Source organism: Oncorhynchus nerka, linkage group LG23 (assembly GCF_034236695.1).
Source record: "Oncorhynchus nerka isolate Pitt River linkage group LG23, Oner_Uvic_2.0, whole genome shotgun sequence".
Classification (NCBI taxonomy): Eukaryota; Metazoa; Chordata; class Actinopteri; order Salmoniformes; family Salmonidae; genus Oncorhynchus; species Oncorhynchus nerka.
The window spans coordinates 27,907,364-27,975,705 of record NC_088418.1 but is presented as its reverse complement, the minus strand read 5'-3'; the positions used below and the strand labels follow the sequence as shown (position 1 = coordinate 27,975,705).

Genomic DNA, 68,342 nt, shown 5'->3' with positions numbered 1-68,342 from the left:
TCCCTGACACCCAAAAGTACTTGTTACATTTGGTCCAATCAGACACTTAACAAGAGAACGTCCCTTGTCAACCCTACTGCCTCTGATCTGGCAGACTCACTAAACACAAATGCTTGGTTTGTCAAATATTGTGTGTTCGCTAGCCACAAATAAAGAAAAATAAAATTATGCCATCTGCTTTGCTTAATATAAGGAATTTGAAATTATTTATACTTTTGATACTTAACTATATTTTAGCAATTACATTTACTTTTGATACTTATGTTTCATTAAAACCAAATACTTTTAGACTTTTACTCAAGTAGTATTTTACTGGGTGACTAACTTTTACTTGAGTCATTTTCTATTAAGGTATCTTTACTTTTACTCAAGTATGGCAATTGCATACTTTTTCCACCACTGCATTAAGCCACTGAAGGTGTTGTGGTTCTATTCACTATAAGAAGTAGCTGTGTACAACCCATGGGCCTTACCCCCAATCTATCTCCTTAATGCTGAGTACCAAGCAGAGACGCATTGGGTCCCATTTCTACAGACTTTGGTTATGACTCAGCCAGGGATTGAACTGCAAATTAATTACTTAAAAATCATACAATGTGATTTTCTGGATTTTTGTTTTAGATTCCGTCTCTCACAGTTGAAGTGTACCTATGATAAAAAATGACAGACCTCTACATGCTTTGTAAGTAGGAAAACCTGCAAAATCGGCAGTGTATCAAATACTTGTTCTCCCCACTGTATGTCTTGGAAGGCTGAAGTCTTTGTAAATTATTCGGGACTTCCTCTGATACCGCCTGATATAGAAGTCCTGCAGGGAGCTCAGCCCCTGTGATGTACTGGGCCATCCGCACCATCCTCTGTAGTGCTTTGCGGTCCGGGGTGGCGCATTTGCCATTCGAAGTGATAATGCAGCCAGTCAAGATGCTCTCGATGGTGCAGCTGTAGAACCTTTTGAGGAGCCGAGGGCCCATACCAAATCTTTTCAGCCTCCTGAGGGGGAAGAGGCAAGGTCATGCCCTCTTCACGACTGTGCAGGTGTGTGTGGACCATGTTAGGTCCTTAGTGATGTGGATGCCAAGGAACTTGAAGCTCTCAACCTGCTCCACTACAGCCCTGTCGATGTAAATGAGGCGTGCTCTCCCCTCTTTCTCCTGTAGTTCATGATCAGCTCCTTGGTCTTATTGATGTTGAGGGAGAGGTTGCTGTCCTGGCACCACACTGCCAAGCCTCTGACCTCCTCGCCATCGGTGATCAGGACTACCGCCAGTGTCCCATCAGCAAACTTTATGATGGTGTTGGAGTCGTGTTTGGCCACGCAGTCGTGTAGGAGGGGATGAAACACGCACCTCTGAAGGGCCCTCGTGTTGAGAGTAAGTGTGGCAGAGGTGATGTTGCCTACCCTCCCCACTTGGGGCTAGCCCGTCAGAAAGTCTAGGATCCAGTTGCAGAGGGAGGTGTTCAGTCTCAGGGTCCCAAGCTTGGTGATGAGCCTGGAGGGGACTATGACGTTGAACGCTGAGCTGAAGTCTATGAACAGCATTCTCACATAGTTATTTCCCCTCTTGTCCAGGTGGGAGAGGGCAGTATCTTATGGATCTGTTGCAAATGGAATGCGAATTGAAGTGGGTCCAGGGTGTCTGGGATGATGATGTGTGTTATGACCAGCCTTTCAAAGCACTTCATAATTACATATCGGAGTGCTACAGGGTGATAATCATATAGGCAGGTTACCTTGGATTTCTTGGGAAACTGGGACAATGGTGGTCAGCTTGAAACACTTGGCTATGAATACAGCATAAAATGAATGGGCAAGTTAATTTTGCATGGTCCGGTGCCGTGAGTGGGTGGAGATTTCACTTAATGACCAATGGAATGGACTAAAATGTACATGCTTCCCCCAATCCGAGGACACCAGGCCATGCTAAATTAACTTTCCCACTGCATCTCAGTACAAGAGGCGTCACTGTAGTCCCTGGTTCAAATCCAGGCTGCATCACATCTGGCTGTGATTGGGAGTCCCATAGGGCGGCGCACAATTGGCCCAGCATTGTCCAGGTTTGGCCGTCATTGTAAATAAGAATGTGTAACTAAAGTTGTTGATGATGATGGTTCATGTCGTCATTAGTATAGTTTAAGTTCAGAACAAGCCATTGTGTTTTCTATGATAAAAAAAAAAATCTGGACCTCCCTCTTACCTTGCTCAGGTCATTGTAACCCATCGAAGGCCCTGCCACAGTCCCATTAAACAGAGAAAGTTATAGTGAAGATTGGGAGGGCTCTATTTGTTTCACCTGTATTCCCTCTCTGCATTCAGTGGCTGTTACGGAATAGGGAGAAATGATGATCCGGAGCTATTGATCTTGAACATCATAGACCACTGTGAGAATGTTCACTCTCTCTGGCTGTGACAGACCACTCATGCCCTCTGCTGGACAGACCTGCCATACTCTAAAAATTAGGGGTTCAACAAGGGTTCTTCTAAGATCCTCAAAGTTCTCAGAAGAAACTTAGGGTTCTTGGCACTGAAAATGGCACCCAAATAGGTTCTTCCAAGAACCCCATAGGAGGTGGGGTTCATCGAGGAACCTCCTTAGCTGGTGGGGTTTCTTGCAGGAAACTAACTGCCCAACTGAAACATTTGGATTAGAATTTGAAAGGACAGCAGGTGAAGGCACTTAACTGAAAAATGTAAATATCTCCTCAACTTAAGGTAAGGTTTGTCCCTTGTACATTGATATTGTTTCATAATGATACCATGTATCTTTTCATATTTGTGCAAATCTTTTGAAAACAGAGAATGGACACAAGTCAATGGATATCAAGCAATGAAGAGGTAAGAATGTGTCGGCTATGAGAATATGTTGAAGGCTAGCTGTATTGGGTGCAGATGACTGCTCACTTTAGCATCTGTGTCTGCAGGTATACAGACAAGGACCTGTGTCCACAGAGAATTGTCACTAGATCCTTCAGTAGCTCCAGACAGATCGAGCAACTGATCAAATCCATGGCCTCTGCCATTTTGATGCACACACTAACAAATGTAGAGTGAGAGCCAGAGATACAGTAAATGTCGTTTTCTGAGGAGTAGGACTGGCTTGTATTCCGTCGACGGTGGCTTCCTGGCTCAGATGTCAGATCCACTCTAAAAAGAGAAGGTTCCTGGAGTATCCTTTAGGGGTTATTCCAATTGAAACTGTGGGGTGACCCCTAAAATGGATCCTCTAAGAACCTTTTGAATAACCTTTTGGGCTACACCCCCGTTATTGTTTTTGTTATGTGTATTATTAATAATACCAACATAATATTTTAGTTCTCAGTGTTTATTATGATTTTGGTGACAAAGCCGAATTTAAAAAATCCAAATATGAGGTCAACTCCCAGCAGAGCCCCAAGTCCAATGGGTATGTCCTCTGGCGTTTTGATGCTAATGTGTTGATGTTCTCCGTATCCATAGCCAGAATGATTTTGCAGTCATGGTGATCGAACAAGTTTCCTGTTATATTCATAGAGGTTAAGTAGGGTGAAGTCTGAATCCCCAAAACATTTGAATTATACAGATTAACAAAATATACAACAGTATTCATGCCTTGGTTTTTGTGGTACATGTGAATGAAAAAAACTGCTTTGATAATAGTTTTCATACACATAACTTGTCCATAATGTAGAGGCCTATGGGATATTAATTGAAGAGGTAAGGGAGGAGGATGGTAAATGTGATCTGCATAATATCATGCAAATACCAATTGACATACCTTTTGTATACCTACTGGGCTGTATTTAGGGCTGCTCAGATCAGGAAGGGAAAGAGTCTGTTGCACAACTGAATGCATTCAACTGAAATGTGTCTTCCGCATTTAACCCAACCTCGCTGAACCAGGGAGGTGGGGGGGGCTGCCTTAATGTCCACGTCATTGGTGCCCGGGGAACAGTTGCTGTTGGGGCTTAACTGCCTTATTCAAGGACATAACGGCAGATGGCAGATTTTCCACCTTGCTGCCTCTGGGATTCGAACCAGTGAATTTTCGGTTACTGGCTCAATGCCCTTAAGATGACCTTGTGCTGGGGATAATAAAAGGCCACTTTAAAATGAGCAGTTTGTCACACAACACAATGCCACAGATGTCTCAAGTTGAGGGAGCGTGCAATTGGCATGCTGCCTGCAAGAATGTCCACCAGAGCTGTTGGCAGAGAATTTAATGTTAATTTCTCTACCTTAAGCTACCTTCAACGACATTTTAGAGAATTTGGCAGTAAGTCCAACTGGCCTCACAGCCGCAGGGAAAAGTACCCATTTGTCATACTTCAGTAAAAGTAAAGATACCTTAATAGAAAATGACTCAAGTAAAAGTGAAAGTCACCCAGTAAAATCCTACTTGAGTAAAAGTCTAAAAGTATTTGGTTTTAAATATAGTTAAGTATTAAAAGTAAAATGTAATTGCTGAAATATAAATTCCTTATATTAAGCAAAACCAGACTGCACTATTTTCTTGTATTTTAAATTTACGGATAGCCAGGGGGACACTCCAACACTGCACTATTTTCTTGTATTTTAAATTTACGGATAGCCAGGGGGACACTCCAACACTCACATATAATTTACAAATTAAGCATGTGTTTAGTGAGTCTGCCAGATCAGAGGAAGTAGGGATGACCAGGAATGTCCTCTTGATAAGTGTGTGAATTACACTTTTCCTGTCCTGCTAAGCATTCAAAATGTAACAAGTACTTTTGGGTGTCAGGAAAAATGTAAGTAAAAAGTACATAATTTTCTTCAGAAAAGTAGAGAAGTGAAAGTTGTCAAAAAATATAAATAGTAATAGTAACCCCCAAAAACGACTAAAGTATAACTTTCAATTATTTTTACTTAAATACTTTACACCTCTGCGTGTAACCATGCCAGCCCAGCACCTCCACATCCGGCTTCTTCACAACATTGGCAGTAGAATGTCCTTCCTGAATAGCTCAGTGACTTTCAATGTGGCACCATCATAGGATGCCACCTTTCCAAAAAGTAAATTAGTCAAAGTTCTGCCCTGCTAGAGTTGCCCCGGTCAAATGTAAGTTCTGTTATTGTGAAGTGGAAAGGTCTAGGAGCAACAACGGCTCAGCAGCGAAGTGGTAGGCCACATAATCTCACAGAATGGAACCGCCGAGTGAAGCGCGCAAAAATAGTCTGTCCTCGGGTTGCAACACTCACTACCGAGTTCCAAAGTGCCTCTGGAAGCAACGTCAGCACAATAACTGTTTGTCGGGAGCTTTATGAAATGGATTTCCATGGTTGACTAGCCGCACAGAAGCCTAAGATCACCATGCGAAATACCAAGCTTTGGCTGGAGTGGTGTAAAGCTCGGCGCCATTGGACTCTGGAGCAGTGGAAATGCGTTCTCTAGAGTGGTGAATCACGCTTCATCATCTGGCAGTCCGATGGACAAATATGGGTTTGGCCAATGCCAGGATAACGCTACCTGCTCCAATGCATAGTGCCAACTGTAAAGTTTGGTGGATGATAAAAAATGCCTGGGGCTGTTTTTCATGGTTCGGGCTAGACCCTTTCGTTCCAGTGGAGGGAAATCTTAACGATATAGAATACAATTATATTCTAGACGATTCTGGGGAAGGCCCTTTCCTGTTTCAGCATGACAATGCCCCCGTGCATAAAGCGAGGTCCACACTGAAATGGTTTGTTGATCGTTGTGGAAGAACTTGACCGACCTGCAGAGCCCTGAACTCAACCCCACTAACACCTTTGGGATGAATTGGAACGCTGACTGATAGCCAGGCCTAACAGCCCAACATCAGGGGGGGAAACTTGTGGTTGAAGCTGGATGAAATCCTGAGGGTTTTATGGGATGGTCTAAGTTATATAAGGCAAAGGAGTGTGCCCTGCCACTTCACTTTATACACAGAAGATTTTCGCTAAACATAGAATCACAGTGTTTATCCTTCTCTCCATGACCACTGTGTCATGACTCCTACCGAAGGTGGCTCCCCTTCCTGTTTGGGTGGCGCTCGGCGGTCGTCGTCACCTGCCAACTAGCTGCCACCGATCCCTTTTCCTGCCTTTTCTGTTTATTAGTTGCACCTGTGTTTAGTTTAGGATAAATGGTTGGGCGTTATTAACCAGCCGGCCCGCCTGCTGGTTGTGCAGGATTATTTTCAGTGTACACGGCTGTAGGTTACGGTTGTCCGTGTATTTTGCTGGACTGTTTAGTTCCCCGTGTTTGGGGCGTTGGTTTGGGTTGGCGCCGTTTCACGGTTGTGGTATATTAAAAGTAGCCCTACCCTGAACACTCTGCTTCCCGCGCCTGACTTCTTCCTCCACAACACTCCGGGCGTTACACACTGAATTACTTCACAACAAAGTTGACTACAACTAAAGCTGCCAATGTCTTTGCAATTGTTACAAACAAGCAAAGGATAAAAACACGCTTGAAATGAAAACCGAGATGACTGCATTAAAAGATAAATAGCCTACCTACGGTATAGGCCTATATAGTTCGATGATATGTTAATCAATTTCATGTTCATTCAGTTGTTTTATCTTGCCATTTGGCTACTGTGAAATGTTTTGCTTCAATATATTTCCTGATGTTTAGACTAACGTGCGCATTTATTTGCCAAATCTTGATTTAGTGCATTATTATAGGGTAAGCATTAGAATCTCTCTCTAGGAGCTGACCCGTCGTCAGTATTGTGGCATAACTATAATGTTAAGTTTGAATGGAGGAAGCGGATCAGACTGCAGCGCTGCCTTTCTATCATATCAGTATCGACACATGCCTCAACGATGATCTTAGCGAATCTATCTCTGCGTGTTTTTTTTTGTTGGTAAACGCATGTTACATCTTCTACATCAGTGGTCACCAACCTTTTCTGAGTCAAGATCACTTTCGCAGTCGAAAAGCAAGCTGAGAACTACTGCTTACATTAACCTCACACAAACAGTTTTGTAGGAATGAGGTTTGTGCACTAGGCCTAATACACTATCCCAGCATATTGGCAATATGATTGGCTGCCAATATTGTTAATCAGACCATATTATATTTCAAAACTCGAGCTTGGATAACAATAGATCCGTTAGTTTAGCACTTGTTGAGGCACTGTGGAGCATGAATTGAAATGATTTGTTTAAAAAAAAAAATTACTGGTCAACGAGGTCAAATCACGACGTCAGTGATCTTCAGGTCGAAAAGTCGGAGCTCTGGAAAGATGCCTGAGTTTTCGAACTTGGAATTCCGAGTTGGATGATAGTTCAAAACCATTTTTCCCAACCGTCTCTCACGGTCCCTGCTCTCTCCTTCCTTTCCTCCGGGGAGACTGACCAGAGAGAGGGGACACCGTCTTCCACCTGATGGCGAAACTCGAGTCGCACCGCATCTGCCTCATGCACAAATTAATGTTGTTCCAATGACCAGAGAAAGTGAAATATTCCTTAATATTAAAATCGACACGACGAGCTACTAATAATAATAAAAAGCAGTGCTATCGATACTTGGCTACTCGTTCATTGCAGCTGCAGCCCGAGCGGAAGTACGGAGAAGCGCGTTTTGTAATAGTGTTGAATAGTGGCAGTGCTGAATATAACCTTAAACACGAACTCACTCATAAAAACCGCAGCTTTTTTTGCTGTATTCATTGACAGTCTCTCTGTGGTCATGGTTTTAAAAGTTATTAAATCTTACATGGAAGCTCTGTAGCCACGGTGATTTGAGCTAACCGATTGGGCAGCCCGATAGATGCACTCGATTTCAGTCACAGATTGGCCAGTCTGCCGAATAGGCGACGTTTGTCTCATGGGAACACTTTGCTTAACCGGTGCACAGGACTTTTGAATCAAGTGCATCTACCCGCAGCAGCTCAAGACGATTTTTTAAAAAGAGCACAAGCCTTCATCGTTCGTTGGCTTTTCGTGATCGACCGGTTGTCGACCACAATAAACCTCCTCCACAGAGTCCAGACCACATTCACTCAGCTACTCTATCCTGGTTTATATCATGCCTATAAAGGATCTGTGAAGATACTGACAGCTTTACATTGATAAAGCTATGAGTCTGCTGGTATCCATGTATTATTGTAAACTTTACTGGTTTACTGCTGATTTAGGACAAAGATTGATTTGAAGATTGCTGAATTGCGTAGCAATTCGACACATACAACAACACAGAGTTACACATGGAATAAACAAAACAGACAGTCAATAATACAGTAGAACAAAAGAAAACAAAAAGTCTATATACAGTGAGTGCAAATGAGGTAAGTTAAGGAAATATTTGCTTAATTTGCATGTGCAGAGTTGTAAATCAAACCAAGTGTAACAGAACTGATTGAATGGCTATTTTTTACCCTGTAGCCATCTGCAACTTACCACAGGTTAGATAAGTTACACAGTTAACAAGAATCACTTTCTGCCAACCCAATACATTTTTTTTGGTCCTGTGAAGTTGTCAATCAAGCAAATACAAGTGTGAACGCCAAACGTTCTTTAAATTTCAATTTATTTTAGAAGAAATAGTGAATCATGCAAAGGTGCCAATATATTTGACCGCAACTGTTACTACCATCTAAATGCATGGGTCATAGGGACACATTGTAAAGTAATACCATTAATGTTGTTATAGACCAATAAAACTGAGGCAATGATTTGTTGTTATATTATTAAGATTTCTATTGCATAGGATCTTTAAATAGTATTTTTCTTTACTGTATGAGTCCTTGCCCTGCCAGGTGCTCCTGTTGACTAAAGCATTTGCCACAGTTCTTCTCCAGTGTGAATTACCTGATGACCACTAAAGTTTAGTCAACGTCATGAGCACTTTCCACATCCAGGGCATGGAAATTGTTTCTCTCAATGAGTTCGCCGCTGGTGGCATTTGAGATCACTGGTCATACCTAAAGTGCTTTTCACACAAAAGGCACAAGTGTGGTTTGTCGGTGTTGTTTTAGAGCAGGTGCTGTTTTAAATAATTTTTCACACCAAGTGCATTTATGTGATTTCTCCTGTGTGCACCCTCACATGATTTCTAAGTGCTGACTTTACATTAAAGCATGGGCCACATATTGTACACGTGTGATTTCTACCCTGTGTGAATTGTCAAATGGTCTTTGAGCCTTGCCTTCCTACCAAAGTACAGTGCATTCAGAAAGTATTCAGACCCCTTGACATTTTCTACATTTTGTTACGTTACTCCTTATTCTAAAATAGATTTAATAAAAATAAATACTCAATATTCTACACATAAATGATGACAGAAACATACAGGAACTCAAATCCTTCAGTTCACCTGATTTAGAATTCCTCACAATCAAATGTAGACCGCATTATCTACCAAGAGAATTCTCTTCGATTATAATCACAGCCGTAAATATTCCCCCCCAAGCAGACACATCGATGGCTCTGAACGAACTTTATTTGACTCTTTGCAAACTGGAATCCATTGGAGGCTGAAGAAACTGGAATCCTCAGGAGGCTGAAGAAATTCGGCTTGTCACCAAAAGCACTCACAAACTTCTACAGATGCACAATCGAGAGCATCCTGGCGGGCTGTATCACCGCCTGGTACGGCAACTGCTCCGCCCACAACCGTAAGGCTCTCCAGAGGGTAGTGAGGTCTGCACAACGCATCTCAGGGGGCAAACTACCTGCCCTCCAGGACACCTACACCACCCGATGTTACAGGAAGGCCATAATGATCATCAAGGACAACAACCACCCGAGCCACTGCCTGTTCACCCCGCTATCATCCAGAAGGCGAAGTCAGTACAGGTGCATCAAAGCTGGGACCGAGAGACTGAAAAACAGCTTCTATCTCAAGGCCATCAGACTGTTAAACAGCAACCACTAACACTGAGTGGCCGCTGCCAACACACTGACTCAACTCCAGCCACTTTAATAATGGGAATTGATGGGAAATGATGTAAAATATATCACTAGCCACTTTAAACAATGCTACCTAATATAATGTTTACATACCCTACATTATTCATCTCATATGAATATGTATATACTGTACTCTATATCATCTACTGCATCCTCATGTAATACATGTATCACCAGCCACTTTAACTATGCCACTTTGTTTACATACTCATCTCATATGTATATACTGTACTCGATACCATCTACTGTATCTTGCCTATGCTGCTCTGTACCATCACTCATTCATATATCTTTATGTACATATTCTTATCCCCTTACACTGTGCATAAGACAGTAGTTTTGGAATTGTTAGTTAGATTCCTTGTTGGTTATTACTGCATTGTCGGAACTAGAAGCACAAGCATTTCGCTACACTCGCATTAACATCTGCTAACCATGTGTATGTGACAAATAAATTTGATTTGATTTTAAAACTTGTTGGATCCTGTGTTTTACATTATAGCCATTAGTATATATATGATTAAATATCATCTGATGTTGGTTGTGTGAGGTGTCTGCATTTGTGCACTGGAGAATCATTATGAGATTAAACAAATTCTTGCTACTTACCTGTTTGTGTGTGACAAGAACTGAGTAACATGGTGTGACCTGCATGTTGCAAAACTGTAGATAACAGCCCAGCAGATGCTTTGTCCTTGTGTTTGTATGTAACAATATTGAGCACATGGTGTGACTTGCTGTATCTTACAAAGTTGTGATAGGGAGGGGTGGTCATCACGAGGTTTAACTGAGATGGAAAAATACTGAACAACACAATAGCAGGAACTGAGCAACTGTTCTAACTAGGCTGCGATACCAGAACAGTAAGGATCTATACATCGACGGAGGGAGAACTCCAAGAAGCGCCAAGAGGCGGGGACCCGCCTGAGCGCCTCTGCAATAGGCTGGGCAAGTTTAAACCACGCCCAGTCTCTACTGTGATAGGCCAACAGACGGGTTGAAACTGTCTATCACAGTATAAAGAATACTGTTTACATACATCTTGTCAGTTCTCTGTTCTGCCCTGCGTGGCATTACAGTGAGCCCGTATATACGAAAGTTGCATTTGCCATTTATTACTTAGCTAATAAAAAATACATAGTATAAAATCGGTGACTCATTGTTATATTTATCATGATACCAGATTTGAATTTACGCAACTCTAACAAACTCCATAATGACAAAGTGAAAAACAAGTTTATACATATTTGCACATTGATAAAAACAGAAATACATTATTTACATAAGTATTCAGACCTATGAGACCTGAAATTAAGCTCAGGTGCATCCTGTTTCCATTGATCATCCTTGAGATGTTTCTACATCTTGATTGGAGTCCACATGTGGTAAATTCAATTGATTGGACATTATTTGGAAAGTGACAGACCTGTCTATATAAAGTCCCACAGTTGACAGTGCATGTCAGAGCAAAAACCAAGCCATGAGGTCGAAGGTAATGTCCGTAGAGCTCCGAGACAGGATTGTTTCGAGGTACAGATCTGGGGAATGGTACCAAAAGAATTCTGCAGCACTGAAGGTCTCCAAGAACACAGTGGCCTTCATCATTCCTAAATGGAAGAAGTTTGGAACCACCAAGACTCTTCCTAGAGCTGGCCACCCGGCCAAAGTGAGCAATTGGGGAAAAGGGCATTGGTCAGGGAGGTGACCAAGAACCTGATGGTTAATCTGACAGATTTCCTGGTCTGATGAAACCAAGATTGAAAGCTTTGGCCTGAATGCCAAGCATCACATCTGGAGGAAACCTGGCACCATCCCTACGGTGAAGCATGGTGGATGCAGCATCATGCTGTGGGGATGTTTTTCAGTGGCAGGGACTGGTCAGGATCGAGGGAAGATGAACCGAGCAAAGTAGAGAGAGATCTTTGATGAAAATCTACTCCAGAGCATTCAGGACCTCAGAGTGGGGAAACATTCACCTTCCAACAGGACAACGACCCTAAGCACACAGCCAAGACAATGCAGGAGTGGCTTCATGACATGAATGTCCTTGAGTGGCCCAGCCAGAGCCCGGACTTGAACCCGATCGAACATCTCTTGAGAGACCTGAAAATATCTGTGCAGCGACACTCCCCATCCAACGTGAAAGAGCTTGTGAGGATCTGCAGAGAAGAATGGGAGAAACTCCCCAAATACAGGTGTGCAAAGCTTGACATGTCATACCAAAGAAGAATCGAGGCTGTAATCGTTGCAAAAGGTGCTTCAACAATGTACTGAGTAAAGGGCCTGAATACTTCTGTAAAAGTGATAGTTTATTTTTATAAATGTGCAAAAAAAAAAAAAACAGTTATTGCTTTGTCATTATCGGTTATTGTGTGTAGAATGATGAAGAAAAAAAAGCAATACATTTTTAGAATAAGGCTGAAACGTAACAAAATGTGGAAAAAGTCAAAGGGTCTGAATACTTTTTGAATGCACTTTATTTGCCACATTCTGCGCAATAACATTTTTGTCCCGTGTGTATCCTTAAATGCATGTTCAGGGCGCTTTTGCAGCAGTAGTGCATACCACAATCATTGCACCGAAATGTCTTCTCTCAATGTTTGAGTGCGCTGGTGTTTTTTTAAAGATGATTTGCTGATATGTAACATTTCCACACAACAGGCACTGAAATGATTTCTCCCTTGTGTGAATTCTCTGATGTATTTTTAAACCTGAATGCTGTGCTTATGCATTTTCTGCATACGGGACAGGTATATTTTCTCTCTGATTTGTATCTCACCTCCCCAGTGTGAATCTTAACATGTTTCTTCAGTTTTCCCTTACTGCTGAAACATTTCCCACAGTCTTCGCATTGAAACAATTTCCCCTCTGTGTGAATAATTCAAGTTGCTTGTAAAGTGTATGCTGTCCAAAAGCCTTTTTGGCAAACATAACACGTAGGGTCTCTCCCGTGTGTTAGATCCTAATGGCACTTTCAGCTCACTGGTTTTCCTGGTTGGTAGACATTTAGAAGCTTTGTTCTTTCTTTGCCCGAGTTGATTCGAGTGGCTTTAGTTTTGAGATAAGTCCTCCACTTGCCTCCCCATCAACACAATCCCCATTTTCACTCTTTACTGCAGAACATTTTGGGTTTGCTGCAGAGGGGCTGAGAGTCACCGGTTGGTTCCTATACTCTGTAGTCCTCTCCATCAACTTCTGTTTTTATTTCTGCACTTGTGTTGTTGGGTAGACAGTCACTCTCTCGGTTTTCTTCACTTTGGGTTTGGTAAAGATGTGAAGCCTAAGATGGTTCCTGATCATTATCAGATTCACTTTTCACGCTGGTTGGCGTGAATAAGAACACTGAGGTTTCAGAGACCTGTTCCTCTCTAAACGGTGTGGGCTCTGGGTCCTCCTGCTTCATATTTGCACTCCCCTTCTGCTCACAGTGCAGCTGATGGGAGAAGGATGGAAAAGAGAGTATCAATGAAGTAACAAAAACTGTGACACATCTAGGACAGAATAATGAATAACTTGCGTGCTTGGTGAAACAATTCATTCACAATACTCATATTGTGCTGGCAATAGCGTACATGCGCTACTGGCAGGAACATGGACCACCCCAAGTCCATGTTCATAAGCAAGTTGCAATGTAAATATTAATGTTCCTTTACAGTTCATATTACTATATTATATAATACTATATCATATTAAGACTGAAGTCTTCCAGGCGGTTTTGTATGCAGGTCAATGAGTGTCGAATTTGGTCAACATAAAATGTCATTGCTAATTAGCCACGAGGCTTATTGGACCAAAAATACATTTTGGAATGTTTAGGTTGTTTCCAATGTATTGATTCCAAAATATTTTATATCGGAGTTGTGCCTGTCGTTCACAAGCGTATCTGCCCTCTCGTTGGCTAGAATGGCCCCGCCTGCCTTCTGCCTTTGCGAACATTTATTTCCATTGACAGTCCAGTATCTTGTCAGTATATACAGTACCAGTCAAAAGTTTGGACACAACTACTCATTCAAGGGTTTTTCTTTATTTTTACGATTTTCAACATTGTAGAATAGTGAAGAAATCAAAACTATGAAATAACACATATGGAATAATGTAGAAACCCAAAACAACTGTTAATCAAATCAAAATATATTTTATATTTGAGATTCTTCAAAGGAGCCACCCTTTGCCTTGATGACAGTGTTGCACTCTCTCAACCAGCTTCATGAGGTAGTCATCTGGAATGCATTTCAATTAACAGGTGTGCCTTGTTAAAAGTTACAAAGGAAAGAAATCCCACAAATTAATGCATTTGAGCCAATCAGTTGTGTAGTGACAAGGTATAGGTGGTTATACAGACGTTAGCCCTATTTGGTAAAAGGCTAACTCAGCTCAAGTAAGGAGAGAAATAACAGTCAATCATTACTTTAAGACATGAAGGTCAGTCAATCAGGAAAATTAAGAACTTTTAATGTTTTTTCAAGTGCAGTCGCAAAAACCATCAAGCGCTATGATAAAACTGGCTCTCATGAGGACCGCCAATAAGAAAGGAAGACCCAGAGTTACCCCTGCTGCAGAGGATAAGTTAATTAGAGTTTCCAGCCTGAGAAATTGCAGCCCAAATCAATGTTTCAGAGTTCAAGTAACAGACATCGCAACATTAACGGTTCAGAGGGGACTGCGTGAATCCGGCCTTCATGGTGGAATTGCTGCAAAGAAACCACTACTAAAGGACACCAATGAGAAGAAGAGACTTGCTTGGGTCAAAAAACACAAGCAAAGGACATTAAACGGGTGGAAATCTGTCCTTTGGTCTGATGAGCCCAAATGTAAGATTCTTGGTTCCACCCGTGGTGTCTTAGTGAGACACAGAGTAGGTGAACGGATGATCTCCACATGTGTGGTTCCCACCATGATGCATGGATGAGGAGGAGGTATGATGGTGCTTTGCTGGTGACATTGTCTGTGATTTATTTAGAATTCAAGGCGCACTTAACCAGCATTGCTACCACAGCATTCTGCAGCGATACTCCATCCCATGTGCTTAGTGGTACGAAGCTTAGTGGGACTATTATTTGTTTTCAGCAGGACAATGACCCATCAAACCTCTAGGCTGTGTAAGGGCTATTTGACCAAGAAGGAGGCTGATAGAGTGCTGCATCACATGACCTGGCCTGCACAATCACCCAACCTCAACCTAATTGAGATGGTTTGGGATTAGTTGGACCGCAGAGTGAAGGAAAAGCAGCCAACAAGTGCTTAGCATATGTGGGAACTCCTTCAATATTGTTGGAAAAGCATTCCAGGTGAAGCTGGTTGAGAGAAAGCCAATTGTGTGCAAAGCTGTCCAAGGCAAAGGGTGGCTACTTTGAAGAATCTAAAATATATTTTGTTTTGTTTAACACTTTATTTTTGGTTACTACATGATTCCATGTGTCATTTCATAGTTTTGATGTGTTAAATATTATTCTACAATGTAGAAAATAGAAAAAAATTAACAAAAACCCTTGAATGAGTAGGTGTTAATGGGATATGTTTTACTAAATGATTAGAATATTACACTCTCAAACCATAACTCTGAAACCATATGATTGTATGAAATTGATTAGAATCATTAGATACTTTTAATGCCGTGTGTGGTTGTAGTCAGTAGAATTATATATCTGGGAGTGTAGTTCTTAGTCAGAATGAATGTTTTGCTGACAATATGTCTAGTATCTTGATAACAAACTGTCTGAGCAAGATTCGGGGCCTATCTTGGCTGGGGCACTGAGAACATCCCAGGGTCTCCCCTTATCTTGGGGGATGGCGGGAAGAAGTTATTCTCACGGACTCCCCAAATCTCTATCGGCTGGGTAGCAGAACAGTGTGGGCGTCGGATACCTAATGTTTTGTGTGGAAGTACGTGTGTCGCTATAAAATGAAGGTCTTTGTACTGTGTGCGCCAGAACGTTCCCGTGAATAAACCTTTTTGACTATTTTAGCTGGGCCTCCTTCTGTTTCATTCGACCAGTATCTTACAAATTCTAGGTCGCAGACTGAGTAGTATAATTGAATTGGGTTATGAACATTGAGAACACAATTCTCGTAACAGTAGGTGTGTCCAAACTTTTGACCGGTACTGTAGATAGTCTTTGACTATAAGCAGACAACTCACAAATGAAAAACAACGGCAAAACACTCAATGTCAAGGTTGAATAAAAACTAGTTTGATTATGTGCAGTGTAACAAAACACACCACGCAGGTGACACTTCCTACTGGTGGTGGGCGGCAGCAGCAATAATACACAGGCAGGAGGCATAGACAGGAAGAATGTGAGTTATGGTGTGAAGGGTATCCAGACACCCCAGTCAACAAATTGTTGAAAATGTAATGTCATAATATAGAATCCCCAAACCTAGAACTGCTCAAAATCAACTTCTCCAACCTTTGCTCTACTCAACCTCTACATAACGATACAGCAAAAAAATACAACATCCTCAGGTGTGGCTACATACAGTATACTGGTACATGTAGTGACTTTTGTCATCTTCATCACATAGCACATCCTCTATTATTTCCTCTTGAGGGTTCCATAACAGATCTTGGCATGGCGATGTAGGACATAATCTGTGTGTTCCAACACAAACCATTCGAGGACATTCCTGGATACCTGCAATAGAAAAAGCAGGGTTAGTCGGTTTTCAGCTGCTACGCGTTATCTCGTGTTCCCAGGTGTGAGCCGCATGTCAAATGATTTCAAATAGAACCAAAGCTCATTGTGAAATAGCCTCAGGTTACACTGTGTTCTGTGGTTCTTCAGTGTCAATGATCCATCTGCAACAAACTAATGGTGCTGGTACGGGCACATCCGTTTCTGGTTCTTGACAGTTGCTCAGGCTTTTTAAAAAAGGAGGCAAAATATGTCAGATCTTGAGGCACATAGAAAACCATAACATCAGACTTACAGGGTATGAAATACCATTCGGTCAATGCAATATCATTTATTTATTTTTTTACCTTTATTTAACCAGGCAAGTCAGTTAAGAACAAATTCTTATTTTCAATGACGGCCTAGGAACAGTGGATTAACTGCCTGTTCAGGGGCAGAACGACAGATTTGTACCTTGTCAGCTCGGGGGTTTGAACTTGCAACCTTCCGGTTACTAGTCCAACGCTCTAACCACTAGGCTACCCTGCCGCCCCATCATAGTGGCTTGCTTACAGAAATGTTGCCAAATGTTCATATTAGCTGTGAAACAACCCAATGCAGAGGAGGCCGTGCCAATTCAAGCTCAGGTGATTAAGCTTGCGAGATAACAACCTAGGCCTAACTAGCAGATTGAATAAATAAGGTAGTTTGGCTTAGTTTGTAATTGGACTGGATAAATAAAGCAACCAACATTACTACTTCCCAGTTTTGTTGGTACTGGTCGAATTTGGACATTTGAAGCCTTCCTGCTCGCCAATGATCTTGATGAGGAAGTTGAATGCACAGACGGGATAGGATCCGCCTGTGTCCCAGTATACATCATCATAGAACATTCCTGGACAGCTACAGTGGGGCAAAAAAGTATTTAGTCAGCCACCAATTGTGCAAGTTCTCCCACTTAAAAAGATGAGAGGCCTGTAATTTTCATCATAGGTACACTTCAACTATGACAGACAAAATGCGAATTTTTTTTCTCCAGAAAATCACATTGTAGGATTTTTAATGAATTAATTTGCAAATTATGGTGGAAAATAAGTATTTGGTCACCTACAAACAAGCAAGATTTCTGGCTCTCACAGACCTGTAACTTCTTCTTTAAGAGGCTCCTCTGTCCTCCACTCGTTACCTGTATTAATGGCACATGTTTGAACTTGTTATCAGTATAAAAGACACCTGTCCACAACCTCAAACAGTCACACTCCAAACTCCACTATGGCCAAGACCAAAGAGCTGTCAAAGGACACCAGAAACAAAATTGTAGACCTGCACCAGGCTGAGAAGACTGATTCTGCAGTAAGTAAGCAGCTTGGTTTGAAGAAATCAACTGTGGGAGCAATTATTAGGAAATGGAAGACATACAAGACCACTGATAATCTCCCTCGATCTGGGGCTCCACGCAAGATCTCACCCTGTGGGGTCAAAATGATCACAAGAACGGTGAGCAAAAATCCCAGAAACACACGGGGGGACCTAGTGAATGACCTGCAGAGAACTGGGACCAAAGTAACAAAGCCTACCATCAGTAACACACCACCCTGCCAGGGACTCAAATCCTGCAGTGCCAGACGTGTCCCCCTGCTTAAGCCAGTACATGTCCAGGCCCGTCTGAAGTTTGCTAGAGAGCATTTGGATGATCCAGAAGAAGATTGGGAGAATGTCATATGGTCAGATGAAACCAAAATATAACTTTTTGGTAAAAACTCAACTCGTCTTGTTTGGAGGACAAAGAATGCTGAGTTGCATCCAAAGAACACCATACCTACTGTGAAGCCTGGAGGTGGAAACATCATGCTTTGGGACTGTTTTTCTGCAAAGGGACCAGGACGACTGATCCGTGTAAAGGAAAGAATGAATGGGGCCATGTATCGTGAGATTTTGAGTGAAAACCTCCTTCCATCAGCAAGGGCATTGAAGATGAAACGTGGCTGGGTCTTTCACCATGACAATGATCCCAAACACACCGCCCGGGCAATGAAGGAGTGGCTTCGTAAGAAGTATTTCAAGGTCCTGGAGTGGCCTAGCCAGTCTCCAGATCTCAACCCCATAGAAAATCTTTGGAGGGAGTTGAAAGTCCGTGTTGTCCAGCAACAGTCCCAAAACATCACTGCTCTAGAGGATATCTGCATGGAGGAATGGGCCAAAATACCAGCAACAGTGTGGGAAAACCTTGTGAAGACTTACAGAAAACGTTTGACCTCTGTCATTGCCAACAAATCAAATCAAAGGGTATATCAAAGGGTATATAACAAAGTATTGAGATAAACTTTTGTTATTGACCAAATACTTATTTTCCACCATAATTTGCAAATAAATTCATTAAAAATCCTACAATGTGATTTTCTGGATTTTTTCTCATTTTCTCTGTCATAGTTGAAGTGTACCTATGATGAAAATTACAGGCCTCTCTCATCTTTTTAAGTGGGAGTACTTGCACAATTGGTGGCTGACTAAATACTTTTTTGCCCCACTGTATAACAGAAAGGAGGATTATATTCAATGAGACAACTTGGCCGTGAATGTGAAAGCGCAAACGTGATTATTTGTGGATGCCAATATCACTGCATTTGGTATCTTCACTTGTAAATGCTATGGTAAAATGTTGAATTTACAGCTTGGGTTTAAAACAATGTCTTGCATTAATAAACAGAGATACAATACTGTTTTATTGACCATAATCACATTATGAAATAGCCTACCTTTTGAGCGGTGTAGGTTCCATTTACACTGTGTTCCACGGTTCTTCAGCGTTGTTGATGGTGGTGATGAATCTGCAACCAACTCATCCTCAACTGCTTACGCCAATACAGGCACAACCAACTCATCCACAACTGCTGACGCCGATACAGGCACAACCAACTCATCCACAACTGCTGACGCCGATACAGGCACAACCAACTCATCCACAACTGCTGACGCCGATACAGGCACAACCAACTCATCCACAACTGCTGACGCTGATACAGGCACAACCAACTCATCCACAACTCATCCTCAACTGCTGACGCCGATACAGGCACAACCAACTCATCCTCAACTGCTGACGCCAATACAGGCACAACCAACTCATCCACAACTGCTGACGCTGATACAGGCACAACCAACTCATCCACAACTCATCCTCAACTGCTGACGCCGATACAGGCACAACCAACTCATCCTCAACTGCTGACGCCGATACAGGCACAACCAACTCATCCACAACTGCTGACGCCAATACAGGCACAACCAACACATCCACAACTGCTGACGCCGATACAGGTACAACCAACTCATCCACAACTCATCCTCAACTGCTGACGCCGATACAGGCACAACCAACTCATCCTCAACTGCTGACGCCGATACAGGCACAACCAACTCCTCCACAACTGCTGACGCCGTTACAGGCACAACCAACTCATCCACAACTGCTGACGCTGATACAGGCACAACCAACTCATCCTCAACTGCTGATGCCGATACAGGCACAACCAACTCATCCTCAACTGCTGACGCCGATACAGGCACAACGAACTCATCCTCAACTGCTGACGCTGATACAGGCACAACCAACTCATCCTCAACTGCTGACGCTGATACAGGCACAACCAACTCATCCTCAACTGCTGATGCCGATACAGGCACAACCAACTCATCCACAACTGCTGACGCCGATACAGGCACAACCAACTCATCCTCAACTGCTGACGCTGATACAGGCACAACCAACTCATCCACAACTGCTGATGCCGATACAGGTACAACCAACTCATCCTCAACTCATCCTCAACTGCTGACGCCGATACAGGCACAACCAACTCATCCTCAACTGCTGACGCCGATACAGGCACAACCAACTCATCCTCAACTGCTGACGCCGATACAGGCACAACCAACTCATCCACAACTGCTGACGCCGATACAGGCACAACCAACTCATCCACAACTGCTGACGCTGATACAGGCACAACCAACTCATCCTCAACTGGTACAGGCACATCTACTTCAGCTCGTTGGTAGTCTCTCAGGGTCTAAATAAAATGAGTTAGATATGTCAGATACCCTACATCATGTCATACATTTATTATACATGTACATTAAGAAAATCACAACATGTACAGGGTACGAAATGCCATTCAGTCAATGCAATATCACAGAAATGTGTCTGGGAGACAAGGATACACAGATGAGATGCTAAGTAGCTAACAAACTAGTTAGGTGAATAAATAATACATTTAAGATAGCCAGCTAGCTAATGATCTTGGTCAAATAACTATCATACTGAATAAATAAATTGTACTTAATAAATCAAATAATTCCTACCGACCCATTTCCAGTTTTTGTGCTGATCGAATCTGGACATTAGATGATCTATGTGGGGTGCTTAAATGAGGTTGTTGATGATGTTAAACGGAGGGATCGGACAGAGTGGGGTAGCAGTCTAACAGTTCTCTAAATCCCATTTGGAATGATATATCTCCAGGTATATAATCTCGTTCGGTGCACTACACACACGAGAAAGATGGGTTTATAGAGGCTGCAGTCAGGGTTGTTAAGTACTTAAGTAAAAATACTTTAAAGTAAGTTTTTATTTTTTTTTAGGTATCTGTACTTTATATTTGACAATTTTTACTTTTACTCCACTACATTCCTTAAGAAAATATTGTACTTTTTACTCCATACATTTTCCTTGACACCCAAAAGTACTTGTTACATTTTTAATGCTTAGCAGGACAGGAAAACAGTCCAATTCACACACTAATCAACATCCCCGGTCATCCCTACTGCCTCTGATCTGGCGGACTAAAAACACACATGCTTCGTTTGTAAATTATGTCTGAATGTTGGAGTGTACCCGGACTTTTACTTTTGATACTTAAGTATATTTTAAACCAAATACCTTCAGACTTTTACTCAAGTATAATTTTACTGGGTGACTTTTACTTGAGTCATTTTCTATTAAAATATCTTTACTTTTGACAGTTTTCCACATCTGGCTGCAGTGAAGTCCAATAGTGTCTGATTGAGGCCCGAAATTCGGGGGCGTTCCTGCATGTGGCCATTCCTGAATCTGGGAACGTGCCTATTCTAGTCTTGGCACGTGCGTTCGAGCTAACAGCTCGCAGATACAGCGCGGTAGGCTGTGCGGGTAGGCTAGTCTACATAAGATTATTAAGGATAAGAGTGAGAATATTTTTATTTATCAAACGGCAGTCAAGCATGGATCATCATCATGTCACCAGAATCAGACCCTCAAAATGTATAGGAAAGGAGTATCAAGATCACTGTGCACTTTCCCCACAATGTGAAGTTCATCATAAATTACTTCATAAGTATCCTAATAAACTGAAAGGTTTCCCGAGTCGTAGTGGGAGGACCACACACACACACACACGATATCATCGAGTGACTCCAAGTTTACTTTACGATGGTCATTGTATCCATTTTTGCATAACTAATTTTACAGGCATAAAAAGATACCTCCATGTTGAACAAACAAATTCTGTCGCATTTATACACATTTACTGAAACGTCCTTTTTCCTTCACAGCTGTCGTGATTGTTTGTGTACGGTAAGACTTTGTTCGCATAAAAACTGGATGGAAACGTGGTTACTGTAGTAAAATGAATGTGTAATTGTTTAGCTCAAAATGTATGTGTAATCTGTTGGTGCGTTGGATAGCAGATTTACCAGGTTTTTGAAGCTGTGAGGAAGCGATGTAATATGTGATGTCCTTGCTATCCGGGATCCTTGGGACACAGACGTAGAACTGCAGGAAAGCAGTGTTCAGCGTGGGCAAAGGGAACTGTCTAGCTACCAGTGTCATTCATCCCCATCTTTATTTCATTTTTTATTTAAGCTTTATTTAACTAGGCGAGTCAGTTAATTAAGAACAATTTTTTTTTTACAATGACACTACCAGTGTCCTAGCTAGCCTCTGCTACCGGTGTCGTAGGGCTGGGCGGTATACAGTATTTTACGATATACCAGTATTGATGCATAAACTGGTTTGGGTTTTTAACTTTACCTTCTATAATGGTATTTGAATGTTTGGTTTGTTAAATGTGATACGCCGTGTGGAATGTCTCTTTTTTATTGTTTACTTCGCTACTTGAGTCATCTCTCCGCACTGCTTTCCACACAGACCTAGGCCTGCCCCCGTCAATAATGCAGACACTTGCGTTGTTGCTCAAGTGTGTGTATGGTCAATGCATCACATGCAACAATGTCGATGACAACGATGCTATTTTCACTTTGCTTCTTAATTCATATAAATCCAATAGCATTCTATAATTTAATGATTAGTTTGTGTTTTACATCTTCAATCAGTTTTTTTGTTGTAAATTGGGCCTAAATATTGTTAGCTGCTAATCGTTATCTAGCTAATAAATGTACTGAGTCTGAGCAAACGTAACTAGCAATACAACCTGATAATACCAGTGATGGTGTAAACCTACATCTGCATGTTTTTTTGTGCTACAGTAACTTCTAAATCAAAAAGGAATATGTGAAGCATGAATGTTAGCTACATGAGGTAGTGAAAAGAAAACATTGAATGTAGCATAAGATTACAGGGTCCCCTAGGAAACACATATCAACACTTTGATTCCAACTGTCACAATAACTCCTCCCTGGCATTTTAATTTATTGTCATGCCAAACACGATTCAAAGTGCCCCCTATTATATACTATAGAATTATAATAATAATAAAAATCATTCTATTTCCAGCAGTTCACCGTAATGTTTTGCTCTAAATCACATCAAATCTCAACAATAAGATTAGGCCTAGATTGTTTGCCCATATTGTGCAGCCCTACGTGGCAGTGTGGAAATGACCTCAAATGAGTGCAGGACAAAGCTAGTGGTCCCAAAAGCCAATGGGGACATAAGGATCTGTGTGGACATGACTAACTTGAATGAGGCACTCTGCAGAGAGAGACAAATCTTACCATCAGTGGAGCAGTCACTGGCTCAGTTGGATGGCTCACAAGTCTTCACAAAGCTGGATGCCCGCTCAGGTTTCTGGCAGATACCGCTGTCATCAGAGAGTAGGGCGCTCACAACGTTTAAAACACAGTTTGGCTGTTACCGTTTTAATGTTTTGCCATTTGGAATCGCTTCCAGTCCTGAGCATTTCCAAAGACTCATGTCCCAGCTGTTGGATGGGCTGAGTGGAGTCATAGTCCACTCGGACGATGTGCTCGTGTGCGGAAGGGACAGAGCAGAACATGATGTAAGGCTCACAGCAGTTCTGACCAGACACTGGGAGACTGGCCTGACACTCAATTTAAAAATATGCACTTTTGCACAGTCAGAGGTATTGTTCTTGGGACACAAAATCAGTGCAGCTGGAATAGAGCCAGACCCGGAGAAGATCAGCTCCATCACAGATATCCCCAGTCCCCAGAATGTGGCTGAAGTCAGGACCTTCTTAGGCGTGGCCACATATGTGGGTAAGTTCCTCCCACAGTTTTCAGATACAACCAAACCCCTGAGATACTTACTAGCCAAAGAGAATGATTGGTCATGGGGTCACATGCAACAGGTGGCGTTTGACAAAATCAAAGGAGACCTGGACTCACAGAGTGCTGGCCCAGTACCGTCCCCAAGCTAAGTCAAAGGTATCAACAGATGCATCATCCTTTGGGCTAGGGGCGGTCCTCGCACAGATGCAGGACAACATGGAGTGGCGTCCAATAGCATACATCTCCCGAAAACGTATCCGACACAGAGCAAAGGTATACTCAAGTGGAGAAGGAGGTATTGGCTATCACATGGGCATGTGAAAGGCTCAGCCAATACCTTATTGGCCTGCAGTTTACAGCAGACCACAAACCACTGTTGGCTCTGTTAGGGACAAAAGCACTGGACGACTTGCCTCCCAGAGTTCTGCGCTTCCCCCTCAGATTACGGAGGTTCACCTACAAGATGGTGTATGTGCCAGGGAAGGCACTGATCACAGCAGATGCACTCTCCAGGGCCCCAATTAAACATCCATTATCAGAGGAGGAGCAATGTCTAGAGGGTGAGGTACAGGTGTCCATTAATGCAATAAGGGACAGCCTACCTGCATCTCAGACCAAACTGCAGCAGATTGCAGAGGAGCAACAACGAGACCCCATCTGCCGACAGATAGTGCAGCGGTGCAAAAAGGGATGGCCCAGTTAGGAGGAACTGCCTCAGCTGCTGAAGCCCTATTGGGTGCACCAACGTGACCTCCACTGTAATGGAGACCTTCTCATGAAAGGACAATGGATAGTTATCCCAGAGACTCAGTAGTACCTCCCGCCCCAGTAATTCACAGCTGGTTTCAATCAGACTGGAAAATTTAGGTTAAACTATATCACCATCTAGTGACCACAAATGATACAATATTTGGTTCAAGATTCCCGTACTGAAGGTCCACAGATTAATTTCCTATTTTGGAACAGAGTCTAGTCATAATTTACTGTTGAGAGTTTGAAAAGTAGAGTACAAAGGTGCAATTTCGAAATGTGGTTGCACATCAGCAGTTTAAAAACTTTGTATGTCAGTCACTCAATTACCCAATGTCTGCAAGCCCTTTAAAAATATATTTTTTAGGTTGGTAAATCTAAACTAGTAATCATGGTCGACATACAAACTGTGGGGACCCCAATGATTCACTCATTCAGATAGCATAAAAAATGCACACATTTCTCCACACCCCATGGCAAAATGTGTAGAATAACTTAAAATGTTTTTCTCTCAAGGTGAGGTCCCCCGAGGACTGGGCGTTGCCCATCCCGGATGTAAGCCAACCCTGTGTCGGTTTTGTTGCCAAACAACCAACCGGTCTATGGAGATGGCTTGAATGGTGCGGCCTGTGCTCTCAGACGCCCTAATAGGACAGATACAAAAGTTGAAGTTGTCGTCAGTGTATGGTTTCCATGGTCTAACCTCTAGAGATCGTGTCAGGAGGAACCTTGCTGAGTTTAGAAACTATTGTATTCTTTCTAGTGCAGTCGGAGTCCAAAGAGTACTGCATTACAGTCCAGGAGTGATAGAACAAATCCAGAAGTGAGAAGTTCTGATCAGGATATGTTTATGGAAAAACTGGTTTATTACTCATCTGTTAATGTCATATAGTTCTGTAGAAATCCAAATGTTACATTGTCATTTAAGCGACTTCCCCTCATAAAAATACAGGTTTGGCACGTCTGAGTATTGTCTTCATCTCACATAAAAGGATCTCATTAAGGGACTTTTCCCACACAGTAATGTAAACCGATTACAAATGTCATGGACAAAAGGCAATTTCTCTTTTCAAAACGCAGAGGCATGAATGTATCACCACAATTTTTGTGATTGATCATCATTCCTTTCAAAAATGACAAGACAAAGCTGCATTGTTAATCATTAATTTATTTCAAAACAAAACAAAAAAAATGTGCTGACAACTGTGCTTGAATATTGTTTTTGTTCTATGGAAGCAGGAACATAGAGAGTGACATTTGTTTTTTTAGTAGCTGGTGACTATGGTAAACTTGTGTTCGTGTAAGAAAATAATGACTTTCTTTTTTTAAATGAGTTACTACTCTTACGGTGAGTTCTTTTTAGTGGCCATGCTACATGGGCCTCAGCTAACATGCACAACATACACCAAAAAAACAAAACAAACTCTACAGTGTATTAAAAGGCATCATGCTCAAAGAATACAGTTAAGGTTTATTGTCTACAACAGGTTAACGTCGCTTGTATGCATCCTTTTGGCATCAACATGTTGCCCACATTAGTGACATGATTCAACCACCATCCAGATGTGCCAAAACTAAACATGTTTGTGCACTGATCGATCGAGAGTCTTACAATTAACACATCAACTATTGGGGGGGTGGTAAGATACAGAGGTAACAAACCCAACTTGGTTTCCTACTCAAACTACTATCATTCTCTTCAAATAAAGTATTCACACACACTAGTCTACATTTCTCAGGTTAAGCATAGAGTTCACATTTAGATACCTATGAAATTGATGGCGACCAGCGGATACAAGCACAAAGCCTCGTCTCGACTTGGGCGTGCCACAGGGGTGAGTTTGAGTAACTTACAGAATCTGGGTTTATTATTGCTTTAAATACTGGGCTCTCGGAGCGACAGTCTGTACCAAGAGAGTAGATCGTTAGCTGTGATTATGTTCATAGTGTGCACTGCACACCGGTGTCCCCATTCAATACACATACAATAGGTACCGTGTGGCACCTAGCAAACAAGTTGCTACAAAAGTGTATTTCCCCATGTGTGGTTCCCAAAAGAAACATCCAGGCCCTGGCAACACCAAGTTTCAAAATGAGGATTTGATACTCGGTGCTCATTCAACTCCCCTTGCGAGCCTCTGCTATTCAATGTGTCAACTCTGTCCTAATGAATACTAAAGACGTGCAATTCAAATGGAAAATGACAGTCCATATCATAAATGCAGAGTTGCATTCAGATTCAGCGCCAACATTTTTAAACAACCGACACCAACGCAGAGTTCAATCTAAACAGTTTTACACTATAAATACAGGGAAATGGAATCTGCTACAATTTGACATTGACTCAAGCTAAGCTTAATGCATTGAAACTCATTTTGATGAGTTACATATCAACGTGCCTTTGCAGACCATGATTGCCAAATTAATAAATAATACCACAATAGGGATTATACACAAACCCATATTTCTCCACCTTAACACCCTACAACACCAAATTAGTATATTTCTTCAAATCAAAAATGGGTAGCAAGTGTAAACGAGACTGGTCTTGAGACGTTCTGTTTTGTCATCCCTCTAGTTCATCTTTTTCAACATTTGTGTCGTCATAGCCATCCCTTGCACTTTCATTGGCTTTCCCTCTGCTCCCATTACCTCAAACCTTCATTTTCAAACTAGCTTGTGCTGCACATCGGCATGAACGACCCCAACACCTCAGAGACCCAATATTACCAGACAGGGAGTTGGGCCCTGTTCATATACATCTAGAACATGAATCATTCCTTCTTTCATTCCTTGGCAAGGATGGATCAGACAGTAACAGTACAGTAGAAACCTTGCTTTCACAGATCAGAGATGTTAAAGACAGGAGGGATGCATTTCTAAAAGTCTTAAGAACAGGGCCCTATTACCCAGCCAGAGAGGCTAGTCCACAACGAGAAGGGTCAACACATACTTGTAAAAGGACAAGCCGTGCAGCTGATGGATTATTAGGGTCACGCTCCATACCAAAGACAACCAGGAGAAATGGAGTCGGTACATCAATAGTCCCTCTATCCTAACTAGCTAAAGCTTTGCGGCTTTACGTGAGGCTAAAAAGCAAAAAAAAGGGAGACAGATCTTTTCCTTGAAGTGACTAAAATAACCTATTCCAGCGTGCAAAGCTAGCTATAGGGCACACACACACCTAAGTCAATACCTCCCATCTAACTTGCTATCTTCAGGAGGACCAGTTAGCTTGTTTGATGAACCGAATTACACATTCATCAGGTATTTACTGTTCATAACCTAAAAGGTCCTCCTGTGACTATGCTAACGACAGAACCGTGTCTGGAAGTTCTGCGTGGAGGCAACCATGTGAGTAACCAAGTTGCCCTAAGTAAAGTTAGTCTACAGTACGTTCTTTACGAGTAAGAACACATAAAATTGACAGAGTAGTTTCCCATCCCACCCACTAAAAGGAAGATAAAGCGGGAGACCATAGATAAGTTCATGGAACATAAGAGGCTTGCTATGCTGATCTTATGCCTTATGTAACTCGTATGCCAGGTTTGAGGAAGTTTATGTTCTGATGCTGAACATTCATGTAGATGTTGGGTAAACGCACAAATCGGATCCCCCCCACCCCCCCGTACCCAAAAATGATTCACGACAAAGTCAAAGTATACATTGCAAGAGCCTTGTATGGTATTTAAGGCTTCCAAGTACATTTAGTAATATACAAACGCGTGTTGTTTTAGCAACACTATAATCAGTTATTACATTTGAATCATTTTGTAAAAAGGGTGCCAGCACTGCAATGTCCTACTTGGCTGTACTGTAACCTCTGCGGGACTACAGTTTTAATACCTAAACTATACTATACTCTCGTGCATGAAGAGGAAGTGCTGGATTTTGCAAGGTATCGTAATGCTTCATGACTCTCGGGATGAGTATTTTTTAAATATTATTATTATTTTTTAAATATTGTGCAGCAATTAATATTTGTTCATATCAGCTCTCTGCTTTAGTTAGACATTGAGAAATTATAATTCCATTTCGGCAGATGTAAAACATTTTGTTAGGGTTTTACATCTAGCTACATTGCTGTTCCAAATGGCTATGGAAATCATACAACTAGGTTTTAACACCAGGAATTCATGTTTTAACAGCGGCAAGTGCCTTGGAATCTGAGCCACAGTTGCCAATTCAGTCAGAAAAAAAAGGTAGCGAGACGAGTCTGCCGATTGTCAGACATCAAAGCGAGTGGCCCAGGTTCAAGGTAGCACAAAGGGCAAGTTTCATGTGGTGGGTTGCACCAGAATGCCCTTTCGTTCATACAACATAGAAAAAGAACAACACATGAGGTTAATGTCTTTAGAGGTCTACAGAACCATGGGCTGCCTGCTCACTGTAGATATGCCCATGGACTAAACTTGAGATGAGTAACACTTGTACATAGTGAGTTCGACTTGCATGCTTTTTTATTATTATTATTATTTTTTAAATAGTCTTCATTATGTCCGTTTCTAATATGTGGTTTCAGTTTCTAACGTATGGATAGGGGCCTAGCAATGAGCAAATTTTCTACATGCATTCTGGTACCAAAAAATGCCCATATCCTCAAATATATATATTTTTTTTTTACACCAAAGGCATTGTTTTTTGTGTTTGTAAAGATGACGTTCATTTACAGGACTGAGAGAAAAACAATATGATTAGTCCAACGAAGATGAGTAAGTATTCCTACAGTTAATGAATCCGTATTCCTATAGTTAAAAGACCAATCCAATTAAAAACGGACTTTCACTGAAGAACGATTATAGAGTCAGATGGACAGTTTTTTTTCTTTTTTTTTTTCCTTTCAATCTAGCTGCACAGTTCTACAGGTGGAAGGGTCTCAACTGGAGGAGGAAGACTGATTTCAAGTCTCTTCTGGCTAATAGTGGTTTCACGAAAGGCACTTCCTGGTAAAGCTTTCCATAGAGTAGCACCTCTGATTGGTTAGAACTAGCCAGTAAAAGCCCTTGTGGAGGGGAGACAGGGTGGGTGGAGCTCGGTGGGAAGGTTGTAGGTCACAGGAGGGTGAAGCCCAGGATGTAATGCAGGAGCTTGTTCCGATTCGCTTGAGGTAGGAAGGTGCTGCTCAGCTCCACCAATGACACACGGTTCTCCCGCCTCTCCTTCAGGACCTGCAGCCATTTAAATTAGAGAACACCAGAGATGGACTTTTACAAAAAAAAATACATTTGAAAAGCTTTTTGGAATTTAGATTAGAATATCAGCAGTTTGTTCTGCAGTTAGCCACCACTGAGTTTTGTGCATAGATCTTTTCAGAAGTTGACTAACAGAAGACAGTCTTCAGAACTATCAAAGAGAGAGAGGATGGATGCTACATGCTAGAATTTAGCGGTCTCTCACCCCAAGTTCCTTAAACGTTCTCACGGTGTTCTTCACGAGGTAGTGTGTCGCACTTTCACCTAAGAGAAGAGAACAGAAGAGGAGAGAGAATCTTATTTCGGGTTGTTTGTCCTGACTAAGATGATCAACCTCGGGGGCTGTATGTAGTAGTCTCAGTAGTGCCAATTTTGGGATCAGTTTAGACTTTTAGATGACAATGAATTAGAGTACATGGACGTTGGGAGCTGACCCTAGATCAGCACTCCTACTCTGAGAAGCTTCATACTAATGGCCCCAGGTCAGAACATTAGAATAAAAAAGGTGATATTAGGCAGCATTACAGTTTACGATTTGCAGAGCTCCTCGAAGTCTTTATCTAGTAAAAGCCGCAGTACAGAAAATAAAAAATGTCTAACAACGGTTCGTACCGTAGGCGGCCACTCCCTTCTCAGTGCGTGTGAGCAGGTATCGGAAGAGCTGCTGCGTGTACTCGGGCTCGGCCATGGGCTGGCTCAGGCTGTGGACAAAGATGGCCGCCCCGCTGTAGGCCTCCAGTACAGGGCTGAGGAGACGCTGCAGGAAAACAAAGAACTCCTGGTGCTCGGGGGACAGGCTCACCTGTGGACACACACACACACCAACTGGTCAGAGATGTCTTTTTTTAAAGTTTGACACAGCTCAGGATTGTTGTGGACAAAACAGCAGCACAAACACTGGACCTGGTACATAAAGGTGTAGGCAATATCAGCGTGTGTAAGGGTGTATGTAGTATGAGTTTGTAATGTAAGGGTGTATACGTCAAGGTATAATTGCAGAATAAGAAAAGGGCTGCATCCTATTCAATATGGATAAAAAGTCATATCACAATAAATTGACACATTTTGCTCGATAACGATACAGCAGTTACTTCCTATTATCGTCAGGGCTCTAGACTAACTTTTTCCAGTGCCATTTAGTAGTAAGACAAGAAAGAAGTTGGATATTTGAGCTAACATGATCAGGGAAAGCATGACTGATGTGTAACATGTCAAAATAGGATCCGATTTCTTTTTGGCTCTTTAGAGATTAATTTGCCTGCATCTTTTTTTGTGCACATTGGCCTAGGCTATTTACCACCTGAAGAAGTAGGAACTAAAAACACATTAGCTAGATAGAGTGAGTGAGAGCCGACAGCTCAGCGCCGACGCGTCATTCAGGGCAAATGGCCGCTTCCCAGTTGTATTGACGTTTTGCTAAATTTTCTTTGAGTAAGGCAACTCCTGTATTCAGCTATTTCAGTTTCTTTTGGTGTTGTTACGGAGGGGCTAGCCCTCAATTTTCTCAAGTTGTGCGTGATAGAATGCGCGGAATTGGAGCATGCTCAAGGGCTTCAGGCGGGTGAGTGAAGGACAGTGTGCGACTGCAGCACATACTGGGAGGTCCTGGCAGCTTTAGCCCTCTTGGGTGCTGCCATAGAGTTACATAAGTACTGCCCCACCCAAGAAGCCTCAAGGTCATTGGCCACAGATAAAATGCACATCTTCTCTTCGGTAGCTTTGATTGAACTGAACTTGAGATTTGTTTATCACTTCTTATTCAGCTGGCTGAAAAGTCATCATAAATTTTTGCATGTAAAAATACATAAAAATATAATAATAATAATAAATAAAATATTAGCACTGCGGCAGCTACTGGGCAGATACTTTGTCGGCAGCAGATTAATGTACAATTGTCCACGTGTATGGTGTCGTGTGGACGAGCGGTTTGCCTATGTCACTGTTGTGAACAGAGTGCACCAATGGTGGCAGTGGGATTATGGTATGGGCAGGTATAAACTACGGACAACGAACACAATTGCATTTTATCAATATTAATTTGAACACGCAAAAATACCGTGACGAGATCCTGAGGGACATTTTTCTTTAAGGTATCCGTGACCAACAGATGCATATCCATTTCCAGTCATGTAAAAATCCATATATTAAAGCCTAGTGATCCTGTGTAGCTCAGTTGGTAGAGCATGGCGCTTGCAGCGGCAGGGTTGGTGGTTCGATTCCCACGGGGGACCAATACCAAAAAAGTATTGTGTATGTACTCACTACTGTATGTCGCTCTGGATAAGAGCGTCTGCTAAATTACTAAAATGTAAAGAATCTCATTCATAGAATAATTTCCTCATATGAACTGTAACTCAGTAAAAAAATAAAATATGCTATATCAAAAATATAAAATGCAACACATACACCACATGGACATAAGTATGTGGACACCTGCTCATCAAACGTCTTATTCCAAAATCATTAATACGAAGTTGGTCCGACTTTGCTGCTATAACAGCCTCCATTCTTCTGGGAAGGCTTTCTACTAGATGTTGGAACATTGCTGCAGAGACTTGCATCCATTCAGTCACAAGAGCATTAGTGAGGTTGGGCACTGATGTTGGGTACTATGCATTGGGGCAGGTAGTGTTCTCCTGGTATTCGCCAAACAAATATTAGCGAACGTGTTTCTACTGCTCCAGAGGCCAATGACGGCGAGCTTTACACAACTCCAGCAGACGCTTGGCATTGCACATGGTGATCTTATGCTTGTGTGCGGGTGCTCAGCCATGGAAACCCATTTCATGAAGCTCCCGGCAAACAGTTCTTGTTCCAATGTTGCTCCCATAAGCAATTTGGAACTCCGTAGCGAGTGTTGCAAACAAGGACAGATTATTTTTATTGTGTGTGTCTCAGTCACCAGATCTCGACCCAATTGAAGACGTGAGATCCTGGAACGGTGCATGAGACGACGTTTTCCACCACCATCAAGAATACACCAAATGATGGACTTTATCTTGGAAGAATGGAGGAGTTGCATCCATCCAATAGAGTTCCAGATACCTGTAGAATTTATGCCAAGGTGCACTGAAGCTGTTCTGGCAGTTTATGGTGGTCCAACACCCTAATAAGAAACTTCTATTGGTATATCCTTTATTTTGTCAGTTACCCGTCTATCTATTGTACTACCTTTGATTGAACTACATAGGATGGGGGAAGAGGGGGAAAAAAAAGTGTCATTTTGGACATCTAAGCTAACTGTCTGTGGTGATTGTTTTCCAAAGGTCAGTGTGGCTGGCTTACTTTGAGGTAGCGGTCCCTCTGCTCCTCTGCAAAGTCGCTGTCCTCGTCCTCCTCATCACTCCTCCACGACAGGGGCTCAGGGAACTTCTTAGGCCATGGCTCCTCGGTGGGGCTGGGGGTCAGCTCCTCCTGGTCCTCCTGGATGAATACACGGACACACACAATAACACAAACGTGCTTGCACACACGGTTCAGAACATTTGCTAGAAAATTCAGTTAAATATAAGCATTTTCAAATCAAGATTTCATTTGAGCCTGAAGACCTTGTTTTTGGCATTTCTGCAGCCGGACAGCATTCCTTGTCATGTAAAACTCACCTCTGCCACATACAGAACTCCATACTGGATCAAACGGCTGACAGCATCGTGGAACACCTGATAGATGGTCTGACAGGGCTGGAGATGGAGAGGAGACAAAAGGTCACTATCGAGAGAGAGAGACACAATACAGATATTGCGGTAAATAAAGTGTAGACCCCACATTGATACAGCTTTCACCCTGGATGAACATGTGCTATATTGGGGACCGTTAAGCAACATTTTCCCTTTCTGTTCTAGTGACTAGGGTGTATCCAGATTTTCATATCGTCCTCAATCCGGGATTTACAGTATTACCGTCTTAGTACACAAGGGGAGCTAGAAATGAAAAAAAAAAAGAAAAGCCCATTGAACCCATTTTAGAGAATTTCCAGAGAGTGCTAGCTAAATATGCTAATTAGCAAAAATGAAGATAATGGCAAAGACAGGCAATTCAGCTCAAAGTTACACAAGTATTCATACCCCTCGACTTATTCGTGGTTTACAGCCCATTTTCAAAATTGATTTAAGACATGCTTATTCCCCTCACCAAACTACACACAAAACCCTATAATGACAAATTTAAAACATGTTTTTAGACATTTTTGCAAATGTATTGAACATGAAATACAGAAATCTCATTTACATAAGTAATCGCACCCCTGAGTCAACACGTTGTATTACTAGCTTTGGCAGCAATTACAGCTGTGAGTCTTTCTGGCTAAGTCATCATGCGCTTTTCACACCTGGATTGTGCCACATTTGCCAATCATTATTTTCAAAATTCTTCAAGCGCTGTCAAATTGGTTGTTGATCATTGCTAGACAACCATTTTTTTAGGTCTTGCCATCAATTTAAGTAGATTGAAGTCAAAAGTAACTCAGCAACATTCACTGTCTTCTTGGTTAAGTAACCATAGTGTAGATTCGGCCTTGTTTTAAGTTGTTATCCTGCTGAAAGGCGAATTCATCTCCCAGTGCCTGGTGGAAAGCAGACAACCAGGTTTTCCTCCAGGATTTTGCCTGTGCTTAGCTCCATTTTTGTCCTGAAAAACTCCCCAGACCTTTTCGATTACAAGCATAGCCATAACGTGACGCAGCCACCACTAGGCTTGAAAATATGGAGAGTGGTACTCAGTAATGTGTTCTATTGGATTTACCCAAACATAAAACTTTGTATTCAGGATAAAAAGTTAAGCTTTGCCATGTTTTGCAGTATTACTTTAGTGCCGACATTGGGAAAAAGTAAAAGGGTGTGAATACTTTCTGAAGTCCCTGTAGGTAGTAGTAGAGTATACTATATACACACACCGGTATTGATGCATGGACCAGTTTGGGTTTTTACTTTACCTTCTATACCAGTATTTCAATGTTTGGTTTGTTAAATGTGATACGCTACTCTGTTGTGTGTAGCATCCATTTGTATTAGTTTACTCCGGTACTTGAGTCATCCCTCTCCTCTCATTGCCACTTTCCACACAGACCAAGCCCCACCCCGTCACTCAAGGAGCAGTTGTTGCTCAACCACGAGACCACTTGCGTTCAGTCTGCATGGTCAATGCAGCACATGCATCAAGATGTTGATGATAACGATGCGGATTTCCACTGCGTCTTAATATAAATCCACAAGCGTTCTACAATGACACTATTAGTTTGTGTATCTTACAGTCCGCAAACAGTAAGTTCTTAGCAAGTTGTGGCTAAAATAAATTGTTTTAGCTGCTAATGCTAATTGCTAGTTTGCTGGCTAAGTAGTAAATGTACTGAGTAAACATAGCTAGCAAATACAGCCTGATACCAGAGATGGTGTAGGCCTAAATCAGCATGTTGTTTGTGCAACACAATCATCTGAATCAAAGAGGAAAATATGAAGCATGGACTATGTTAGCTACATAAAGTAGCTCAGAGAAAAACACTTAATGTAACCAAAGATTATAGGGTCCCCTAGGAAACACTGCCCAACACTTGTCCCTACCCTGTCACAATAACTCCTCTGGCTTTTTTATTTGTTCTCAAAAACTATATTCTAAGTGCCCACTATCATTCGATTTCCATGACTTCAACAGCTCACCCAAGTGTTGATCTAAATCGCAAGTGCAATATTTTGTTAAAAATAAGGCTAAGATGTTTTGCCCATATGTGCAGCCCTATGTTGCACTCATAGAAATCTATGAAAATTATTTTTGGTTGAAGTTTGATTGAACAGTATAAAACAAAATCAGAGAGAACAGTATGACTTGTGTGGCTGGAGTCTGTGTGGCTTTTTAATCCTTCCTCTGACACCGCCTGGTATAGAGGTCCTGGAAGGCACGGAGCTCAGCCCCAGTGATGTACTGAGCTGTATGCACTAGCCTCTGTAGCGCCTTGTGGCTGGAAGCCAAGCAGTTGCCATACCAAGCGGTGATGCAGTCAGTCAAGATGCTCTCAATGGTGCAGCTCTAGAACTTTGAGGATCTGTGGCCCCATGCAGGATATTTTCAGCCTCCCGAGGGGGAGTCTTTCAAAGCATTTTATGGTTACAGATGTGAGTGCTAACCGAGCAATAGTCATATAGACAGGTTACCTTGGCGTTCTTGGGCACAGGGACACATTTTTGTTGAGTTTGGACTTTTACAAGCGAACGTGAACGAGAGACATTGTGCAAATTAACAAAGTTGACATATGCTTGTCTGACAGAAAAACCGCACCAGCATGTGTTCACGCTGTCTGTGCAGAGACTGAGTCGCTAGGGCAATGGGCCAACCTGCTCTGCTTGGAGAAGGGCCGAGAACAGAGATGAGAGAGAAAACGCAAGGAAATCAAAATAGCAGTGGCAGCTGTACAGATAACTCGTGCAAAGAGCTTTGACTTCTCAAACACAGCAGAAAGCTAACACTATAGGATGTGCCGTCTCCTTATTAATTCAGCCACTTACTTAGCTTACAAGCAAGTTAAACCAAATACCAGCTCCCTCTTTATCCCATTGTGCCATTTACAAACAAAAACACTTGACTGGCTCAACTGTCCTGGGGAACTACGTTAAGCTTCATAATGTAAACTAATGTGACAGGTGAAATGAAGAATGCAATCTGCTTTATCTCCTAAGGTATTACACAAGTTGACTACAGGTATTAACTTAAAGTAGCTACAAATATTTCACATTTTATTTGAAAAAAATATTTCAAAATAAATTGTTTTGATGGTATTGAAAAACCATCCTGTGGCCATTTCCAAATACCCAGGTATACCACCAAAGCCTACTCCTGAATCAAGGAAACTTCATCTTCCCCGCTAGATGGTGCAGTTGTATCATAGTTATATCAAAATGGTAGAAAACACTGGTTTGGCAGAACAGAAATACTGCACAAGCAGTCTCATCTGTTCCACTTAGCACTTAAAGGAAAACGTTGAATTTGTTTCGTTAGTCCATTGTTGATATAGTCCCAAAATGTTTTGCCTGTCAGCAATCAAGTTAAGACATACAAGTTATATTTCTTGAAAAGTTGATCGCTGAAATTCCATTTTGTGACTATATCAACAGTGGACTAATGAAACAAATACCAAAATAGTTTTGGGGTGTAATTTTCTTATGTACACATTTTGAACAACATTGTGAAAGAATAACTAAAACAGAGTGGCTGTTCAAGAAGTTGTGTGTGTAAAGTAACATGCGCAAGAATGTTACAAGGTTGTTAAGTGCACGGGATAGGTGTACTGGGGGGGGGGTGGAAGAAGTGACTGACCGGTGCAACCGCCACTTCATTGGTGAGGAAGTGGGAGAGGCCAGCGGCCTTCCGGATCAGTCTCTCCTGACTGAGGAGGATGCTGGGCCCGCCCTGCTCCCCCTCCACCTCAGATGCCGCCTGTTCCCGTAGCAATGCCAGAGCACTGCATGCTGAGAGGGCAACATAATTTTTTTTTAAATTACAACAAAAAAGGGTAGACACAACGGATGGTGAGATGACAAAATTAAACCGATGTTGAGACATTGATGAAAATAAATGTACATTAGTGGAGGAAATTCAATATATTAAAGTCATGTCTGCAAAAATTTCTAAAAAAAAAAAAAAAAGAAATCTGAACAGAATCCAATAGGGACTTGGCTGCAACACACAATTGGGAAAAACTGATGAATTGGTGTACTTTATTTCACTCAATAGGTTTCCCTATGTCAAAACACAGCGGCGGTGTCAGTACCTATGATGGCGTCCGAGATAAAGACATGGAAGAGGCCGTTGCTGTAGAAGTTGAGCTCGAACAGCGCCGGCACCGTTTTGCTCGGGGCGATGGTGAACTCCGTGTTGCGGTTGGTGCTGGTCACGTGCACACAGTTGTCCAGGAGGTGGAGAGCGTGCATGACCACGTCCTCGGAGTTGCCGGAGAAGCCCAGGTCAAAGTCCCGTGACAGGATCTCCTCCTTCATGTTGAAGAAGTCCTCCACCAGCTTAGACAGCGCAACCCCCTGGAGCAAAGGGGAGACACACAGACGTGGTGAAAAATAATACTTCCACAATGTTTATTCATAAAATACTTCCAAATGTTCAATCTATACTTCCACAATGTTCATTCAAACTGAGGATAATTAAGCACTAATACCAAGTATACTTAGAGTAGCAATGTGTAATTGTATTGACAATTTAAAAAGGGTCAAATCCACATTATGACATTATCATACCCAGCTAGGAGTAATTCCTTTTTTTACATAAATCAACAAAGACCAAATTAAAACCTGCAATGATTGGCTCATCTCGATGTGGGTTATGACTCAAGGGCCTCAAATTGGGAAGAGCCAATAAACAGCAGTCAAGGCAGATTCAAATTATTGTTGTTGATGTCGGTTAGCAGGGAGTTTAGCGTTAAGCGCATCAAACCGTGAATGGGGATCAATCACTTTAATGCAAGGCCTTGAACCAAAACGTGATCGTTGGATCTTATTCCTGTGAAAAGTAGGGCTGCTTACCTGTCTGTGTCTGTAAAGGAGCAGACAGGCTACAATGTGGGTGGACATGACCGCTGAGGACTTGTTAGCCGCTGTGGGAGGGGAAACAGATGACATGTTATCCGACTAGGGTCACAGTCAGGAAGCCCAGATGGATGACAGAGAGAAAGGACAGTAAACAGTGAGCGACTGTCTCTAAATAACATGAGTGTCAGCTGGAGCTAAGACAGGTCAGGGCCTGTATTCCTAAAGCGTCTCAGAGTAGGGGTGTTAATCTAGGATCAGCCTGGCCTTTTAGATCATAATGAACACAATTTCATGGACATGGGGGACCTGACCTTAGAACAGTACTCCTACTCTTGAGACACTGAATACGGGCCCTTGTGAAATTCGTCCTTTTGAACTCTCAACTAAGCAGAAGAGATGTCACTTCTTGAAGTGAGATGGAGCTCTATAAAAAGGTGGAAAATGTGTTAGAATTTGCCTAGGGTTTGTGATTTCTATATTGTTCTAACAAAAAAGGGACAAAAAAAAGGGGTGCAAGACTGGGAATAGGCTGAACATGATAAAGAGGGAGAGAGAGGGAGAGCGAAAGATAAGATGTGAGGGAGAGAACTAGACGCAAGAGAGAAAGAGAGTGTGTGGGTTTCCAAAAGGCATCATTTAAATAATACAATACAGTACAATCTGACCACAGAGAGGGTGTCTTCAGTGCCTAATCTTGGGTTTAATGTCAGCCTGGGTGTAAAACATTTACAACTGCAGCCACTGATACTGCAATTCCACCCCTGACCAGATCCTCTATCCTCCCCTCGCTGGGATTGGCTGAGAACAACATGCCATATGGCTCCGTAGCAGCTGATTGGCTGACACGAATAGGACTAGCTGAGGAGAATGCCCCTGAATGAAGCTAGGGAGAACCGGTTTGTTTTCAGACCACAGCACAAAGCAGATTGTTGTCGGGGATCATGAAAAATGAAGTTCTAAGGTCATATCCTTCAGTATAGGATTTGTTTAGTAAAAAAAGGGGGTGCTCTTGGTGAGAGGAGTGATAAGGAAAGTCAAAGTGCAGTAAGCAGATAACAAGAGAACAAATGTGAGGGGGACTAGATAAGTGGATATTATATGAATAACACAGGAAATATACTTTCTACAAATGCACACATTTACAGGTACATAAGAACATGTGTTATATTAATAAAATAAATTTGATGAAGAAAATGCCCTTACGCTAGACAAAGTCGTGGGCTGAAGGGTGTGCTACTCTAAACCAATGATCTGTATCTGAAAATGTCATGGGATGCATTTGAACCATCATTTGCTTACACTTTTCGTTGGTGGCCCCACTGACGGTGCATGTGGAGAGTGGTTTCAAAAAATGACTATGTTTGGACTATAATAAAGTGCATATATATATATTTTTGAATGCGTTTGTAATCCCTCCAGGAATTGAAACTGCCACCGTGGTGTTGCTAGCACCTTGCTCTTACCGACTGAGGACAAGACCAACATAGGACTAAGGCCTATGAGAGGGGGTGTTATCGTTACTTACTGAAGAGTACGTGCTTGGCCAGGTTGGCGATGACCTGTCTTCTCCAGGGTTCGTCCGACAGGTCCCTGGAGTTGGGCTGCTCCTCCTGCTCGCCCTCAAACTGGGCCTGATCCGGCCTGAACCAACACACAAAGGGAGGGGGTGGGGAAAAAATAAATAAAAATCAGCACACACACAAATCAATTCTTAAAGCTTTAACAAGAGCAAGGTATTGTGTTTCACTTGAAAACAGAATAAGACTTGGTAAAAATACATGGAATCAGCACTATGTCCATAATGTGTATGTTAAATGTTTTATGATGTGGTGGTATGTGAGCCGTTGAACATATTTACTTCCCACTTGGGAATAAAGTTCAATTCAATCCAATGGAATCACGTAGGCCTGGTCCAAAAGACAGTGTGTATGTGTACATACTGTGCATCGATGATGGTGGGCACCAAGGTCTGTTCCAGGGAGAGGGTGGGAGGAATATGCCGACTTCTTTGCGTGTCCAGGTACTCCTTAAGGACACACAAAAAGATAGGGCGACATCGCGCATGAGTAATTGGCAGTGAGCAAAATAAACTGATTTCAAATCGATTGAAAAAGGTGAAGGCATGGCGTCACGCCGACCCTTGAACAACAGTTGACCCTTGAACAACAGTTGACCCTTGAACAACAGTTGACCCTTGAACAACAGTTGACCCTTGAACAACAGTTGAACTCCTTGTTAAATATTCACCTGTTTGTAACACACATTAACATTTCCGATGATAAAATTCCCTATGAAATCGTGCTGTAGATTGAGTTGTACAGTATTTCTTTGCACCGATGGGGGCTGGGTTTCCCGATAGCGATGGAACTTAGGCTAACGAGTGTTTGGAGGATGCGTCATTCCTACAACGGTTGAAGATGTAACGTGCATTTCCCAAAAGCCCACGGAGAGAACGTTCCCTAACTGCGTCGTTACTTCACAATACTGACGGGAGAGAAATGACCTACAGTGCCTTCAGAACCTATTCATACCCCTCGACTTAATCCATCTTGTTTTGTTACAGCATGAATACAAAAGGAGATACTTTTCCCCGTTCAGCCATCTACACACAATACCCCATAATGACAGTGAAAACATGTTTTTACAATTGGTTAGCACATTTATTGAAAATGAGACATTTCTGTTTTTCATTTACATACAATACCATTCAAAAGTTTGGGGTCACTTAAATGTCCTGGTTTTTGAAAGATTTGTCTGTTGCTTTTGTCCATTAAAATAACCTCAAATTGAACAGAAAGAGTGTAGACATTGTTAATGTTGTAAATGAATATTGCAGCTGGAAAAGGCAGATTGTTTTATGAAATATCTACATAGGCGTACTGAGGCCCATTATCAGCAACCATCACTCATGTGTTCCAATAGCACGTTGTGTTAGCTAATCCAAGTTTTTCATTTTAAAAGGCTAATTGATCATTAGAAAACCCTTTTGCAATTATGTTAGCACAGCTGAAAGCTGTTGTCCTGATTAAAGAAGCAATAAAACAGGCTTTGTTTAGACTAGTTGAGTATCTGGAGCGTCAGCATTTGTGGGTTCAATTACAGGCTCAAAATGGCCCGAAACAAAGAACTTTCTTCTGAAACTCGTCAGTCTATTCTTGTTAATAAATTATGGCTATTTCATGTGAGAAAATGCCAACAAACTGAAGATCTGGGACAATACTGTGTCCTACTCCCTTCAGAGAACAGCACAAACTGGCCCTAACCAAAATAGAAAGAGTGGGAGCCCCCGGTGCACAACTGAGCAAGAGGACAAGTTTGAGAACCAGACACCTTATAAGTTCTCAACTGGCAACTTCATTAAATAGTACCCGCAAAACACCCATCTCAACATCAACAGAACTAGACACGAATATACTTGTCCCCTTCTAGGCCAGCGTCCCGGAGAAGTCCCCCAAAAAATTGCACTGTCATTATGGGGAATTGTATGTAGATGGGTGAGGGAAAATCAGACTAACAAAATGTGGAATAAATGAAGCGGTATGAATACATTCTGAAGGCACTGTATATGGCTGCGAATATTAAGGCAGGTAATTCTAACACTAACCCTTGGCTATAATAATGCACTAAAATCACAGATGTGGCACATCATTGCACACAAATGTATTGAAGGAAAAATTACACCGTAGCCTACAATAAGCAAAATACACTGTTACAGTACCATTCTGTATCAAGAATGGGTTGTGGCCGATTCTTGATACACAGGAAAATGTTGAGCGTGAAAATCCCGCCAGCATTGCGGTTCTTGACACATTCAAACCTGTGCGCCTGGCACCTACTACATTACCCAGTTCAAAGGCACTTTAATCTTTTGTTTTGCCCATTCACCCTCAATGACACAAACAATCCATGTCTCAGTCCATCGATGTCTGTCTTAACAAGCGATCATGGAAATAGCAGTTGTTCCTAATGTTTTGTACACCGTGTAGAACATGAACTGTATTATTTAAATATGATTTAAATATATAGGTCTAAATAGCCAATACTTGTATTTATTTATTAAATGCAGTCATCTCGGTTTGCACTTGAAGCATCTTTCAAGCCTTCCCTCGTTTGAAACAATTGCAAAAGCATTGGTTACTTTATTTGTAGTCAATTTCATTCTGAAGTTATCAGCGTTCAGAGACAGATAAACATCTTGATTCCATGTTTAGTGGAGATCTTCTGTGTAAAGTGCCATTGAAGGGGGGGGGGGGGGGGGGAGCATCTAATGCTGTACTTAGCTGTTCTACGAGTGGTCTGAGGAAGTAGGTGAATAAGCAGTTTCCAGCGCAACTTAAGTAGCAATGGTTTTGAGCAACAGCTTGGAGATTTATAAAATGCTCCTATGAAGGTTCTAACAATGAATTTAGCCTTAAATATGCTTTAGGAAACTGGGTCTAGTACTCGTGACAAATTTCACCCACAGTGTTTCAACAACCTTTCCACAAATCTGCCCCACTTACACAATAACTTTCTTTAGGAAGTATTTAAAACTAATTTCATCTCCTCTGTGAGCGGATAAGACTGGGACGTGTTCATTAGGCACCCCACGAAAGACGACGGACTGAAACAGGTAGGGACTACCTGGACTTATCCACTAACAAACGCTAATTATCGTTTTCTAAATCGTGCCCTTAACACGACTCTGGTGTACTTTACAATGGGAGTTAGTTGACGCTTGGTAGGTTAAAAGAGGGATTAGGCTAGTTGACATTTTCAAACGTCCAGTTAACATAGGAGCTTCACGGAGGGGGCTTGTGTTAAGGTCTCGCTCTCAGTCCTCACTTTCAGAGAGAACGGCTGGGTGAAGTCCACTCTCACACAGCCGTAGTTCTTCCGCAGCATCCGTAACACTCCGCACGCGACACCCCACAGACTCTCATTCTTCTTCGGCTTCCCCTGAGGGTTGTAGACAGAAATATAATTCACACATAGCTCTATGGTTATATACTTACAGCAAATATATACACATTTAGGGAGGTATTCAGAGATATTCCCCCAACTACAAAACATACGCCAACACAAATCCAACACACAGAACCCATCACACACACACTCCTTTGCCTGCCCCGCTCGCAAACACACGTCCGTACCAGCTGCTCACTGTTGTAGTTGCCCTCGAGGATGCGGTCATAGGAGATGCCCACGGGCACCACCATCACTTCGGGGATGACGCCGTTGCACAGGGCGTCCACGACGATGGAGAGCATGCCGGCGCGTGCCGGGGAGGGCTTGCCGCTGCGAGAGCGCGTGCCCTCCAGGAAGACCTCCAGGAACTGCTGCTGCCTCAGCAACTCCTCTGTGTACTAGGGGGAGGGGGGGGATAGATTAGCAATATGATAAATTAGCTGTTTTTGGAGACATGCTTACATGGGTTTCATCTACTCATCTAGAACTAAATTGCCAATTTCTACTCCCGGGTGCACAACACACACCAGAACAATGGACAGCCAAGTGCATCTGACCAGAATACCAGCTGACATTTGTTAATTCTGACGATTCTGTGTGTTGAATTGGTGCAAGTAGCCACCACTCGTCAGCACCCAGCAGGTGGTCCCTATAACACAGAGGCAAAAGCAAGAGATACAACAGCCCCCTACTGCGGTTAACCGACCACAGTTATGGTGTGCGTGAGCTTTTGTCCCCATTCTGTAATAAATGCAGTGTGTTCCAACTGGTCTACAGCTTCGGGACAGTGTAAAGGCTTTAGGGGAATCGATGCTTTGGCTTTAAATAGTCCCGTGACATTTGACAGAGCTGGGAAATAGACCCCATCACGAAACAAGAGATGCAATGATGCCAGTGGCCCTTGTATTTAGTCAGTTATTTTCCCTGCACAATTGCTTCCTCCCAGGTCATTAGATAAACAACCAAGCCCTCAAACTACCCTCCTGTAACAAAGTCTGATTCAACAGCAATGTGTTGGTGTGTCTTTTAAAAATTATGACCCTGCATTAGCCAAGTAGCCTATAGAGGCTTTTGCCCTCATGCTTTTGCATAACTCACATACAGTACCAGTCATAAGTTTGGACACGCCTGCTCATTCAAGGGTTTTTATTTTTAAATACATTGTAGAACAATAGTGAAGACAAAACTATGAAATAACACATTTGGAATCATATAATAACCCCCCCCCCAAAAGTTTAAACAAATACAAATGAATTTTATATTTGAGATTCTTCAAAGTAGCCACCCTTTGCCTTGACAGCTTTGCACACTCAACCAGCTTCATGAGGAATGCTTTTTCAATAGTCTTGAAGGAGTTCCCACACATGCTGAGCACTTGTTGGCTGCTTTTCCTTCGCTCTGCAGTCCAACTCATCCCAAACCATCTCAATTGGGTTGAGGTCAGGTGATTGTAGAGGCCAGGTCATCTTATGCAGCACTCCATCACTCTCCTTCTTGGTCAAATAGCCCTTACACAGCCTGGAGGTGTGTTTCGGTCATTGTCCTGTTGAAAAAATGAATTGTATCCCCACTAAGCGCAAACCAGATGGGATGGCGTATCGCTGTAGAATGCTGTGGTAGCCATGCTGGTTAAGTGGGCCTTAAAGTCTAAATAAATCACTGTCACCAGCAAAGCAGCCCCACACCATCACACCACCTCCTCCATGCTTCACGGTGAGAACCACACATGCAGAGATCATCCATTCACCTAATCTGTGTCTCACAAAGACACAGCGTTTGGAACCAAAAATCTCAAATATGGATTCATCAGACCAAAGGACAGATTTCCACCGGTCTAATGTCCATTGATCGTGCTTCTTTGGCCCAAGCAAGTCTCTTCTTCTTATTGGTATCCTGTTTAGTGGTTTCTTTTCAGCAATTCGAGCAATTCTTTTCAGCAAAGGCCTGATTCACGCAGTCTCCTCTGAACAGTTGATGTTGAGATGCGTTTGTTACTTGAACTCCGTGAAACATTTATTTGAGCTGCAATTTCTGAGGCTGGCAACTCTAATGAACCTCTGCAGCAGAGGTAACTCTGGGTCTTCCTTTCCTGTGGCGGTCCTCATGAGAGTTAGTTTCATTATAGCCCTTGATGGTTTTTGGAACTGCACTTGTAGAAACTTTAAACGTTCTTGACATTTTCCACATTGACTGACCTTCATGTCTTAAAGTAATGGACTGTCATTTCTCTTTGCTTAGTTGAGCCGTTGCCATAATATGGACTTGGTCTTTTATCAAATAGGGCCATCTTCTGTATACCACCCCTACCTTGTCACAACACAACTGATTGGCTCTAACGCATTAAGGAAAGAAATTATACAAATTAACTTAAGGCACACCTGTTAATTGAAATGCATTCCAGGTGACTACCTCATGAAGCTGGGTGAGAGAATGCCAAGAGTGTGCAAAGCTGTCATCAAGGCAAAGGGTGGCTACTTAGAAGATTCTCAAATATATATATATATTTTTATCACTTTTGGTTACTACATGATTCCATGTGTGTTATTTCATAGTTTTGATGTTTTCACTATTATTCTACAATGTAGAAAATAGTAAAAAAAGAAAAGAAAAACCCTGGAATGATTATGTGTCCAAACTTAACTTGTACAGTACCTCCATACTTTGTTTCACGTGTTCATGTATCCATCCCCATTTTTAAAGAGCATGTCTCTTCCAACTACCAAAGACAAGATATTTACAATTATTCAGTCCTACATAGCCATATCAACGGCAAATTTATCTTGTGACTCACACATACAATCAATAGGAGCCTAATATTAAAAATAAATAAAAGCTCTGGAGAAGTGTCAATGTGATACGTAAAGCTATTTAAGTTTACATGTTAGGTCTGGGCGATGTCTTGAATTAATTTGATACATTTGAATGTATATTTTAGCTCGATGTTCCAAATGCCCGTATCGCAAAAATCAAGATTTTAGCCACAGACTTGTGCTAGCTATCTCGTCTGGTTTACAAAAAATGTGAAATAAGCATAAAAAAATACATTCATAAGGATTTGGTAAATCATTATCATTCTGAGAAATATGTATCTCCTTATCCAGGTAGGCCACTTGATTACAATATTGAAATAAGTATAACAGGCTGGGTTGTCCAACAGTTGGAGACAGACAGGAGGGTGTATTCCTAACAGTTCAACTGTTCTACCTTGTCAGCAAAGCAAATAAATCCAAGTTGGTGGGACTTCAAATATAAAGATTAGCTGGCTACTCACTAGCACGTGGGGCTTGTGGTAGGGAGACCCGTGTTCATTTTCTATAATACCTGCTACAAGAAGTTAGTCATTGTTAGTGGAGGTGCATTGTGCATGGTTCTGGTTAAATTTGTAACAAAAATTGCATTTTCATAGACTTGAAAGCCAAAATCAGTGACTATTGCAAAAAAGCTAAACTACTTTCATAAAATAATACAATTATTAGTGGGTCTTATGGTTGTGGAAGGCTTATCATTAGCCTAGGTATACTTTTACCATTTATTTTATTATTCCTGGCTGTTTGAAATGCAGTGTATTGATCTTTAAATTGTGCAACAATGCTTTTTAAATTTTTTAAACGATACATACTGTAAATGGAGATGATTTTTAGGCCGTATGGCCCAGCCCTACTACATGTTGAAGCCAACTAGAACATTGTGGACTGCAAACACGCCATCCATATTAAGCAAATCTGGATGCATTTCACTATATGCCATTTAATAAACAGTATCAACCCACAATGTCCTAGGTCGAGAACATTCTTTGCTCTCCAGCCAAATTAGAGTTGATGATAACAAAGACCCCTAATAACCTACACAAACTTGAGACAAAAATCGCATGCAGTTTTTAGCCTCAGAATATTTATTGGTCAGTGAGTGGTCAAGCCCTTCACACCTACAATTGATTTATTAATGCATCAAAACCCAGACCTTTCGCGTCACTGCCAGCTTTTTGCGCACATGATTCCCGCTGTGATAATAGCAGAAATATTTCCGACACACCCACTTGACAGCGCTGTACGGCTGCGCTACGATTGCGTTAGGTTTGTTAAAATAAATACCTCAATGTCACAAGGGAGACACAGCTAGTGCCAGTTTAGACAGTGTGGCCGGTGTGAAATGGCTAGCTAGTTAGCGGTGGTGTGCGCTAATAGTGTTTCAGTCGGTGACGTCACTCGCTCTGAGACCTAGAAGTAGTTGTTCTGTTGTTGTGGAGCGATGGGTAACGATGCTTCGTGAGTGACTGTGGTTGATGTGTGCAGAGGGTCCCTGGTTCGAGCCCAGGTTGGGGTGAGGAGAGGGACAGAAGCTATACTGTTACACCAGCATATCCACATTTCACCAAACATGGTGTAATAGACTAAAGCCATTAGCAGAGCCCCAGAGGCACTTTACACTAAGGCAGATGGACACACGCACACATTCCTTTTCTCTCATGGACAGATACACATAGTGCCCTGTCAGGCTAATAAGTACCGTAAAGGGGATACCATTCTCCTCTGTAGACTTACTACATATAATAGAGATCTGTACAAGACATCCTTCTTTCCGTCTGGCGTCTCGTCGAGTTTCCGCCGAATGAAGAATCCTCCCAGTTTACGTATCAATGTGCTGAAAAAATAAGCAAGCCCAGTCATTCACTGAAATGATACAGTCTAATAAGAAAACTAAACAAATCCTGCATCTGGATGGCATATTTCAAACAACTTTAATGGCTAGGCTAGCTCAATAACTTCCACATTGCACAGGTGATTTGAAATGCATTTTCTTTCAAGTGCAGATCTAGGTTCAGTTTCTTCTACCTTGATTCTAACCTCATCCATTATCAGACCTGAGATCAGCTTCGACCAGGTAGTGCTAGGCAGTTAGGCACAGATTTAGGACCAACTTACCTTTCCAAAATCATTAGGCGAAGAGCGGACCAAGATCAGCAAAACTGATCTAGATCAGCATCTAGATGGGTCTTCTTCCAGTTGAAGGCTCACCTGAATATGGGGATGTTGAGGTTATTGCCAGCGGCGATGTGAGGGGCCTTGATGTTGTGGCAGAAGAGGATAAAGGTGATGAGCAGGTAGTCGATGTGAGACTTGTGCACGGGCAGGAAGACAAGGGGAGCGTTGTACTGCAAAACACAGACAAAAAAACAACAATTTAGGCCATGGTTAAAAGGGCATGGTGTTCACCCATAAAATTTATTATTTTATTCAATAGAGAACTGCATCCCGAAAAACAATAGTCCAGACCCTGGGTCTCGACCATATATACAGTGTACTCAGAATCCTTCCCTTTTCCCCACATTTTGTTATGTTACAGCCTTATTCTAAAATTTGATTAAATACATTTCTCAATCTACACACAATACCCTATAATGACAAAACAAAAACAAGTTTATAGAAATGTTGGCTAATTTATTAAAAACAAAAAACAGAAATATCTTATTTACAAAGGTATTCAGACCCTTTACTATGAGTCTAGAAATTGAGCTCAGGCACATCCTGTTTCCATTGATCATCCTTGAGATTTTTCTACAACTTGATTGGAGTCCACCTGAGGTCAATTCAATTGATTGGACATTATTTGGAAAGGCACACACCTGTCTATATAAGGTCCCACAGTTGACAGTGCATGTGAGAGCAAATACCAAGCCATGTCGAAGGAATTGTCCATAGAGCTCATAGACAGGATTGTGTCGAGGCAGAGATCTGGGGAAGGGTATCAAAACATTTCTGCAGCATTGCAGATCCCCAAGAACACAGTGGCCTCCATCATTCTTAAATGGAAGAAGTTTGGAACCACCAAGAATTCCTAGAGCTGAACGCCCAGCCAAACTGAGCCATCGAGGGAGAAGGGCTTTGGTCAGGGTGGTGACCAAGAACCTAAGGGTCATTGACAGAGCTCCAGAGTTCCTCTGTGGAGACAGGAGAACCTTCCAGAAGGACAACCATCTCTGCAGCACTCCACCAATCAGGCCTTGATGGTAGAGTGGCCAATCAGGCACCTGTAGACTCTCAGACCATGAGAACCAAAATTCTCTGGTCTGATGAAACCAAGAGTCACACCTGGAGGAAACCTGGCACTATCCCTACAGTGAAGCATGGTGGTGACAGCATCTTGCTGTGGGGATGTTTTTCAGCAACAGGGACTGGGAGACTAGCCAGGATTGAGGGAAAGCTGGATGGAGCAAAGTACAGAACCTCAGACTTGGGCAAAGGTTCACCTTCCAACAGGACCACAACCCTAAGCACACAGCCAAGACAGTGCAGGAGTGGCTTCGGGACAAGTCTCAACGTCCTCGTGGCCCAGCCAGAGCCCAGACTTGAGCCAGAACTAACATCTCTTTAGAGACCTGAAAATAGCCGTGCAGCGATGCTCTCCAGCCAAACTGAGCGCTTGAGAGGATCTGCAGAGAAGGGAGAAACTCCCCAAATACAGGTGTGCCAAGATTGTAGCATCATACCCAAGAAGACTCAAGGCTGTAATCACTGCCAAAGACGCTTCAACAAAGTACTGAGTAAAGGGTCTGAAAACGTGATAACTGTTTTTGGAATTTCCTAAATTTGCAAACATTTCTAAAAACCTGTTTTTGCTTTGTCATTATGGGGTATTGCGAGTAGATTCACAAGGGGAAAAAACAATTTAAATCAATTTTAGAATGGCTGTGATGTAACAAAATGTGGAAAAAGTCAAGCGGTTTGAATACTTTCCTTATGCAGTGTACGTACACACAAATATAAACTCAACATGTAAAGTGTTGGTCCCATGGTTCTGAGCTGAAATAAAATATTTTACATTTTCCATCTGCAAAGTTAACTTATTTCTCAAATTTTGTGCAAAAATTTGTTTAGATCCCCATTTGTGAGGATTTTAGCATTTGTCGAGATATGCCACACCTGTCAGGTGGATGGATTATCAAGATGTTGAAAAAACAGCATGATCATTACACAGGTGCGCCTTGTGCTGGGGACATTAACTAGTTGCTCCTACCCTCTACTTTTTTGAACATTTTGTGCAACATTTCAGCGCCCTGCTACTCATGCCAGGAATATAGTACGTTCATATGGTTAGAATGTGTGGATAGGAAACCCTCGGACGTTTTTAAAACTGGTTAAATCACGACTGTGGCTATAACATAACGTGCGTTACATCGGAAAGCGCAGGAAAACCTGATCACAGAAAATGGAAATAAATATCCTTGCGCCACTTCCAGCAATTGTTAACAGTGAGCCGAATTAGATAAGACCGAGCATTCAACTCCCACAGCATCCCCATGTTGTCTAGAGTCTTGTGAATTGAATCATCTTTGATTCTTGGTTGAACCGAAACAGGGGCACCACTTACCTCCAGTCTCCGCCCAGATCATTCTGGAAGAGCTCTCTCGTGAAATTTTTTCCAAGACGACAGCTAATGATTTTTACATCGCCTACGGATTATTTTTATCGCTTATTAACGTTTACTAATACCTAAAGTAGCATTACAAACGTATTTCTAAGTGTTTTGTGAAAGTTTATCGTCTACTTTTTGAATTTTAAAAAATGACGTTACGTTGTGAAATCGCTGTTTTTTTCGTTTATCACACAGTCTACATATAACGATATCTTGGCTTTATATGGCCCGATTTAATCGAAATAAAGACCCAATAGTGTTTATGGGACATCTAGGAGTGCCAACAAAGAAGATGGTGAAAGGTAATGACTGTTTTCTATTTTATTGTGCGGTTTGTGTAACGCCGAAATGCTAATTATTTTGTTTACGTCCCCTGCTGTGCTTTTGTGTTGTAGTGTATTGGTGCATGCTATCAGATAGCTTCTCATGCTGTCGCCGAAAAGCATTTTAAAAATCTGACTTGTTGCCTGGATTCACAACGAGTGTAGCTTTAATTTGATACCCTGCATGTGTATTTTAATGAACTTTTGAGTTTTAACTAATACTATTAGCATTTAGCGTAGCGCATTTGCATTTCCAGAGCTCTAGTTGGGACGCAAGCGTCCCAAGTAGAAGCAAGAGGTTAAAAGGCCACTAAAATGTGCAGTTTTATGACAAACAAATGCCACGTCTCAAGTTGTGCCACTTCCGTCATTTTAGAGAATTCGGTAGTACGGCCAACCGACCTCACGTGTGACCACGCCAGCCCAGGACCTCCACATGCGGTTTCTTCACCTGTGGGATCATCTGAGGGGAGGGGGGGGGGGTGCTGAGTAGTATTACTGTCTGTAATAAAAGCTCTTTTGTGGGGCAAAACTCATTATGATTGGCTGGGCCTGGCTCCCAAGTGGGTGGGCCTATGCCCAGTCATGTGAAATCCATGGATTTGGGCCTTCATGAATTTATTTAAATTGGCGGATTTCCTTATATGAACTCAGCAAAATCTTTTAAATTGTTGGGTTTATATTTTTGTTCAGTGTAAAGCGAACAGACGGAATTTCCATATCTACCCTCCCTGATTGAAAAAAAAAAAAAAAATCTGTTCCAGTTTGCATTGTGAATTTTGTGAGCCTCCCCATTTAAAATTGCCATAGAAACATCCCCTCAACATTGATTGAACTGGGTTAGAGGAATAGAACGCCGCGGATCTGGAGATTAAAATGACGAGGGTGTCAAGATGACGTTGATTGACCCAAAGCGTGGAAACGCCTAATGTTACCACCTCCCAATGCTGAAATATGGAAGAAATACAACCAAGAGTAGGGCGATCTAAACGGTCACAACAAACTGAAGTTATTATTTAAACAACACTATTAAGTACAAGCACATTAAAGGTTGTACTATTGTAGAGAACAATCTATTGATTATTTGTATGTGATTCATATTGACAAAGGCTAAAGAAAACTAGGTTTAGACATTAATTTAGTAGCACCCTCTTGAATTTACCCAGATTTCACTACATGTTAGAGCAGTGAGTGAACGCCCTATAAAAAAAGGATAAGTTCAGGATGTTAGACATTTCCTAACCCTGGAAGTAGTCAACAGTATTGGCCAGGAGAAATTATAATCAATGGTTTGGTTCTTTAAACAGCCACAACAAACCTCAGCTAACTCTAGCCATCAATAGCTAACAATCAATGGAAGTGATAGGGGGCAATAAATGATGGTTCAAGGTGGTAATGGTCATCTAAACGTCACCTTAGGTTTAGCTGTCTTGACATAAGACTGACGTAGCTTTATCCACACACACACAAAAAAAAACACGGTCAAGGTAACATTGCGGAAGCGCTGTCCCCGGGGTAGACAGAAAGGGTCCCATGATTGACCAGGACTAAGGTTTGAATGGTTTAGTGAAGCAATACATTTATATAAATTCCATGAAACATACAGTCAACACACACCAACATTTAAGGTAAACTCAAAATTCCATGGTGTACCTTTAAATGACAAATGTTACAGATCATGCATATAATGTTAATCTATCAAAAAGTTATTTACATATTCTAAAACATGGAAGACATTCTCTTGACACTGGCGCAACAGTATCATGCCAGCAGTATAAAGTGTTAGCGGTGATTCTAACCTCCGTAGCAGCTTTCTTCACCATCTCCAGCTGGCCTTTGTGGATCTGGATGCTCCAGAAGAAGCCATTGAAGAGCTTGAGAAGAGCCCATCCCGTCAGTCTGAAAGACAAAAAATGTACAAGTATGGCTCCTTCAGTGGCATTGTCACTTGCCAAAGTGGTGTTTTATTCATTTATTTTAGCAACTTTCGTTGTAACAGGGACAAAACGGCATTCTTCATTTGAGCACTGCTTACATTGATTAGAACTAGCATTTGAGGATTGATACAAATCTGTGTTATCTGATTGGCAGCAATATCCATAGACAAAACGAAACATTTGTTTGAAAATAACCACACATTTTCAGACTTCAAGGACATTGTGATTTCTAAACCACGACATCGCCCATTTTCAATGATTTCAAAATGCCGGTGGGAACCCTGCCAGCGCCAAAGAACATTACATTAAGTGCTTTGAGAGTAGAGGACTCGCTGAAAGGTGCTGTACCTGATGAAGGCTGGTGAGATGTTGGCCACCATCTCTTGCAGGAACCCTCTGGCTTTCCGCCTCACCTTGCTGACCGCTTTATGTTCCACCCCAGCCTCGGTGGCCGCAGGATCCAACTCAGTGGCCACCTCCACAATTGCACTCTCCACCCTGGGACAGACAAGTACCGTCAGAGACAAGCATTCTTCTGATTCTTCTTCTACGGGAAAATCAAAAGCTAATGGAGGTTTGAAAGGCATTATACTCAGAGTTTCAAGGGAGCTATGCTCAGGATGACAGTTTCAAGGGTACCGTTCATGGGAAATTACTGTTATAAAACGCACTGTTAAACTCATGAGAGTTGTCTGCTTTGTCTCTTTGGCTGTGCACCAATACATGATCTCCTTTCCGTCACGACCTCTGATATAAATACATTAGAGATGAAACCAAGGGCTGGTTTGTCTTCAAGTCTATGAAGTCAGTTCAAAAGGAGATGAGGAAGTAATTTACTGAATAATCATGGTACATTGTCTCTTCTTCCAAATCCCTGCTGGTTCCCTTTTCCCTTCATCCTCCCCTCTCCATCCCTCCCTCCCCCTGTGTCTCTCTGTGATACCTGCTGTTGTTGAGTACATTGTCCACCACGTTGCGAGCGAACATGTCCTTCTGGACGTCCCTCTCCAGAACAAACAGCACATAGCTGAGCCTGCGGGCCAGCCAGCCACGATGTCTGCAAGACCACAGGGAACACTTGTCACATACTCTGCATACACAGTAACCACAACAATCAGAGTGCACCCAATCACAAGTATATACTATTAACATAGTTACCGTAGCCTTACAGAAACACATTTAAACAAAATGATTACATTGTAACAGCTGTAGTCCACCAAAGCACAGGATCAACTTGGGTGGAATTTAAATGTTTATATTATCTTGTACAGTAATATGGTTACAGTGAAATACTTGTCATTATTTAAAAAAAGAAAAATATCAATTTCTACTTAGTCATTTTACAACCCTACCACCACCAAAATCCACCTGTCATAAGACTCCTTTTGTCAAATATACAAGTTAGTGTTTTGTTGACATGAACATATATGCATTTGTCCTGTTGTTTTGTAAGGCACAAGGTAGCCAATCGCCAACTTTGGGACCACTGAGGTCAGTCACAGGATTAGAGTGGCTGGTGTCCGTTGACAGTCAATTATTCATCCTTAAGTTTTCCACTGTTTCACAGGGACACCCTGAGCTTCATAGACAAGTGGCGAGTACATGTCGTTTGGAGTACATGTCGTTTGAAGTACAGCATATCTACTACACTGTACCAGGTGTCAAACCCGCGTGCTTGAAATAAACGTTGAATGTCGGCACAACATGTTGAACAGCGTTTGAATACACCGCCACATGAAAAAGGTCTATTAAAAGAGAAACGAACAACCAATGACTTAAAGTGCTGTGGTGGGCTTACCTGGTGTGGGTCTCATTGATGTAAATCACATTGCGCAGTCCTAGAGAAGGAATGCTCGAGTTGAAGAGTCTCGCCTGGAAGAAAACAGAGGAGCTGTCAGGTAAATCTATTGCAAGCTAGGACACAGAAATGTATGCACAAGTTAATGCGCTGGGCTTCTACGAAATCGAATATCACCAATGGTTTGGCTCTACCTAAAATGGAGGATGGGGCAGATCGGGGAGAATCAGCCATAGAATCTATTCAGTGGAATACTTTTTCCGTCCTCCAGGTGGAATTAATTAGTCCCTTCCTGTTTCAGTCTTTTTCTTATGTTTGGTGTAAAGAATATGTAGGCACCAAATAGAAGAAAACCTGGTGTCAGCAATTTATATCTTGTATTCTTTTGAACTTAACATGAATTGGGGGTATTAAGAGTACTATATAGGTAGAGAACATTGCTATATCATTAACAAAATACTTGATTGATTAATCAAAGCCCTAATGAACACAACCAAGCAATACTCGGGATCACCAGGCTGGGGTTTGAGTAAGTCAACGGCTAGAGTAAACTAGACCACGGCTCGGCTCACCTGACTTTGCGGCGTGCAAGAATGGCAGCAGCGGCCCACGAATGGCCTCTTTCTGTTCAGCAAGCCCTCCTTCCACGTGCTGGTCACACAGCGCAGGACAGACGGACTGGAACTGCGGTCCTGGACACAGACACTTCAGTTTGCGCCATCGTTCAAAACAACAAAAGAATCCCATATAGGAAATAGATTTTTGCGCCGTGTTGGTCTTTCACACCCACACAAATTCTCAACCAACAGCAATTCTCCTCGCCATCGGTGGTCAAGTCTTTCTTAGTGTTTCCTCTACCATTACTGTGCAAGACAGTCCTCCATAAATTAGCGCCAACCCACCTAAAATAAAAATCCCAGCAACTAAAAAAAACAAACATGGGGAACCACATCACTACTTCATCGTTCAATCCCATCTTACTGAGTCATCGTTAGGCTGCTTCCAGCGGCTGCCTCCCTGGTCGGCTCCATTGACCTGGAGCAGGCTGTCTGGCCCAATCGTGACGGCCACTTCCATCTCCTCCCTTTATATCACACACCAGCTAGGAATCTGCGGGATCGAGAGACACTCACAATCACAGATCAACACAAATGCCATCAAGAGGTCCCCATAGCCATGACCGAGCTCCAAGCCATATGGCGCTTACATACCTAACAGAGCAGGCCAAACAATTGAGGGGGTTTGGACTGGGGTGACAGATGATAGAATTGGGGTTGTGTCAAATTAAAAATAAATGTCCATTTCAGAGTGTAGTTATTTTTTAATTCAATTGCACAGCTAGCAGGAGACAGTTTTCTGGACCACACATGATCATGGCAGAGTTTGAAACAAATCCCCACTGGATTGAGACAAACTGTCATGATATAATTCTGCCAGGGGAGGCATAAGTTAACATTAAATTGAGGAGGTTTTTGGGACAGCCTTTCCATCTACCATTATCACCGCACACATACAGACGGGCGTTCCTGTGTCATTGCCTCTTCAGAAAGTTGCAGGAAATACAAGTCACTGATGCATTCTGCTCATGTCTTATGATAAACTTGGGCAAATAAATGTTCTAATAAGTTGAATGCATTTAATTGATTTCCTGCTAAGTTTTTTTTAAATATAATTGTTGAATTCTGTTTTATTGTCCGATTTCTGCGATTACGTCTGCGTCGCAGGTTTTATAGGGCCCTAGAGTTGGGACTGGGAATGACAGAATTGGGGGTGAGAGTGACCTCTCCAGCTACTCAAAATAGATCATGGGGCATCACCACTGGCACGTGGCAAAAAGAGTGGAGATATTTTTTTCCCAGCCCGAGTTCTTTCCTTCACGTCCTTCATGACCTACGTATGTATTACCACCAGAAACCAATTTGCTGACCTGTGGGCGAGAGCCTTTTTCCCCTTCGGTGTCAGGTTATAGGCTACCCACACCCACCCACCCCAAATGAGACACAAATACACACACACACACACACACGCATAAAAATACACGCAGATAAACCCATGTATAAACTAATAAGTTAACCTCTATATAGATTCATACATTCACATAACCACACGTTGCCTTCAAGTCAAATTTTCCTATGCTATAGCATACAATATTTGACATACAGCAGAATTTTAAAAAGGACCAAATAGTTTGGGTTTGCTTTGTTCTTTTTTGCCATGGAAAAAAAGTGATACTGGTTTCAGAGTAGAAGGGAAAACAGTGCATTTGGAGTGTTCACACACCATCTCAGAGGGATATTTGAGGCAGAAGTGTGCGACCAGACCGAACCCACCCCGTCCACCAAAGACACCTCAAATTAAAATAATAAAAAATAAAAAAATAAAATAAATAATAATATAATAAATAATAAATAATAAATAATAAATAATAATAATAATATAATAAATAAAAAAAATTAAAAAACACTGCAAAGAATTCCAGTATACCTAGCCCATCCCTAAAGTTTAAGTGAAAGATGGAAAATGTATGGCATTTATGGTAGCCGGGCAGGTTGAGCCTGCTCTGTGGTTGACCAGTTAAGGTGTTCAACAACAAAAAACACCTTGCAGCCTTACATAGGTGCTACAAATGTTTTATTTTACCTGCTACACTGACGCATAACTTGTCAGTGTGAGCAGAGCACTACTAACCAGGCCTAGGCATTCGAGAAGTATTCAGACACCTTTACTTTTTCCATCCTGCTACGTTACAGCCTTATTCTAAAAAAGGATTTAAAAAATAAAGAATCCTCAATCTACAGACAATACCCCATAAATACAAAGCAAAAACAGGTTAAGAAATGTTTGCAAATGTATTCAATTAAAACAGAAATACTTTTACATAAATATTCAGACCCTTTGCTATAGGACTAGAAATTGAATTTAACCACAGGTAGACTACAAGTTGTACAAATTCAATTGATTGGACATGATTTGGAAAGGCACACACCTGTCTATATAAAAAAGGTCCCACACTTGACAGTGCATGTCAGAGCAAAAAACAAGCCATGAGATTGAAGGAATTGTCCATAGAGCTCCGAGACAGGATTGTGTCGAAGCACATCTGGGGAAGGGTACCAAAACATTTCTGCAGCATTGACGGTCCCCAAGAAGACAGTGGCCTCCATTCTTAAATGGAAGAAGTTTGGAACCACCAAGACTCTTCCTAAAGCTGGCCACCCAGCCAACCTGAGCAATCAGGGAGAAGGGCCTTGGTCAGGGAGGTGCCCAAGAACTCGATGGTCAGCCTGACAGAGCTCCAGAGTTTGTGTGGAGACTGGAGAACCATCCAGAAGGACAACCATCTATACAGTACTCCACCAATCAGGCCTTTATGATAGAGTGGCCAGACTGAAGCCAATCCTCAGTAAAAAAAAAGGCACAACATCCCGCTTGGAGTTTGCCAAATGCACCTAAAGGACACTCAGACCATGAGAAACAAGATTTTCTGGTCTTGTGAAACCAAGATTTAAATCTTTGGCCTGAATGCCAAGCATCACATCTAGAGGCACCATCCTTACGGTGGAGCATGGTGGTGGCAGCATCTTTCTGTGGGGATGTTTTTCAGTGGCAGGGATTGGGAGACTAGTCAGGATTGAGGGAAAGATGAACGGAGTAAATCCTTGAAAACCTGCTCCAGAGCGCTCAGGACCGGACTTGGGCAAAGATTCACATTCCAAAACAACAACAACCCTAAGCACACAGCCAAGAGAGAGAAGGAATGGCTTCGGGACAAGTCTCTGAATGTCCTTGAGTGGCCCAGCCAGAGTCCAGACTTGAACCCAATCGAACATCTCTGGAGAGACCTGAAAATAGCTGTGCAGCGCTCCCCCTCCAACCTGACAGAGCTTGCGAGGACCTGCAGATTAGAATGGAAGAAACTCCCCAAATACAGGTGCGCCAAGTAGTATCATACCCAAAAAGACTCACATTTTTTTCAGCAATTACAGCCTCTTCAAAGTACTGAGTAAAGGGTCTGAATATTTATGTAAAGAGATATTTAAAAAAAAAAATGTATTAAAAACTGTTTTTGCTTCGTTATTATGGGCTATTGTGTGCCGATTGAGGGGGATTTTTTCACCCCATCCATTTTAGAATAAGGCTTTAACGTAACAAAATGTGGAAAAAGTCAAAGGATCTGAATACTTTCCGAATGCACTGTACATCCTTTTGATCCCGGGGATGAACTGTGTGTTGAAAACAAAAACCTGAAGGTAATTTTACGCTACAGCAGCGCAGGCCTCTCCTGGAGCCGGCATGCTCACGCCCAGGTTTCATTTAAATGAATAGGAGTCTCTCAAAACTGAAGAACCCTTTCTCACATTTTCAGGCAAGTGACCTATCTTCACGCAGCCCCCCCCCAAAAAAATACTGCTGACTTGTCTGATGGGCAAGTGCCTTTCAGACTAATGCCAAACCCTGGACAGCTTAACACGTTTTACCGGTGAAACGTTCATAAAGCATCTGCACGCCAATTACCAACCACCATGTTTTGTTTCAATCAAAGCATATATTTGCCCTTATGGCGTGAGCTGCTGAGTTTGGTCCACGAGAGAAAAATGCAAGCAGACATTGATTCAGTTTTGATCTGATGAAAATACAACAGAACAGACCATGTCTCACACCAGACAAAGACCTCCAATCAGCATGGGGTGTGTGAGAACAGGAATGGAGAAGCAGCGACGGGGGCCAGAGCCTGTGTGTGTGTGTGTGTAAAGTAGCACCTGCGCCTGATTGTTCAGCTATCGGGAAGAGGGGTCCCGACATGGCAGAGGCAGGGTCCACCAAACCCACAGGGCTGTGTGTGTGTTGTGCTTGTGTGCACGCATGTGGCGCCGCTGCTCTGTGTTTTTGAACAACACTGACAGAGATGGCCTATCTAGGCTAGGCTCATCATCAAGTTTTATTATAATGTTCGAGCCCTGAATGCGGATTTGCTGAAAGCCGTGGTATCAGACCATATACCACAGGTATGACAAAACATTTATTTTTACTGTTCTAATTAGGTTGTTAACGAGATTATAATATCAATAAAGGCACCTCGGGGGTTTGTGATATATGGCCAATATATCACGATTAAGGGCTGTAACCAGACACTCTGCATTGCGAAGTACATAGTAACAGCCCTTAGCCTTGGTATATTGGCCATGTACCACACCCCTGCATGCCTTATCGCTGAATATAGCCTTGCCATTAGTGATGAAATAAAACAGTTACATATATCGATACTTTGACTCCAAGTATCGATTTGCAAAAATCACACAAACTGGGAATCACATGTCCTGAGGCTACATTTATTTTAGCTAGAGAATTTAACAAAGCAAATGCGAGGAAAAACTCTGCTGAAGTTCTGTCAGACTGTAGTAGAGGTCGACCGATTATGATATTTCAATGCCGATACCGATTATTGGAGGACCCAAAAAAAAGCCAATACCGCGATTAATCGGCCAATTTTTATAACACATACATACAAAAGTGTTGGAGAAGTAAAAGTGCAATATGTGCAATGTAAAAAAAGCTAATGTTTAAGTTCCTTGCTCAGAACATATGAAAGCTGGTGGTTCCTTTTAACATGAGTCTTCAATATTCCCAGGTAAGATGTTTTAGGCTGTAGTTATTATAGGACTATTTGACTATTGGATGTTCTAATAGGTACTTTAGTATTGCCAACCTAATCTCGGGAGTTGATAGGCTTGAAGTCATAAACAGCGCAATGCTTGAAGCACAGCGAAGAGCTGCTGGCAAATGCAGGAAAGTGCTGTTTGAATGAATGCTTACGAGCCTGCTGCTGCCTACCACCGCTCAGTCAGACTGCTCTATCAAATCATAGACTTAACTATAACACACAGAAATACGAGCCTTAGGTCATTAATATGGTAAAATCCAGAAACTATCATTTCGAAAACAAAATGCTTATTCTTTCAGTGAAATGCGGAACCGTTCCATATTTTATCTAACAAGTGGCATCCCTAAGTCTAAATATTGCTGTTAGATTGCACAACCTTCAATGTTACGTCATAATTATGTACAATTCTGGCAAGTTAATTACGGTCTTTGTTAGGATGAAATGGTCTTCACACAGCTCGGAACGAGCCAGGTGGCCCAAACTGCTGCAGATACCCTGACTCTGCTTGCACAGAATGCAATAGGTTACACAATTTCCCCTAGTTAAAATGAAATTCATGTTAGCAGAAAATATTAGCTAAATATGCAGGTTTAAAAATATATACTTGTGTATTGATTTTAAGAAAGGCATTGATGTTTATGGTTAGGTACACATTGGTGCAACGACAATACTTTTTTTGCGAATGCACTTGTTAAAAATCACCCATTTGGCGAAGTAGGCTGTGATTCAATGATAAATTAACAGGCACCAAATCAATTATATGCAACGCAGGACAAGCTAGATAAACTAGTAATATCGTCAACCATGTGTTTTTTATTTATTTATTTTATTTCACCTTTATTTAACCAGGTAGGCAAGTTGAGAACAAGTTCTCATTTACAATTGCGACCTGGGCATTTACATTTACAATTGCGATGTGTAGTTAACTAGTGATTGTTAACATTATTTGTGTTTATAAGATACGTTTAATGCTAGCTAGCACCTTACCTTGGCTCCTTGCTGCACTCGCATAACAGGTAGTCAGCCTGGCACGCAGTCTCCTCGTGGAGTGCAATGTAATCAGCCATAATCAGTGTCCAAAAATGCTGATTACAGATTGTTTAATGAAACTTGAAATCAGCCCTAATTAAAATTGGGCGTTCCGATTAAATCGGTCGATCTCTAGACTGTAGTACACTCAACCACCGCTACTCCAACTGGCAAGATGCCTACAAGGCCCTCCCACGCCCTCCTTTCGGCAAATATGACCACGACTCCATTTTGCTCGTCCCTTCCTAGATGCAGAAACTCAAACAGGAAGAAACTTAAACAGGAATTACCCATGCTAAGGACCATTCGATGCTGGTCTGACCAATCAGAATTCAAGCTTCAAGATTGTTTTGATCACGCAGACTGGGATATGTTCCGGGTAGCTTCAAAGAATAATAGCGACGATTACACTGAAATGGTTTACCAGGGAGTGTATAGGAGATATTGTACCAACGGACTATTACAACCTACCATAACCAGAAACCATGGATAGATGGTAGCATTCGCGCAAAACTGAAAGCGCGAACCACTGCATTTACCATGGTAAAGTGACTGGGAATATGGCCGAATACAAACAGTGTTGTTATTCCCTTCATAAGGCAATCAAACAGGCAAAACGGCAGTACAGAGACAAAGAAGTTTCAATTCAACGGCTCAGACATGAGACGTATGTGGCAGGGTCTACAGACAATTACGGACATGCTAAATACCTTCTTCACCCGCTTTGAGGATAGCAGTGCCACCAGAGAAGGGCCTTCTCTGTGGCTAGCGTGAGTAAGACCTTTAAATGTCCCACAAGGGTGAGTGCTCAGCCCCCTCCTATACTCCCTGTTCACCCATGACTGCGTGGCCATGCACGCTTCCAACTCAATCATCAAGTCTGCAGACGACAACAGTAGAATGCTTGATTACCAACAATGAGACAGCCTACAGAGAGGTGAGGACTAGGAGTGTGGTGCCAGGAAAACAACCTCACACTCAACGTCAGCAAAAGGAGATGATCGTGGACTTCAGGAAACCCCCCCATCCACATTGACAGGACTGCAGTGGAGAAGGTGGAAAGCTTAAAGATATTTGGCGTACAAGTCACTAACAAACTGAAAATGGTCCACCCACACCTCAGGAGGCTGAAGATATTTAGCATGGAACTTAAAATTAGAGGTCGACCGATTATGATTTTTCCATGCCGATACCGATTGGAGGACAAAAAAAATTTAAAATACCGATTAAATCGGCCGATTTTTAAAATGTATTTGTAATAATGACAATTACAACAATACTGAATGAACACTTATTTTAACTTAATATAATACATCAATACAATCAATTTAACCTCAAGTAAATAATGAAACATGTTCAATTTGGTTTAAATAATGCAAAAACAAAGTGTTGGAGAAGTGCAATATGTGCCATGTAAGAAAGCTAACGTTTAAGTTCCTTGCTCAGAACATGAGAACATATGAAAGCTGGTGGTTCCTTTTAACATGAGTATTCAATATTCCCAGGTAAGAAGTTTTAGGTTGTAGCTATTATAGGAATTTTAGGACAATTTCTCTCTATACCATTTGTATTTCATATACCATTGACTATTGGATGTTCTTATAGGCAATTTAGTATTGCCAGTGTAACAGTATAGCTTCCGTCCCTCTCCTCGCTCCTCCCTGGGCTCGAACCAGGAACACAACGACAACAGCCACCCTCAAAGCAGCATTACCCATGCAGAGCAAGGGGAACAACTTCTCCAAGTCTCAGAGCGAGTGACGTTTGAAACGCTATTAGGGCGCATCCCGCTAACTAGCTAGCCATTTCACATCGGTTACACGAGCCTAATCTCAGGAGTTGATAGGCTTGAAGTCATAAACAGCAGAGCTGCTGGCAAAACACACTAAAGTGCTGTTAGAATGAATGCTTACGAGCCTGCTGCTGCCTACCATCGCTCAGACTGCTCTATCAAATCATAGACTTAGTTATAACATAATAACACACAGAAATACGAGCCTTAGATCATTAATATGGTCGAATCCGGAAACTATCATCTCAGAATAAACAAGACGTTTATTCTTTCAATGAAATACAGAACCGTTACGTATTTTATCTAAGGGGTGGCATCCATCAGTCTAAATATTCCTGTTATATTGCACAACCTTGAATGTTATGTCATAATTACGTAAAATTCTGGCAAATTAGTTCGCAATGAGCCAGGCGGCCCAAACTGTTGCATATACCCTGAATTTGCGTGCAATGAACAAGAGAAGTGGCACAATTTCACCTGGTTAATATTGCCTGCTAACCTGGATTTATTTTTAGCTAAATATGCAGGTTTAAAAATATATACTTCTGTGTATTGATTTTAAGAAAGGCATTGGTGTTTATGGTTAGGTACACGTTGGAGCAACGAGTCCTTTTTCGCGAATGCGCACTGCATATGCAACGCAGGACACGCTAGATAAACTAGTAATATCATCAAACATGTGTAGTTATAACTAGTGATTATGATTGATTAAGTTTAATGCTAGCTAGCAACTTACCTTGGCTTCTTACTGCATTCGCGTAACAGGCGGGCTCCTCGTGAGGCAGGTGGTTAGAGCATTGGACTAGTTAACCCTAAGGTTGCAAGATTGAATCCCTGAGCTGACAAGGTAAAAATCTGTCGTTCTGCCCCTGAACAAGGCAGTCAACCCACTATTCCTAGGCCGTCATTGAAAATAAGAACGTGTTCTTAACTGACTTGCCTAGTTAAATAAAGGATTAAAAAAATCTAAAAATATATATATATTTCGGCAAAATCGACGTCCAAAATTACCAGTTTCCGATTGTTATGAAAACTTGAAATCGGCCATTCCGATTAATCGGTCGACCTTTCCCTAAAATCCTCAAACGTTTACAGACACACAGTGAGAGCATCCTGTCGGGCATCACCGCTTGGTACGGCAACTGCACCGCCAGCGACCGCAACTAAATAAGGTAGTTCTAGTTCTGTTTTGTATTCTCAATATATTTGCAAACATTTCTAAAAACCTGCTTTTGCTTTGCCATTATGGGGTATTGTGTGTAGATTGATAACATTTATTTTTCCCTTATCAATTTTAGACTACGGCTGTAACAAAACATGGAAAAAGTAAATACTTTCCAAATGCACTGTACCGGCACCTAAGTATCATGAGGTCCCTAGCAATTCCATGCCCTACTAGCCATAATGAGAATATCCTTTGTTGACCCTTGAAATATCCCCTTCCAAATCTCTACAATACTGGGATGATGACTTGGCAGTCTACAGCTGTTGGGCAAGGTCTTCCCTATGACTCGGCATTACATTATCTAATCAATAAATACACATGGCAGGTCCAGAAATCACATTCTAACCATTTCTCTACCGGGTAAACATGGGATTTCTTTTATTTATTTAAATTTCACTCTGCTTTGAGTTCAAATTCAGTGGGATGTCTCATCTGATCCAAGGTCATAAATGGGGGAGAACAGGCGATTGCTTCGATATGGAATCGCCTAACCCTGTGTTTTGGTTAACCCCAAAACACAATTGGTCTTGCAGCTACGTTGCAATAAATGTGTTGTTTTCTTGCTGCACAGAAAATGTTATTTACTTAACCCAAACCCCGGGAACCCTGTTGTGTTTACTTTCAAAAATGGCTCTTTGTTTAACAGAAAATATGGACAGACAATCTAGCTCGTCTTTTCCTCTAAAATTGAGCAAAAAGGGGAGTTCGCCTATTCCAAGTGAGCTCAGCGAAAATACAACAGCGCACAATGAGAATACAATCTCCAATCTCCAATCTGATACGCATCTGTACCCGAAGTTCTTGTTATCACATTGCTGGAAAGAGGAACTTTGCACTAAACAAAGAGCAACATATTCTGTACTATTGCCTTTCCCTGTAGTCCTGCAGTCAAATGAACCCACTCACTGTAACACAGCAGCAAGCCAACCTTGGGGTGACATGAGATGCAGTATCATAAAAGCCCATCGTCAGGACTTTTAGCTGGAGTCATCAACGGAACAGTGTTTGTCCTCACAAAAGCCCTTATTGCTGTACGTAAGCCGGAAGCTTAACTTTCTGGAAGACAAGCATTAGGTATAACAAGCATTAGGTTTGTGGCTACCAACCTATTTACAATGATTTATCGTTATTCAGAAACGTAGGTCTGGCACAAAGCTATGGGACCGGGTGGAATTGAAGTCAAGTGAACCTTTCTTTCCCCCCTCTCCTTCCTTCGCTTTTCCTTTCACTCCGTCGCTCCCTTTGTCCCTCTGTTTTTGATGTAGGTCAATGGCAAGTCTCAGTCGGGCTGTAGACTATTCTTCTGATCATTCCATTTCTTATGTTTGGCAGTTCATGCCAAGTCAATATAAAAACAGTTTCAATGAGGCTGATTCATTGGCTTGAAATAAGTCTATGATACCGAAGTAGAAAGGCTGCTACAGTTCATCAAACCTATTACTAAAATTAACCTGGCTACAGTATAAATCCATGGCCAATATAATAGCTCAACATTCACTGTGGTAGGCTTATGCTAATCACTGTGCATTGACAAACAAGAAAACGAGTATACACACAAAACTTAATTTGTGGACAGATAGCTTGGGGAGGAATTCCTAATGTAATTCATCTGAAAATCACGCCATGGGTAGTGCCTTCCAGTTTAGAACTAGGTCACCATCAGACGCTGAGAGAATCTCTTTATAAATGGATAGCTACACCAACAAGGGTGCATGTTTAAGTGTGTGAGTATGTATGTATAAATATATACGTGTGTGTGTGTGGCTAATCACTGAATAGGACATAAACTAAGCCAAACTGCTCCTGCCCAGCTCAAGCAAGCAATGAATGACATACTGAGCTTTGCTGCATTGTCCCTTTGTGTTCTTGTAGTAGGTGACCCGCACATTGATGACAGAAGTGTGACTAGAATTCTGCTGGGTTTGCAAAGGTCAATGACCTGCCGTGTTCAAACAGGGGTAGTGAGGAAATTATTGATGGTAGGACTACCATCATAACACCAAACACAGGCTTTATAACATTTTTGAAGGTGTTATAATTATTATTATTTTATAATTCTGGCTTCACTACTTCTGCCCCAAAAAAGCAAGGCAAACAGGGGTTTTGGACTTTGCTCAGAAATCTTAACACGTATGGACGCTTCACTGATCCTGGTACAGGCATATGAATTGCCTGTGGCCATCAATATTTACAAAACAATCTAAGAGAGCTATTATCATTAGTCCTATTAAGAATGCTTCAATTGAACGGACATATGGGGCGGCAGGTAGCCTAGCGTTGGACTAGTAACCCGAAAGGTTGCAAGATCAAATCCCCGAGCTGACAAGGTAAAAATCTGTCGTTCTGCCACTGAACAAAGCAGTTAACCCACTGTTCTTAGGCCGTCATTGAAAATAAGAATTGGTTCTTAACCGACTTGCCAAGTTAAATAAAAAGGTAAAATGATAGATGTGGTACATTGACCTTTCACACATCTTGCAAGCTAGGCATACATATGAAAGGTATAGCTACTGCACACGTCGCTTATTTGACTCATTAGCAGTTATACATACATTAACGTTTTCTTCCTAGAAATGGAACGCTGAGTAGGTCGTTTGCATGCCAAAACATCTTATCCACGCGTGGGTGGCTACTAGCTAGGTTAATCCGACTCACAAACTGCCTGTTAATCTTCATTAAAAACGGGTCAAATTAAGCCGGACAAGACAGATGCCATTGTGGGGGATGATGATCATGAAATCTTAACGAAAATAATTTCGCAATTTGTTATTGTAGTGAACATAAAAGTGACGTGTGAAGTAGCTTCATGGCTGAGTAAACTGCATAGGCAAGGACAGGTGCAGTGTTTAGCTACACAGCACAGGCTAGCTCATATTGTTGCCTGATCATCAAATCACAGTTGGATCGGTTGTTTAGATGGGATAGAGCTTTTGTCAAATTACGCCGAAAATAGTTTTTGCATTTGAGCTAACCCTCACCTTTTTCCTGACCTTGTTATCCTAATTATCCTAACATAATACGTTAATTATTATAACCTGCTGCGTAAAATAGAAGTTGCCTAGGCAGCCGATTGTGCATGGAAATCCTCCCAAACCGGTTATTAAAGTCAATTTTGACCAAATCTGTATCCCTTCTAGACAAAACCAGTTGACGCTAAGCTAACATAAGCTAGTACTATGACGCTATTTCATTCAATGGTCAACCTAATTCACACCATTCACTCAGGCTAGCTAGCTACCGTTAGTTTAGCTAGCTAGCATAAAGGCTAGTACGACTATACAGAAACCCGCAGGCAATCGCACCGACCCGTTTCATCAACGTCGTGGGACAAGTCAACACAATATTAGCTAGCGTTAATATTAAATAAAAAAAGTTTCTCAGCCTTACCTTGTATACGACCTCTAGCTGCACCACCATGTCTTGTGAATATACCCCCGTTGGCGCAATGTTCTTCTTCGAGAGTTAATGGCAGACTATCACCAAAGATTTTTTTAAAGATAGACCAGAGCCTGTCGTTTCCAATGGGAGCAAATTAATCCTAGTTGGCCGATCAAGCAAAGAGGTGGGCAGAGACAAACACGAGTGGTGAGATCCTATTGGCGCGTTCTAGCATTTATTTGCATATTTCATTAGGGAACGCCTACTATGTAAAGTGAGCGTGTGCAACCATTCAATTCGCCCATGCACTCCTTCTAAACGCCTTTTTTTTTACTTTGGCAAAGTCTTCCAAACTCAGTCCACTCGGTCTGTTA

The 68,342-nt window shown here is 41.9% G+C and overlaps 1 protein-coding gene across 1 annotated transcript; it reads right to left on the bottom strand.

Moving 5' to 3' along the window:
• Nucleotides 1-25,897: 25,897 nt before the first annotated feature.
• Nucleotides 25,898-68,110, bottom strand: gpam (glycerol-3-phosphate acyltransferase, mitochondrial). The gene is made up of 21 exons (XM_029629563.2): nt 67,978-68,110; nt 55,864-55,992; nt 55,455-55,574; nt 54,883-54,956; nt 54,028-54,141; nt 53,433-53,582; nt 52,947-53,046; nt 48,427-48,563; nt 47,953-48,052; nt 43,597-43,809; nt 43,289-43,402; nt 40,405-40,490; nt 39,990-40,105; nt 38,459-38,529; nt 37,696-37,960; nt 37,242-37,393; nt 33,542-33,619; nt 33,225-33,362; nt 30,552-30,741; nt 30,145-30,203; nt 25,898-29,915 (listed from the first exon to the last, which is right to left on the bottom strand). Exons 2-21 carry the CDS (start codon nt 55,957-55,959, stop codon nt 29,799-29,801), a joined length of 2,490 nt encoding a protein of 829 aa, XP_029485423.1. The 5' UTR covers nt 55,960-55,992; nt 67,978-68,110; the 3' UTR covers nt 25,898-29,798.
• Between the last annotated feature and the right edge of the window lie 232 nt (nt 68,111-68,342).

Coding starts and splice junctions, on each gene's coding strand:
- gpam (XM_029629563.2), bottom strand. CDS start 55,959: ATGGAAGTGGCCGTCACGATTGGGCCAGACAGCCTGCTCCAGGTCAAT. Junction 55,575..55,863: donor AGCAGCCTAACGATGACTCA/GTAAGATGGGAT, acceptor GTCTGTGTCCAG/GACCGCAGTTCCAGTCCGTC. Junction 40,106..40,404: donor CCCACCATCATCGATGCACA/GTATGTACACAT, acceptor GTGTTGGTTCAG/GCCGGATCAGGCCCAGTTTG.